A 69616-nucleotide genomic window follows, 5' to 3' on the forward strand; every position below is an offset into this window, starting at 1 on the left:
ATCTTCATGTACTTGCTTCAAATAAAGGCTCTGGGTTACTGATCAGAACGTCAGGGGTTCAAGCCCCAGCACTGTTAAACTCCCAATGTTGGGCCCTTGAGCAAGGCCCTTAACCATATCTGCTCCAGGGGTGCTGTATGATGGCCGACCCTGCACTCTGACTGACCCCAGCTTCCTAACAAGCTGGAAAATGCAAAACATTTTCATTTGCACCATGGTGGCTCAACAGTTAAGGCTCTGGGTTATTGCTCAGAAGGTCAGAAGTTCAAGCCCTAGCACCACCAAGCTGCCATTGTTGGGCCCTTGAGCAAGGCCCTTAACTATATCTACTCCGAGGGCATGTATCATGGCTGACCCTGTGCTCTCACCCCAACTTCCTAACAACCTGGGAAGAAGAATTTCACTCTATATTACAATGTATAATGTGACAAATAAAGGTTTGTTCTTCAGAAATTGAATAGGTTTTTGTAGCAAGGTATTATAAACCTGTATTTTCAAATTTAAATCCAAACTGGAGCTATATTAACTATATAGTTATATTAACATCTGCATAACCTAGTTCAAGGTTCAAACCTTGAGAGCTGGAGCCTAAAGAACAAATTGCAGTAAGGAAAAAAGTGATTCCGGTTGTCCAAGATGGTTGGAAATCACTGCTGGCATCATAAAGCGGATTCTTTTCTTAAACCTGCATGTTCCAAAGTGTTTTTCCACCTATAATTTGCCAGTTGATTGATTTTCCCAATGTTTTTTTTTTTTATTATTATTATTAATTAAAGAAAATCATGTTCAGTTTATAGACAATGTTGATCAAATCTGAGAAACAAGTTAGTTCCTTTCATCACTTTTAACAGCTATATACAGATACCCAAGTTACAGAGAACCCAGAGAGCATGAAGTCCTCTGTCCTGAAGACTTTCCTGCGGTGGAAAACTCACCTAGTCTTACAAAGTGCTGACACTGGAGACTCCTTCCATGAATGTTAAATAAACATCTCCTAAAGATTTCAATGATTAGATCTTTTTCTTTGTTAAATAACACAATATTTTGAAAACCGTTAATGATTACTTTTAGATTATGTGGAGTATCTGGTATACAAGTCCCTGTTAATAACCTGTTCAACAGCGCTGTGGTAGGGAAATAGATCTCTGGTGATATTACAGAGCTTTTTGTCTGGAATTGCTTTTTTGACTAACATTATTCATCACTACAGAATCTCAGTATCAAGATCTTTATTTTTTCCCCCACTGGGGCATTGCTAGAAGCGCAGTTTTCTTCGTTGTGTCTGCAGTAACGCCCTTATTGTGGCAGCCTGTCTGTGATAACACAAAGCACTTACTGTCAATGAAGATATAGTTCAATTGGCTTTCACTTGACAGTGAGAGATCCTTCACATAAATACCCTCGTTTAAAAAGGCAACATGGAGCCAAAGCCAGAAACGGCCCTGAAACTGATTTTGTTATCTAATTAGAGTCTCTCTTTTTGGTGTCAATGTTTCATTGAATCACTGCACAAAGATAATAGTGCAAACACAATCGTTCCTTTGGGGAAAACGATTCCTTTTATACGTGATAAATCCAGTTTTCATAATCTGATCTCTCTTGAATTAAAGTAATCCTAGATTATCCAAAACAACGCACTGAATTAGCAGCTCAGGTCACAGGGATTAATCCTGAACCAACAGGCAACAAAACATAACGTGAAGATGAAGTGTAATGCCGTAAAACAGCTTGTGGGTCAGAAAGGAACATAAATACGCAGACACAAAACCACATTTGCTAATGAAGTCAGGCTGCGGAAGAAGATCCAGCCTATTAACTGACACATTCCCTCCATTTTAATGACAATCGCACATGATTCGTTTAATTCCTTTTGTTATACATTCACACACGCTTTCACCCCCGGCCTCATTTTCCATCACGTTTATGGACTGTTCAAGTCGGAGGAATTCCACCGGCATGGCTTCGGTCTTGTTACTGCTGTCGGAATTCATTACTAGAACCTAATGACATGCCTGGTATGGATTCTACATCAAGGAGGAATGCGAAAACATCTTTTTCATCAGATATCCTTCACCCATCATGTTAAATACATACACTGCTATCCAATATATGCATCAGAACCTAAAGAGGTGGGTTCAGCAGGAGTTTTTTTCCTTCTTCTTCTTCCCTTCTTAGGTCAGCTCTCTATTTCTGTGTTTGTTCTTTCCCTGAATGACGTTTTTCATTGTGTCCCTAAACACTTCGTCAGCACTGTGAATGGACGATATTTTCTGTCTTGCGAGACCTGTTTTAACTCGATCGCTCACAGCAGTCTTCTTCGGAGTTGAAAGCTGTTCGTTGATTCTTTTAAGTCATCAGACATCTTTAAAAAAAAAAAAAAGATGAAGAAGAAGAAGCATCCATCCATCCATCCATCTTCTATAGCGCTTTATCCTTTTCAGGGTCACGGGGAAACCTGGAGCCTATCCCAGGGAGCATCGGGCACAAGGCGGGGTACACCCTGGACAGGGTGAAGACGAAGCACATTTTAATAAATAAATTAACTGGAAAATGTTAACAGGGATACAAAATCCAGAGTATGTCTATTATTATTAACTACTGACTGGAAATGTGTAATAGTTTCAATTTCTATTTAAATTCCAAAGCTGTTTTTTTTTTTTTTGGATAAGTCGAAATTCACGATTTAAGCAGGACTGCTTCACTACTTCAAGTTGGGATGGAAAGTGCATATACTGTACACGTGGAAGTCCATTTGTCGATCAATGCTAACTGCAATTACAGTGTGTGTGTGTGTGTGTATATATATATATATATATATATATATATATATATATATATATATATATATATATATATATATATTATAAAGGGGTGTCACAGGAAAAAAATGTGAACATTACATTGTCCGTGTGAATAAAATTAGTATATTTTATGTGACATTGTCATGGTCATTTGTGGCTGGCATGTTCAGGGCTGCCTGCTGGGAGCAGCTCTCTGGATCTGGTGGCCAGTTGTGCTGCCAGCCTGCTCTGCTTTTACACACACACACCAAACAGACACCATGTGTGAAATTCCCAGGATTCATTGGCTACACAGATGAATTAGAGGCCTGCATGGCCTCTCGAGCACTTCGAAGACCTGCAGGGCAGGATTACCAAACCATCTGCTAATAACTATCAAAGCATTGCAAAAGTCAGAGTGCCGATCTACAGAGGAAGATATGTAGCTGATTATGCATTTATCTGAAGCACCTTACATGTAGGGGTGGGACATATAATTTTAGAAAGATGTCACACTAAGATATTTGAAGACATTTCATACTAACAACAGTATTAACCAGCTTAAAACCTGTGATAACAGCTCCTCGATGGTCTGCTGTTTTCCTTTATTAAACCCTCTAAATTAAACCCTTTAGATTTTTGAGTTTTTTCAATTTTAAAATTCAATCAATTCAATTAAAATGTCAAATGAGTATCTGGTCCGAAACTCCCATCATTCCATGTTTAAATGGTGTTTTAAATGGTTGCTGATTACGCGAAGACTCTGCTGTATTTACTTAAGCCAAATGTTCTCGATATGCCAGAACACAAGTTCAGTTAGCAAGCGATGCTTACTGTAATTACAGTGTAATATAAGTCCCAGCAAGTCTTTTCCTTATAATTTACCGGCATATCTGAGGCAAATGTAGATATTTTAGACAATGTTGACTTGTTTCCACTGACACTGTGCCTCTACATGTCTGTTTAAAAGCCTCTGGCTATGTGCTAGCTAGCTAAAACATGAGTCTCACTCAGGAGCTAGCTTATGCTCAGTGTTTATATTCCCAGTTGCTTACTGCAGCAATAATGTTCTCACAACTTCAATAGCAGGTGGTTCATGTTTTAATTTCCTGTAAACACACCATTACTTGTGACATAAGTTGTGACAGGACAGTTATTTCTTAATACATAGAAGTCTGTTTAGCAATATTTTTAATAACAGTAATTGTAATAACAGTGTTATTTTAGCCATAGTGAGCCTTTTCTTTATAATTTTCCACCACATTTGAGGGAAATGTGGATATTCCAGGACATTTTGCCTTGTTTCCACTGTCACTGTCCCTCTACATGTCTGTGTAAAAGGCTTTGGCTACATGCTCACTAGCTACAGCTGTAGTCTCAGTCCATAGCTAGCTTATGCTCAGTGTTTGTATTGGCTAGATGCTTAGCAACAGTAGTCTCACAACTTTAACCACTTGCATGGCAAGTGTTCATATTTACTTTCCATTTAAACACACTATTATTTCAGATTTATGTAGCGCTCCAACTGAAGATAGTCTACTTTGGGATAATAAATGAAAAAATGGTATATTTGTCTGTGGTACATCCGTGAAGCTCTGTTCTCAATTACAGCAGTGAGTTATTAGACTTATAATAGAAGGTCAGGGAATCAGACACAGTGTTTATCTCATGAACAATCGGTGCCATAGCCTTACAATTAGTGTCAGACTGAGCGCCATGTGCTAATGCTATAAGCCCACATGTCACATTCAGTTGCAGGAATGTGATATGTCCAGTTCATAAAACTTCCTCAGTTCAGTCAGTGGCTTTGTTTTTGTTTGATTTTCCCGAGAGCACAGACATTTGCTTATGCTAAAAGCGAATGGCCTACTAAACCAGATATAGCAGTCTGACTGCTGCAGTCTAATCCAAACTGAAAGGCAGAACAAATCCTGGTCCAGACAAACTCTGTGTGTGTGTGTGTGTGTGTGTGTGTGCGTGTGTGTGTGTGTGTCTCATGGGAGTTGATCAGCACTGTATACGTAACTCTCACCACATCCCACAAGTGGAAAAAGAGCTCTTGTCCTTCTCCTGCAGACTGGAGCCAGAGAAGCAGAGGTCTGGAAGGCAAGGAGAGCACCGGTGTCTGGTTGCATCTGGAAGAGGAGTGAACGGAAAGAGAAAAGCGTAGGAAGACAAACAGGTCCAGCGCCGCCATGTAGCCTTTTTGGCAGAATCGGTTAGATGGCTGTTTACAAGCTACATAAAGGAGCCCACTGTTCCACAGCTTCACTATGTGTTCTTGTAAGATAGAGAGGGAAAAAAACAAGAAAGGGTCAGCCCACTGCTGAACTCCTCCCTGGCTAAATATTGCACACACACACACACACACACACACACACACACACACACACACACCCAAGCAAAATACACACCTTTTACTGTATGCTATCTCAAACTTTAAAGATCAATTGGCCATGACTACATTTTTGCTAGCGTAATTCAAACACACATTGGTCCATTCATTCCCAAGCAGCACTCGAGAGCCCTGATGGACTGGCCCATTCATTTCCACTTGAATCGCCTCTATTCCTTACGCATTCCTTATAGCACGAGATTGAAACAGGACCATTGTAAATACCCTAGTGTAAAGTGATCTCATTGCAGAAAGCAAAGACTGGGAGGTGCAGTTATACTTAAAAAGAGCCTTTTAAGGTCTTTACTGAATGTCTTTGAGGCTGTTGTGGGAAAACACTATTCGCTTGAATTGCTTCTGTGTCTCAGCATAATGATTTGTGCACTGCCAGCAGAATTGCTCCATCCATATGGCACTCTGCGTGGAGCACTCGTCCTGAAAACATCAGTGCAAATTAAAACTCACACAGTTTTCCCCCAAATGTAATCAATCAACCAAAGCATTTTTGGTCGCCAACATTTGTTTCGTTAATTTTTCACGAAACCTCTGAGGATGATGTGGTTAAGTGAGCCAAGTTTTGGAATGTAGCTAAGGACTGGAAATTTACGTCACCCAAAATCTTTTCCGTTGAGGCTAAAATCTTCATATGTCTATTACAAGTAATATCATTAAGCGCTGTAATCTCATTCAAATCTCACTGGAAGAGAGTTACAAAGGTATATAAGGAATTTATATAGTGAATGACTGCTCCTATAACATGGCCAAATTAGCAAGTCTACTTCATGTTACTGAAGAAATGGGTTCAGTTTAGGCAGATATTTATGGGAAAAACGTTTGGGTGAGATATACATCGATAACTAATGGACATTATATCCATTAAATGGAGAATTTCTTCAGCAAAGTATTCCTTTAACAATGGCATTTTGAATTCAGTAAGTTTTTCTTCAGACTTCTTCATAATTTATTTCATATTACTTACAGATAACTTGGGCTTATACTGCAGGTTGACCTTAAATTACACCAACCCAACCAAGTCCTACGAGGAGGTTAACGTTGGAGAAATCGATCAACCTGTCCTTTAACATGTTGGACTTTAAACACAAATACTCTTGTGCACAGAATCAGTCCTGCTAAAGAGTTTCCTGCTTTCTATCATCTTACAACCTGTTGATTAGATGCAGTTGTTTGATGTATCCCTTAGTTATGCTAATCGTAAACTGCGTCTGTCTCTCTTTTTTCCCTTCACAATGGAAATCAGTTATTCGGTGAGCGTTTTCTCGCGCAATCGTTTCAGCTCGGCTTTACTGAAAAGAACCTTTGATGTTTGCCAACTGATAAGAGCAGACAAATAAAGTGGAGTTGATTCAAAGAGAGGCTGTATTTCACACACTGTTAAATTTCTCCCACTTCAACCAGGCGATGTAAATCTTATCTTAGAAAAGCATCACTTTATTTGAATAGAAGCTACATGCTCGCTATGAGTGTTGTCATTTGTTATCTTATCAGCTGCGGTTTTGAAAGAGGAAGGTAAACGTCACTGCCTGCCTCTGTGAGCTCTGTGTAATTGCCATTTTGGTGTAGATACGAGACCTTACGTAACCTTTTGTTGGTTAAAACGCCATGACTATAAACAATTCTTGACCCGTCCTGTATCATGTATGAAAATATTTTACACCAAGTTCCTTTGAGAAGACTAAACTGATTAACAATAGTCCGTGCTAGCGACCTGAAGGCTCTCAAAGAGCCACTCTGTGTAAGTCAAGAAACATCCCTAACCCTCAACTTCAGAATTATTGGCACCCTTCAAAAAATAAAATATGGTCCTGGGTCCAAGGGAACATTAATTGCATCATGAATTCCACTTACACCAGGATCTTTTAACCCAAACCATGGTTACCCTTAGCAGGAGTTTTTAAAAAATGACAAACTTTCAAACATATGAGAGAACACAAAGTGGAAGTGGGGAACACAAAGTCGATATTTTCATCTTAGTCTGTAGATTGGAACCTTAATTAAACCCTGTGGTCTGAACTGAATCCCAGAGCTAAGAATAAAATGTTCTGAGTGAAGGAATGGTCCAAGATTCTCTTTGTATGTCTCTAACCTTATTAAAATTACAGGAAGAATCTCAGTTACAGTGCCCTCCACTAATATTGGCACCGTATTTTGTATAAGCTTTTGATCTCTTGTTCTGCTCTCATGGATATCAAACAATTGCAAACACAACACAGGTTTATCCAAATATATATATATATATATATATATATATATATATATATATATATATATATATATATATATATATATTTTTTTTTTTTTTTTTTTTTAAATATAAGTCTGCAACAATTATTGGATGTTGTTGAATTCATATGAGAATAATATATTTGAAGTATATTCCCATTGATATTTAATTACTTTTTAGTACACCTGGGTGACTAGGAAGAGGAGATTGTTCAACCATGATTTCCTTTTTCACAGGGGTATAAATATGAGGTAGCACATAAGCCAAATTCCCTTAATCATTCATAACAATGGGTAAGACCAAGGAATATAGCTGTGATGTGCGGCAAAATGGGAAGTGGCTATAAGAAAATAGCACAAGCATTGAAAACGCCCATTTCCACTATTATTTAAGAAGTTCCAGTCAACTGGAAATGTCATGAATCAACTTGGAAGAGGACGTGTGTCTATAACGTCTCAACACACTGTGGGTCAGAAAGTCTCTAAAACTACAATCTGAAGTCACCTACATCACCACAAGTTGTTTGGAAGGGTTTCAAGAAAAAAGCCTCTATTCTCATCCAAAAACAAACTCAAGGTCTTCAGTTTGCCAGACACTACTGGAACTTCAAATGGGATCGGGTTCTGTGGTCAGATGAAACCAAAATAGAGCTTTTTGGCAATAAACACCAGAAGTGGTTTTGGAGCACACAGAGAGGGAGCCATATGGAAAAGTACCTCATGCCCACGGTTAAATATGGTGGTGGATCTTTAATGTTTTGGGGCTGTTTTTCTGCCAGAGGACCTGGACATTTTGCTAGGATACATGGCATCATGGACTCTATCAAATATCAACAGATATTAAATGAAAACCTGACTGTCTCTGCCAGAAAGGTTAAAATGGACCGTGGTTGGATCTTCCAGCAGGAAAATGATCCAAAACATACATCAAAATCAACACAAAAATGGTTTACTGACCACAAAATCAAGGTCCTGCCATGTCCCCTGACCTGAACCCCATAGAAAACCTGTGTGGTGAACTGAAGAGGAGAGTCCACCAGCATGGACCTCGAAATCTGACGGATCTGGAGAGATTCTGTATGGAGGAACGGTCTCAGATCCCTTGCCATGTATTCGCCAACCTCATCAGGCATTAAAGGAGAAGATGCAGAGCTGTTATCTTGGCAAAGGGAGCTAGCACAAAGCATTGACTAAGGGTGCCAATAATTGTTGCACACCTATATTTAACAAAGATATATTTTTTGATAAACCTGTGTTGTGTTTACAATTGTTTGATATCCATGAGAGCAGAGTCTTTTTGTGAATTTTTCACAAAAAGATCAAAAGGATAAACAATTGACAATACCTCTGGTGCCAATAATACTGGAGCTGTCTGTCAGTACGGTAACTCTGACTAAAAGCCTCAGCCTGAGTCTGACTGTTTTACATAGTCGTAAGTATCATCATATGTGTTCATATATTGTATGTTCTATGCCGTCCCATCATTTGTAATAAGACCTTTTCAGCTCTGACTGCTAATATAAAAACTGCTTCTCCGCGCTTTGAAATTGTTTTCTGCTTTGATATTGTGCCAAGAGGAGTTACCTCCACACCAGTCTCGTTTACACAGTCAGGAATTGCCCCCTTCACATCACACGATCCTGCAGATCGATAGCTGATTGACTCGCCATCATTCTATCGATTCGGCTCATGCAGGAGAGACGACCTCAGTTGACCCCTGGCTCATTAAACTGAATCACATCCAACAGTCAGTGAGTCAGGTTTTCCACTAGAGCTGGCTGCAAGTTTCTCTGTGAGTAGGTTCATGTTACTCACAGTTGTTGGCCAGTCTATAAATATACCTATGTATTACTGAGGCCTAGCATTTCTTAATAACGCTTTACTCATTATTATTTAAGGTGCAGTTTGTATATAAAAAAAAAAAAAAAAAAAAAAAATCATATTTCAAAGAATATCTGATTTGCAATATGGTCATGTAATGTATCTTACGTGCACATTTACACTACAACAATAGATTTATCTACATTTATCTACACTGGTATTGAGACGGATTGCACAGTTAAAGGATCATTTTTAGGTTTTAGATGGTAACAGTAACAGCTTATGTGATCTAAAGTGGTGAATGTGTACAGAATTACAGCAGTGCAGAGCTACAAAGTGCTTTCAATTCTTAAAATTCAGATTTGAGGCTTCTGATTACACTTCCTGCCCAGAAAACAAGCTCGACTCCATCTCAACCCTGCAACTTTCCCCAAACGCCAACCCACAAGGCATGCTGCGTCCAACCCAACTCGAAAGTGGTGGCGTGAGAGATTTCTGAGCCGATGCGCTGTTTTTTATTTCCAGTCGATCGCAGCAATAGTTTTAACAAGCGTGTGGAACCGGTTCGAGAAATTAAAAGGTTTATCATTTGCAACTGCAATTCCCCTTACAGTCAACAGATGGCTTTAAAACAATTACGAACCACACCTTTAAGACTCCACGTCATTATAATACTTTGAATGTAGATAATGTACTTGTTGGGTTTGTTTTTTTGTTTTTTTATCATATCATTGCAAGCTCAAGCTTTAACTCCAGTCTCATTAATCAGTAATACACCCTTAGTCACATTCAGACAGTTCATATACACTTTTTTTTTTTTGCATTGCTTTCATCTTTTTTCTTTGTGTATCTGTGAATGCCAGACCTCAGCATTACACTCACAGCTATAACCTAGCAGAAGCTTGACCCATGTGGAAAGGAAAGCAGATGCTAGTTCATCAAAGACCCTTTAGCTATTAACGTTTTTCTATCAGGAAGGTCAGCTGGACCATATGCGTTCAGAAGATACACTCTGGCGAACATACTGAGTCACTATTCACCACATTTGTTGCATTTACACACACACACACACACACACACACACACACACACACACACTTCGTGTACCGTGAAGATTATGGCTCCTTAATAAAAATATGACCATATGGCAGGGTTTGCTGAAACAAAGAGGCCACATCATTGAATTATTAATCCATAAAAGAACAATTGGAGATCTGACAACCCAGTGCATTTACGCTTTATTTACAGTGTTCAGTGATTATTCATTTTGGGCACACTGACTCACTTTAATGATTTGATTCATTCTAACTGTGCACTCTATTTGATTTAGCGTTTTGATTCACCAATCAGAGTGACATATGCCGGGTAATTATTTAGATGTTAGGTGTCAAATGCTTAGATACAAACAGCCTTAATGTAGCGTGTAGGTGAAAATGTTTGAAAAAGGCTTGTGAATCAGTTCACTTATAGGAGTCCTTCAAAATGAACAAGCAGTCCATGAGTCACTCGTGGACGGTTTATCATACCCTGACATGAGCCTGAATTATAAAACGGTCGGTTTTGCTTCATAGTCCGTAATTGTGCCTGTTGTTTATCATCGTTTGGTGTGACTCAAATATACTGAGTCATATAAAACAGTTATTACTAAATGAAGACCAGGTGTGTTGGCATAATGATTAGATAAGATTGTACTGTTCTCCTTGGCAGTGTGAAAATGTTCCTTCACGTTCACAGAAGTTTGTGTTGCTAACTTCTACATGAATCTTGGCCTCATACACTATATTTTTGACCCACAAGCACTGGGTCATGGATGATTACGGGGGCCTGTCGTTCTTACAATACTTAATCGGTAAAGTATTCGCATGGTTTTGTTTTTCTTAACTGCACCAATCATTAGTCTTACATTTCCCCCAGAATGTTTACTGAGGTGAAACAGATCAAATAAATAAATAAATAAATAAACTATGCTGGATGCTATGAGCGGCGCTTCTTTGCTTGAGGGCGGGGCTAATTTCTGGGCTGTAAAACTTTACCGAAGAAACCCGTATCAGGTATCTATAAAATGATATCATTATTTTCTGTCTAGAAACAATTTAAAAAATGACAAACGTCACCTTTAATAGAGCATCTGTTTGGACATGGCATCTGTTGTTGGAGTCCCTGAAGAGAAGAGTAACAGCTGTTGAGGAACCGCGGAGGATCTGGAATATCATTCGGTCTTCTCCGACTAGCTGAACACCCACATGACATCATGAGCTGATCTGGAAACATACTCATAACGGTTAAATAAATAAATAAAGAGATTAATATGTTACACAATATTCCCTTTACCCCAAATGTACTCGGTCAGTCAAGACATGCTCGGTGTCTCTTAACGTAACGACCCCAACGGACACGAGACGACGCCCAAAATGTATTTAATACAAAACTGATCCAATACTTATTTTGCTATATTAAGTGTTTATATTATTGTTTCATTCAAATCTATCCCATTTAGAGTATTTATCTAATACAAAATGTATCTAATATTTATTCTGCTACATTAAATTTCTATATTAATTCGTCTTCCTGGGCCAAACAACGACTTTTCCGACAAGCATGCAATGATTTAGACAGGATATTAAACTAGAAGCTACTAGAATGAGCTATTCTTGCAAAACAACAACTTAACCTTTTCTACAATCCAGTCTATATCTTGCATACAACTGTAAGTCTGTAAGTTTCATTTCTGTCTGAACTGTTCCTTTAAGCGTGCGTAAAGCTTGTGAGTCTGTTTGGAGCTGAAGGTGCAGCTGTAAAGTGAGGCGTGACAACACGAGGGAGGAAAAACCAAACACACAAGGCAGTCTAGTAAGCTGATTAAGAGGCACACCCAGAATAGAAGCAGAGTCTCTCTCTCTCTTTCTCGCGCTCTCTTTCTGACACACACACACATACCTGCACACACCCACACATTTCCAGGCCTTAATGTGATCCAACAAAACAACATTACAGAGCAAAAGAGATACCATTTTATGACCACGTGCCTCAATCAACATACGTTCTACAGTATATCCTGTATTATATTCTACACGTCCCATGTACCGTTATATGTTATCAAATTTAGTGATAGGAATTATTTGCAGAAGAGTTCTTCTTCCGAAGGACTCCTATAAGTGAGTCACACCAATTGATTCGCTAACATGAACAAATCAACAACAACAACAGAAAAAAAGTCATTGAGTCATCTAGAAAATAAAATAAGCACAAACATAATTTCAAGTCTTTGGGTGAAGTCTAAAATGTTGTTCGCAAACCATAAATGTAGATTGATTTAGAGATTTACAGTTGGCTACACATTTCAGACTGGTGAATCGAATGAATCAAAACCTACACCGTGCAGGTCGCTTAAAAGGTTCATTCAAAGGAGTTGGCTTATCAATGATCAAATGTAAGGTTATTTATTTAAAGTAAGTTTTTCCAGTTCAATCAGACCTTAGTTAAAAAGTTATTGAATATTTTAAAGTTGTTTATTAATTTATCTATTGCTGTGTCAGCTTCACGGTTCGATCCTGTACTCAGGGTACTATCTGTCCAAAAGTTCTCCCTATGTCTGCATAGGTTTCCTCCGGGTTCTCCGGTTTCCTCCCACCTTCCAAAAACTTACAGGTAGGTGGAATGGCTAAGTAAATAATAAATGATCTCTATTTGTCAATAAGCGTATGAATGTGCGCCATGGACTGGCTTCCCATCCGGGGCGAGTTCTCCCGTCTTGAATCCAATGTTTCCAGGATTTGGCTGACCAGGATAAAGTGCTTACTGAGGAAGAATGAAAGAATTAGTGATTTGCACAAATGAGGGACCCCTTCAAGCCTGGTCATGTGCAGCATTAACTGAACCCTGTGTAATTGTGCCCCCTGCTGGACACATTAACATACAACATACAAACTTTTCAGTGAGTGAGCTTTTCAGTAATGTTTATTTTTATTATTATTAGATTTTGAAGTAATCATGACATGATATATCTTCCCTATATATAACCTAACTTTGTGTTTCTTTATAAAATGACTATATCAGTAACATATGTTTCAGTAACAATGTTGTATTCATTCAGTAAGTAAGACCCGCTTGTCTTTGCTTTTTCTCTTGTGTTGTTAGTTGTTTATAATTAAAATATCAGTTCTGGTGGAGGTGGAAGTTCCGTTAAAAAAAAAAAGAAACAAGTTTCCAGAAAAACTGGACATTTTATTAGTCCTTCATCAGTAGTGTGTGGTAAAGTACTTGATGTTGAAGCCATAACACTGCTTTCCAAACTGCTGAGAGTGTCATTTCATTGCTGCCATAGAAACTACTAGGAATGCAAACAAGCATGTCATTAATCATTCATGTTTTATCCGTTGCTGTTGGAAAATACCACGAGGTGAGAAATTCTGATGATGATATGAAGGTATTCAACGGACAACGAGCTGTATTTCTTCTCGTGTAGTTAGTGATAAGGGAGGATCAGGTACAGGAATGTTGTTTGTTGTAAACATTGATATCACTTCTGGGAAAGTTGTCCACCAATCAACAACTGCAGAACTGACTGATGAAAGACTATATGGTGATTAAAACACACTGTGCATGAAAAAAACTAAACTTTCATGTCTGACTAAACACCAGCAAGGGGACCAGCAGTGTAGGTGTGTGTAATGAGTAAGGAATAAAACACTCTGGGCATGTTGTTATAAAAATAAAAAAAAGATCGGAGGGGGGTGTGGGGGGGGTGTTAATATTTTTTCAATAATGTCTTGTTTTTCTCTTATATAATTACAATACGTGGTTTGCATGTTCTCCCGGGTACTCCGGTTTCCTCCTCCAGTCCAAAGACATGCATGGTAGGCTGATTCGCATGTCAAAATTGTCCGTTGTGTATGAATAGGTGTGTGATTGTGCCGTGCGATGGATTGGCACCCCGTCCAGGGTGTACCTCGCCCTGTGTCCGATGCTCCCTGGGATAGGCTCCAGGTTCCCCGTGACCCTGTAGGATAAGCGGTATAGAAAATGGATGGATAATTACAAACAAGAATGACACATCATACTTTTTATCCATTTACAGTTACAGTTAATGTTGTGGAATGAAGAGAGAGACAGAGAGAATGTCTTGTGAGCTGTACTGTCTATTTTCAAATATATATATATATATATATATATATATATATATATATATATATATATATATATATATATATATAATTGATGGTAGACTCGCTGTTGCCACACCATGTATCCTAATCCTGAAGGTCTGGCAAGGTTAGCCATCATTATTAAACCTCATTTGATGAGGCAAGTAACTGCAGCTCATGCATTCAAGGGCAATTAACACGCTCCCTGGCCATTTGCTCTCAGTGGCCGTATCCAATACAAGACGTCCCTCGAGGAGCAGCGTTGGTAGGCGAGGCTGAGGCTGCTAAACTGTTTGAGTGCTAACAAAAGGCGGATTGGTGTGTATGCGTGTGTGAGGACAACAAAGCCTGGAGAAAGAGCCTTAATAGTAGGGGGTGCTTTGTAAATCTGCCCCGGTGCCTCCCCAGAGCCCAGCCATCCCCATCCTGAGCCCCCTCGGCTCCATTGGCCACAGCTGCCTGTGTCTTTGTATTCAAGGGGCAAAATGGCCACCTGCATGTCAGTGGGATGGGAAAACAAAGCAACTCGGTGTGAGGAGAATGTAAAGTTTCACCAACAGTAGTTTAAAGTGGCTCATGAGTGTCTTATGAAAGAAGCAGATCGGTGTGAGTTCATAATCTAAGAAATTCAGATAATACAGAACAAAATGAATCACATTTTGCTTTTCACCCCCCCCCCCCCCCCCCCCCTTCATCACCCCCACCACCCCCATGGACTAATTATTTAATTATAAACGTGAATATACTTACCCTCAACTTTAAGTGTCTTCATGATAGGACACGTGCAGATCATCTACAATACGATAATATCGTGATAATCAGGCTCCTGATGATGTTATCATGGACACTCAGAGATGATCTCTCCCAGTCCTGCTTTTAATTTGCGAGGCAGCTGTAAAAGAAAGGCAGTATTATTGAGCTGCTTTTTAATAAAAACCTGTCCCGCAACACAGTGATCTCCTAAACAGCTTCTTTTAGGTGTAGGCTTACTTGTAGCATTTATTACATTTTTAAATTTCATTATAATGAATATAATTTTGCAAGGGCTTTACAAGTCTATGGACTAGCTTTTCATTAAAAAAAAAAAAAACAAAACAAAAAAACAAAACAAAAACAAATCAAACCTCTTATATAGTTAAAGTAAAATCTGGATGGAACAATTTCCAAGACAATTGCAATGGCAAGACACAATAGCAACAAAACTGAGATAATCAGGAAGGCATCAGCCAAACATATCTGTCGTCCTTAATTAAAGAATCCTTACAAAAATGAACCGTGAGGATTTTGGACACGAAAATAATAAAAATGGGTTGTAAAGTTTCTAGTAAAGATCACTGAAATTGACTAAACTTGTAATAGAATATGTATAGAGAAACACCTGGTTCAAGTATTAATGTGGGATTATTACAGCTACAGAATGGTTCACGTTTTACTGTAGTACACTGTGAGCTTTTGATTTCCATTCCATAAAAGACCGTACCACAGAGAAATACTGGATTAAGTTGAGGAGAAAACATTACAATTCCTAACTGCATGTCATTCAGATAGCAACCCATGGCAGTGCCACAGGAGCGACATAACAGTGTAACAGTACAAAGCCATATTAAAACCATATTGATGTCATATTAAGTACAACAACTGCTCTTACAATGCCATAACACAACTGTCCACAGTGTCATAATGAACACTGGATTAAACAGTGTTACCACAATACTGTATTAAAACCTTAGCAGGGTCATAATTTATCATCTTTTATAAAATATAATAGAATTACAATGTGTCTAAGGAGCTACGTACACAATCAAACGTAAGGGGTTTTTGTAAGTGTACACGGCTTAATTATCTGATAACATGTATATTCAGTTTCTTCTACTAATTACCAAATATACACAAACCATACCTGCAAAAGAAATCATTATGTATTGTGTCAATGAAGCTTAAGCAGTACATTTGCATATTATATTATGAAAATAAGGCTTCAGGATTCTATTTTATTCTATTCTATTCTGTCATTGAAGCTTAAGCAGTGCATTTGCATATTATATTATGTAAATAAGGCTTCAGGATTCTATTTTATTCTATTCTATTCTGTCATTGAAGCTTAAGCAGTGCATTTGCATATTATATTATGTAAATAAGGCTTCAGGATTCTACTCTATTAATGAAGCTTAAGCAGTGCATTTGCATATTATAATATTATATTATGTAAATAAGGCTTCATGATTCTATTCTATTAATGGAGCTTAAGCAGCGCATTTGCATATTATATTATGTAAATAAGGCTTCAGGATTCTATTCTATTTTATTCTATTCTGTGAACGAAGCTTAGGCAGCACATTTGCATATATGTAAGTAAGGATTCTATTCTATTCTATTATGTCACTGTGGCATGAAGATGATATTTTTATTCTCTTGCCGTGCCTTAATATTCTATTTCAGTCTATTCTATTATGTCACTGTGGTTTAAGATTCTGTTCTACTTGATCCAACTCTAATATATTTTATTAGTACATTGTGGCTTAAATGTTATTTTCTATTCTATTCTTTTATGTCACTGTGACTTAATGATTCTATTCAGTTTTATGACACCATGTCGAATCTTAACCATCCTATTCTTATCCGGCATGTGATGTTGCGTTCTAAGCAGCCTGCAGTTCCTTTTATGGACAGTAGGCGGCAGAAGAGACTGAAGGAAATCAGCATTGGCGCCGCAGCTCCGAACTTTCATATCCCATAATTCATTGCTGCGGTAGCTTCGACGTGCAGCGCGAAAAAACAAAATGGCGGAAGACACGCCGCTATGTACCAGAGCACGTACACGTTAACAATGAATAATGTACAAATCTATATAAAACCACAGTTTAATAATTTGCGTCTGCATGTGATTTATTTGTGTGTACATTTAACGACGACTGACATGTTATTACAAAGCCAACACGATTAGCGTGGATGCTAAGTAGCAAGCTATCACTAGCTCAATGCTAGCTAATCTGGTCTATCTGTAGAATTAATCCGCAGTGTTTAGCAACAACATGGCGATGTTTTAACTCCTTCCTACTTTAAATATTTAAAGTTTTCTCCCATAAGGGAAGGAGAAAGGTGAAACAGTAAGGAAAAAACCTAAGGCTCGCCAAAACCAGTCTGTTTGTCGGATTTTTGGGGATGAAATTTGCAATAATAGATGGAGGGGATGATATGACCAAAATATTATATCATGATACCTTATGATATTTCCACGATGCATGATATATCGTGATATTTGGGTTTCCTGACAACGTGGCAGCAAAACAACAGTGCCACACACCCAACCTTCAATAAACAGCCATCATTTATCCTATTTTTATGTTATGTTATCAAACACTAAGTTGCAGCACCATGTTATGTATGACACAGAGCCCCTGCGATGGGCCATGAGCACTTAAATGACGGAGACACGGCCATCTCGGCCATTTCTACAGAAATAGCTTATCCCGTGTGAACTGACGATAAATATCACAGACGTCCAGAGTAACAGTTATTTTATAGACGTACAGTATGTCCTGAAAATGAATCCCGTCCAAATAGGGCTTAAGAGTGCTGAACTCAACTCAAGAATAAAGAATTATTTTTAAATCATTTTTTTGGTGAGCATGTTTGCCTCACACCTCCAGGGTTGGAGGTTCGATTCCCGCCACTGCCCTGTTTCCTCCGGGTACTCTGGTTTCCTCCCGCAGTCCAAAGACATGCATGGTAGTCTGATTGGCATGTCCAAAGTGTCCGTAGTGTATGAATGGGTGTGTGAATGTGTATGTGATTGTGCCCTGCGATGGATGGCACCCCGTCCAGGGTATACCCTGCCTTGTGCCCAATACTCCCTGGGATAGGGTCCAGGGTCCCCGCGACCCTGTCGGATAAGCGGTATAGAAAATGGATGGATGGATGAAAGGAATTATTGTCTGTGCAGTTTAGCTAGCATTATCATTTGATATTTACGTACTTTTGATTTAGGGTTGGTTGGATATGTTCATAATGCACAAGATTTATCACAAAGTGCATACAAATGAGTCAAATCACGTCTAATGAACAATTATATTTGGAATATTTTATTATATTTAATATCTAGCATTATATTATCCTAACAATACAGCTAGTACAAAAAGCAGTTTTTCCTGTAGAATATTTTCACTGTAGACAAAAAGTATCAGAAAATAACATTACTGTAGTCAAAAAAAGTTGCAAATGTTACAAAACAGGTAAGAAATATGACAGCCGTCCTTGTCCATCTATAAGCGGATGACTCAGATGACAGTAAGAGCGCTAAAACGAAGCGGGAAAACATTTGTAGAGGGAAATGTCATTGCATTTTATTACATATTGTAAGGAAAGGTGAATTATTATTTAGTTACTGTTTAGTTTCTTTATGGACAAATAATAATTGATGACTATGCTAGTTCTTAGTATCTTAGTTTGTGCAACAAAAAGAACACTTCAGTTCTGAACCTTTACATACTAACATTTCAGTTCTTGCATTAACTTTTTCCTTCTTTTTAAAAGCTAGACAAAAGTGCATGACAGAGACTTGTGCATGTGTGTGGTCTTGGGGACCTAGGATTTGGTTAAATTGAAAGAGTAAGCAGATGACAGATGACATGATAACAGAAATCACACAGCATGCAGTTGTGTGGCCGTGAGATTCGCAATGCTAGTGTAGAACACTGTGGAGTGTTTATAGGGCTAATTAGTATGCTGCTTATGCTGCTTTGGAGTTTTTATGGGTCTACGGTCATGCTCAAATCACAAAAATGAGTCCAACCAGCCATACTATATATGTGGTATATCATATCACTCAACCAGCTCCAGACACTCAAACACATACTAGTTATTCTAGTCAACACAGCTAGCTCTTAATTCTTATGCCTGACACACACACCCCTGTAGACATGACATCAGAGTCCCGGGTCAGACAGTCAATACACACACGCACACACACACGCACACTCCACAGAGCTCGTTTTAGTTTAGACAGCTTTTCTGAGTGCATCCTATGCACAGCAGGAGCACACACCCTTCACTAAAGCAGTGTCATTGCGGTGAAATCCAGCTCTCAGGCAGCTTCAGACTGCCAATCAAAACAGGGAGGCGAACTCTTTAACACGTGGGGCTTTAAGGTTAAGCGTCTGGTGCTTGAAAGAAAATGAATTAGTGATTCTGGTGCTGATTTCTTAATTGTTGCTGTATTTTCATTATTCTGGTGAAAAGTTAGGCGTTGTGTGCCGCACTGATGTCACAGTGGGACGCTGCTTTTGCTAGTTACAGTGGTGTTTAACGGTAATGTTAATAAAAAAAACTTCAGTGATCTCATTTACACCATGTGATGTGTTAATGGCGGTATTAATATGACGGTTGAAACTTTGGAAGCTGATCTGTTCGAGCAGAGTGCACAGATCTGGACGGACTAAAGCGCCGCTGCATCACTCTCTTTATGTAGAGATGATGATGCAACAGCTAAATCCCAGTGCAACGCTATAAGTAGGTAGGCGAACGGCGTTATAACGATTAAAAATTGATGTATAAAAACATTTCATTACAAAGTCTATCTTGAATCAAGTTCAAGATCATGTTAATTATAAAGATGAATCTCAAATATTCAGAGCAGATTTCCACTTTACCTTTCGCATGATACAGGCTTCACTGCACTTTGGTCAACTTCACCAGACATTGAGAAGTTGATCAATTGTTAACGAGGACGAATGGTGATCAAGTTACAGTTGTTTCTTTTTAATAAGCAGAGCTGACATGTGGGCACTAGTGTAAGTTCAGACATTGCACAAGGTGCTTCATGGTTGATGCATTTAACGCAAACCGATAATGGAACCCAGTGCAGCGCCATCATCCAAACAGTTTCCTTGACTAGAGAATAAATTCTTCATCATGCTGTCTTCCATGTCATTCTCGGACTTGTCAACGACAGGCCATCCTTGTTCTTAAAACTGCTATGATGTACTTTATTTTATTGGGCACTGATCTTTAACAAAATTCAAATATTTAATACATCCCCAAACACAAACATGTGTGCGATGCTCTAATTTCCAACACAAAACTCCTCACAAAAGATCTCCGTACACCATATCCTTTTTTCCTTAACTTTTTACATTTTACAGTAGAGGTCATGACCCAGAGACATTATATCCATATTTTAACCCAATAATAAGCATCCCCATACATGCTTGTATTGAGTACTAATAATTTAAGGCACAGCAGATGACATTAAGATCAACATTGCAGGCTTTCTAAACTAGCTTTAGTGAAGATCTTAAGCGATGCTCGAGCAGTCCTGTGAATTGAACTCAAGCTTCTGGTAGCAGAGATGTACCAAAGGAAACAGAGAGGTCAAGTACAACTCACAAAATAAAAGTCAGGTTTATTGTTGAACAAACTTCACACACACAGACAGGCCAAGGTAAAACAAATGCAAACGAAAAACAATAAGAAAAGTAACTCCTTTTCTTTGGCCTAGCCCTCCCATACAAACAAAACAAAAACGAAACAAAACTAGTTTATGGTACAACTAAAGTTCATACATAAAATCTGACTGGAATGCTCAGAGTTAAATGGCTGAATTTTTTTTATTATTTTTTATAAATGTTTCTGTTTCCAAAGTTTGCGAGACATGGTCAAACAAGTAAAATTTCATAAAGAAGCACCGTTTTGGTCACAGGAGATCACGATCAAGTGACTGATCCCTTAACAATATGTACAAAAATATAAAATGTAAATAAAAATACAAACAAATCCTCGTCTTGTGAACTTTGTCGTCGTGTTGGGGATCTGGGTGGTGGACTTTTCCCTCTAGAAAATTTTGCATTGGGGGTTAGTGGGTGAGACGCAGGAACTTGGGGGGGAAAAAATGACCATGTTTGATGTTTGAGTCCTTTATGCCACTGGCTCCAACAAATGTGCTGAAGATGAGCTCTACACCGGATCAGTAGCATCCAACAATCCTTTTAATCATCGTCGTCCGTCTTCTGTTTCTTCGGGTCGACCTCGTCCTAGAAGCAGCAAAAGCCACGGATTAGAAAAGCAGAAGAGTGTAGAGAAGACTGAGGAAAATTAACTCCTAACAACTTTCTGATGCTCAGCTACACATCTTCACCTCATCGTCCTCGTCATCCTCATCAGCCCCTCGTTTCGTTCCTCCGCCCAGGTCGTCCTCCTCGTCCTCCTCCTCATCTTCATCTCCTGCAATAAGAAAGTCGATATTAAGTCAAGACTTGCACCCAGGTTTCCATCATCAGACGCATCTACGAGAAGTTAAAATGACTTTTAGGAAACTGCAACACCCACCCTCTCCATCTTCCTCCTCGTCTTCTTCGTCTACTTCATCCTCCTCTTCCTCATCAATCTCAGGCTCTCCGTTCTCCTCATTTTCCTGTTAAAGCAGATTTCCGTTATACCAAGATCACCCTCCTCGTCTCAGTCAACCCATGAACAAATCTTGACCGAAATGAATCGTTTAGTATGTGGCACCTTTCCATTAGTGGCCTCCTTTCCATTTTCCTTCTCCTCAAGGAGCTTCTTCTCCTTCAAGTCCTGTAAAATGATTAAACACACCCATTAACACGACGCCTTGTTAGACGAGAGTGCCCTTGCTATTTAAAACCATCATTACGTCCAATGGACTTGGGCCAAACGGTGAGTGAGAGGAAAGGGGGTGGGAGGTGGACAAGAGCGCCCTCTGTGAGCCTGTGCGTGAAAGTGCAGCCAGGGTCAGAACAACGTCATTGGCTGACACAGAGGCTTTCCAGCTGTCAATCATTTGGCGTAAGGACCCGCCTACTTAAGAGGTAGATGATTTGTAATACGACACCTCAGTGTTATTGAGATACCATGGGTATTGTAGTTCGGGCAATTTCGTGAACGCCATATGCTAGGAGGCGGACACACCCGTGGAAGAAAAAGAAAGAAAAAAAAGAAGGGACGGTCGTTAAGATTCAGGCGAGTCAGGGGTGGGAAAACAAGCTGACTTGGAAGACTTTGAAAGGACAAAGAAGGCCTGGCGCATGGCTTTCTCTCTCTCTCTCTCATCATATCCGAGACCATAATCCCAAAAAGCATAGCGCACCCTCGCGCACTAAACAGTGCGCCAATCTGGAGCGCGCAACCATTACCGCACACACACACACACACACACACACACACACACACACTACCGTACTACATAGTATGCACACCTAGTGCACAAACAGTGCGCACAGCAATAGGTTGCGTACTATCTAGTACAGTATGCGGTTTGGTGCGCAGCCAGAAGAGCGCAATCCACTCCCCCTCCTTCCTTCCTTCCCTCCCTCCTGCTTGCTTTCACGCTATCTATCTACCGGATTTAGGTCGAGAAGAACAAACCGGAGGCGGTCAGTCACTTTATCCGGCTTTTCACCGAAACGTGCTCGATTAGGAAAAACCGCAGATGATTCACTTTACACGCTACTAAAGTCCCGAAGTCAGAAAGCCATGGAGAAAACGAGCGTGCGTTTCATATCCGAATTTCAGAACCGACTCGACGGTTTTCTGTTTAGATCAAGCACACCGCACGAGCGACCACCAAATTATCCCAATGCTATTTAAAAATATATATTATTACGCTATTATTATTAGTAGTAGCAGTGGTAGTAGAAGTGGTGGTATTTGACAGTATGTGACACCTCTCTGATGCCGGGTGTAATTCAGATTCTACTTGCGATGCACCTCCGTTAATAGCATTAATTTAAAAAAAAAAAATAATAATAAGGATTATTTAGGCTACAGAGTGCATGCAACAAACCGAATGTGTACATCACCTCGCAGCACAGGTGTTCATCTAGTCACATCTACAAAAACATCACTGCACCCCTGAACATAATCTAGATACAAACTAACAGCACTTCCGAAATGTACACTCGGAAGTAACAAGATATCAGATCAGGCTCGATCCAGAACGCTTCATGGGCACATGAGAGAGAGAGAGAGAGAGAGAGAGAGAGAGAGAGAGAGAGAGAGAGAATATCCAATAAACAAAAACAAACCAGTTTATTAATACGCCTATTAATAGGATACAGACAAATGATGTGTGATGGATGGGATATGAACGTTTAAAAAAAAAAAATCAAATGAAATGAAATTAACGCTCGAGCACCGAGACATCACAAACTCCAAACCGAAAATAATAAACTTGCACATCAAAAACGCGTAATGTCAGGATCCCACGGATAAACAATTCACAAGTTATAAACAGTAAGAGAATGTTAAAGTTGCTGAGAATGTGCACAAGGCGCGGGAATATAATTATAAAGGCCTAATAAATCAAACAGCGTGCAAATGAAATCATATTAGAGCAGGGGAAATGATTAGATCAATCAACGCGAGTGATCAACCAGTGATTTGTCGGTGTAATAATAATAATCATAATTATAATCATAATTAGAATAATAATCATTCTCATGTCCGGCGGCGCTGCTCGGGTTCAAAGAGGAACCGAGAACCGACTGTAGCTTATAAACAAAGAACCCGCGCGCGATGTTAACGTTAGCAAGCCCCATTCAGGACAATAAGAACAATATTTGTTGATTTACTTCCAAATTGGATTCCAAATTAATCACTTTGATGTGATCTAAAACGGTCTCAGTGGGTTTTCTTTTTTTTCTGTTTTTTTTTTCTGTTGTGTTTTTCTTGGGCACGATACCGTGGGGATCTCCATCGGTGTCCGCGCGCGAACTAGTAAAGATCGGGAGGAAATAAAATGAATGAAAAAACCCCCCAACGATTGATGTCTCCTTTTCCGTGTTTCTTACCTTGGCGGAAATTTCCGTCGCGGAATCTACCTTGGTGTCTGCCATGGTTGTCTTTTTTAAATTTTTTATATTGACTAAATAATATAAATAATGCCAAAAAAAAACGTAAGAAAATATTTAAGTAAATCCGCTTCGCGTTGATTCTTCTCTAATCAATATTAAGCTGTTTACTTTATAGCTCTTCTAAGCTAATGCCGTCGGCATGCGATGTAGGAGGCTTTAATATAGGTTTGTGGGCGGAGCTAGAGAAGAAGGGACGGACACTTGGACATGATTGGCTGGCGGTTCGGATGGGGGCGTGTTTTACTACGCCGTAAGAGTGGAACAATGGATAGGGTTTCTAAACGGAAAAAAAAGGACACACCTCCTGAGCCGAACCGCTAATTTAACTGAACAAGAGGAGGAAGAAGAAAAAGAAGCCAAAAAAAAGAAGAAGAAGAAGAAGTAGACACACCCCCTGCTTAAAAAAAAAAAAAAACAAAAAAAAAAAACCCGAAAACCCTATAGACACAGCATATAGACTATATTTCCTTAATAAGAACGTCCGGAAGTTTTTGGAGGCGTGTTAGCCTAATATATAAATAAATAAAAAAATTTCCCCAAATGAAATACACCGCCATGATGTGACGCGCAAACCCGAATGATCCGGTTCGGTAGGCTTAATACGGTGGATCAGGTATGTTAGAGCGGGAAAAAGGCACAGGAGAAAACTCAGGACCAGGATTCAAAAAAAAAAAAAAAAAAAAACACCCGGCTAAAAAAAAAGTGGCAAGGATGAAGTGGAATTTAGGGAAAGGATGTTTTAGTGTCTGGTGCAGCCTCTATTCATTCCCCTCCCTTTTCCGTGATCTTGCTTTGACAAAGAAGGTCGACTAAAAGAAAAGAGCAAAACAAAAAGTTTCTTCCGAAGGCGTCTTCAAAAATTTTTTTATCATGTTTCATTCCACCAACACGGAAATTCCCAACCGAATTGTTTTGATAATGTGTCTTAGGGTTACAGCAAGGTGAGAAAAAAAAATCAACATCAACAACAAAAAAAAAACCCCGACCGTCCAGGAGGAGTGTGATGTCTGGGGTCAGTAAACACGATTAAGCTTTATAACAAGCTATATGTAAAATATCACATTGAAAAACCTTTAAAGAACCTTTTTTCCTTTACTAGATTTAGTTACAGATCATTAGAACAAAGCAGAAGGCACCAGGCTGCGAACATAACAAGCAGGAGGAGGAGGGGAGGGGAGGGGGTGTTTCGGGGACTAATTCATCATAACCTACATTTAAATTTCTACTTTGATGACGACGCCGTTTGCAGCGAGACGACGCTGATTGGTTAGTTCGACGCGCAGAGCGTTTCTCTCGAAGACTATTGGTCGCTCAGGGTGTCAGTCAGACGCCGCTCGCGCGCGGTGAGAGGCAAATCCCGGAAGTGGATCATCGCAGGAACTGTACTCGGATGCGAGATTGAATTAGGTTGTGTTAAAACCTATTACAGATATAATGAAGGTTTCATCAAGGTGGACGAAATGACATTAAGCTCCACTTAAATGATTTCCTGTCACATAGGAACATAGGAATTGTGCTTCATACGCTCAGGAATAAAGGCACCAAACTGTACTTTTCCTTCGATTGGTACTATCAAGAATATGTCCTTTTTTTCTTTCTACTTTTAGTAGCCTATGTATCTTTTATCGTTTGCGTGTATTTCATTAACTTTTAGAGTAAACACTGATTTAAAGGTAAATCGGAGTCCAGGTCTAATTCGTTTATCTTTAGTAGGCTACAGTAAGCGCTTTATCCTGGTCAGGGTCAGGGTGGATCGGGAGCCTTTCCCAGGAACGCTGAGCACAAGATGGGAATACACCCTGGATGGACGCCAGTCACACACTCACAGGCCACCATGCACACACTCACTCACACGTAGGGTCAATTTAGAGTAGCCAGTGTACCACATGGTTTTTCCGGACAGTGGGAGGAAACTAGAGAACACGGAGGAAACCTACATTAACATGGGGAGAACGTGCGGAACCCCACGCAGACGGTAACCCGACTTCAGTCTTGAACCCTGAAGCTGTGAGCTCCCACTCATGGACCTTAAATTATTTATTTATTAATTTATATATTTTTTTACAGGTATACTATATTCATGTTTCCAGGTGACAGATACAGAAGATGTCCCCTTGTTGCTTTTACGCCATCAACAAGAAAAAGCACAGTTTGGCTCCTTTATTTCTGAGAGTGCAGAACTCACTTTGAGAATCTTGAGAAATCGATGACACGGATTTCCATTTGGATTTTTTTTTCCCAAATGATAATACATGACCGTCTATACATGGCAACAAAAAAAAAGGAATATAAAGTTTTTCCTTTTGTTTTATATCGATTTTGTTTATTAATTTTCACATTAGCACACAAATAATTCTCCTGCCAGTTAAACAATTCAACCAATTAAATGGACTATAGACAAAATTAGATCTACAATAAAACACGTCCCAGTTTCAACATACTTTTTCTGAAGATACGGTAGTCTTTTAACCCTTAAACTACTGTCTTAGCTGGTTTAAGCAATGAAATACATTTTTAATCTTCTTTAGAATGCACTTGAAGAAATGAAGAGGAAAGTTTTAGACTGCCCTATCAGGAAACAAACTATGTCAGGGTTAAAAACAAGAAGGACAATTTATACCTGACAAGTTTAAGTGTAGAGAATTTAACTTCAGTGATAAATAGCTGCAGTGTTGCATTCTATACATGTGGTGCGTTGTGTGTTAATTAGTTCTGCGGGACCAATAACAAATCCCTAGAAAAGCCATGAGCAAATCCAAATCAAATGCTCTAACACCTTTACAACAAAATGAAATCAATGTTGTTTAGAGAAAAAAAATGGTGGCGGCGGGGGGTTGGGGGGTTGGGGGGGGGGGGGTTACACACAGTTTATGATCACATCCATGCAGATCCTATTATTAAACCCATGGAACAGATGCATTTTTGTTGATTACTTTGCACCAGCTGTCCGCACTTTCTTTGATTTTTTTTTAAAAATTTGGTCACATTAATTAGGTTAGTGCCCTGTGATGGACTGGCACCCCGTCCAGGATGTCCCCCTGGGATAGGCTCCAGGTAGTAAGGATAAGCGGTACAGAAAATGGATGTATGGATGTATGGATTAATAAGGTGAGTCAATGTCTTTACTGAAAGCCACAATCTTCAGTGTGTTAACTGCATGGTCATCTTATTTAGATAATAGTGCATCGATTTGCCAATTTAAAGCAGACATGGCACATGAGGATTTGGTAATGACTGTTACGCAACCTTTAAAAAAATTTTTTTTAATAGACTGCTTCATTAAAACCCTGTCCTTTCACTCATGTATCTGCATATGTTGTGCTTTGTAAGTCCAATCAAGATCTTTTTTTTTTTTTTTTTTAGAGCAAAACGATAAACGTGATATATAATGCACTCATAATCTAGACTAGTTTTAAGTTTGTATGCTGACAAATGCTTCTTTGTTTCTTCTCTGAGGGACGATACTTGGTTTATTAAAATATTACATTTATGTTATGTGTTTATGAGTTGGTGTGAGTTATGTGGTTGAAGCCTCGGTTCGCAAACATCGTCATTGCTGAATCTTGTTGCTTTGCATAGTAATGTATAGTGTGGAATATATATATATATATATATATATATATATATATATATATATATATATATATATATATATATATATATATATATATATATATTTTTTTTTTTTAAATAAATGTTATAATTGTGCTGGTATTAAATCGAAAAACCTAGCCTGTCATGAAGTTATGAACACAAATCTCTAGTTTTGCTGGGAGAACAGATTGCTCATTGGGCTCATAGTTGTGGTGTGGTGTTGTGTTGTGTTGTAGTAATGATGGTGTTAGGTGGTGTAGTAATGACATTTTAATCATTCGCTCCCGATGTTCGGTTTTTAAAAGTCGACTATTTACATCGTCTGCCTCACTATAAAGCTGCAGAGGAAGTTTTAAGGCGAAAAAGCGTTAAGAGGTCATGACAAGGACAGGCTGATTTAAGGAATGTGAGTCCCAAACGTGTATTGCAGTAGCTGTGTGTTTTTTTTCTTTCTTTTTTCTAAATCAGTCCTTTTTAGTTTCATTTCGTCACTATGAAAAGAAAAAAAAAAAGACAGTTTCTTTATAGAATCGTGCCATGTGGAGAGCTTTACACCCTTAACACGAGACCCAAACACTACACAAAGCTCTACATTTTCCCCGGCACCCTCTGATCTGGCCGGAGGGAAGCGTGTGGGTCGCTGTACACAGCAGATACACACAGAAACACTTCCTCATGAGTAGCCAGAGAGGGTTTGTGCATGCGTGGACCTGCTAGAGGAGGTGAGATGGAGACGTGGAGGGCAACAAGCACTGCTTTTTATGCAAGACTCTACTCACAGCCTGGAGGGTTTTGGAAGACTTCATGATCAAATAGCTGCTTCTGTAAACCACCAGATTCTGGATAAACATATCTTTTATTACATGGTACATGAAACACCAAAAAAAAATAAATAATAAAGAAACAATAATAAAAAATATTGTGCGAACTTGTTATTAACCATAATTATGTACGATTATCAGCGACGCAACACTACTCGAATTACACAATATGCTAATATTAAGTAAAATGATACAATTTTGTGATGATGTATGAAGAAGAGGGTAGATAGCACTTTTATTCTGAGTGTGTTACGGTGCCCTGTGACACAGCTTGACCAGCCATTAGAAGAAAAAAAAAAAGCAGTTGGCTGGCTTCACATATCTTGGACGAAGCACGTGTTAGCGTTCACCAAGAAAAGAAGAGCTGTTTTTTTTTGTTCAGAATAGATGTTTTTATCATAGCACATCCAGGAATTCCATAACTAAGATGTTTTAAGGTAGTAATACCATCTCACTTTCGATTTTAGGATGTAAAAAGTCACTACGCTGAGTTTCGATGGAATTGAATGAATCATCACAGAGAATGTGTTCTTTTAATACCTTCATATTTGAAATGGAAAAATTGATTACATTATATTTTTGTAATGCCTACACCAGGGTTGTCCAGTCTTATCTGCGAAAGGTCAGCGTTTCTGCAGGTTTTCATACCAGCCAAGTATCTGATTGAAGGCCAGGATGAATTGTTTAAACAGGTGGAAACAGGTGGGGCTCCTGATTGGCTGGAGTGAAAACTTCCCATTCACTTTAAGGATCAGATTGGACACCTATAACTTTCTCACTTCTGATTGTTTGTGTTTGGTGGCAAAAGTGGAAAACGCAAGAGTCGTAGACATGGATTGGGATTGGAGCCCAGATTACTGAAGATGTGACAGTGAATGAGTTGATCAGGTCCTCCTCAACCCTCTGAACTTGTTTCTGTGCGGAATAAAAATATCTGATTCTGATGATTCTAATGACTTTATGGTGCCATGTCCAAGCATCCAGTACAGGTTTATCCTCTGAAGGAGATGCATATATATATATAGACTACATGAATATCATGTCAGATATGTCTGTAAGAATATTAATTATTCATCATCATCATCATCATGTACATCATGAGACCAGCTAGCACTGCCTGCTGGGAAAAGAACAAAAATAATTACATTTACATAATAATTACATTGTTGTTGTTTTTTCTCCCTTTCCTTTAACCCCTACAGTATCGGCATGCATATAATATAGATTGTGTTCCCTCTAGTGGAAAGTGCACACTAGAGCAAATACTTCCTAATCATGACTAACCAGTGCTGGGTGAAGAAAAGAAAACTATTATGTACAGATGGAAAATATTTTTCAAAATAAGTGGTTCATAAAAAAAAGAATGAAACATGAGGCTGTCTTGGTTAATTTACAAACAATCGCACAATAGTCTGTAGAAGTCATATGGAAATTATAGTAGTTTAATGTGTTTATATGAATCTGATGTTTGGGGTTTCCTATGTTTATTATATGTATTCATGTTATATACATGTCACTATATATTAACTTGATTATATATTAATTTAGTTTCCCAGCAAAGGCGTATATTTTTAAGTGATGTGATACAACCCAACAGAAAGTGGATTATTATCCAGTAACACCCTGTCCAAAGTGTTTTCTTCCTCTTATATCACTACAGTTGGCCAAATATGACTTTTTGTTTGCTTGTTTTTATTTAAACCTCAACCCTAGTTACTTTTAATATGGTGTAACGTCAGTAAAACAAGCTAGTTCCTGTTCTCAGTTACATTTTCGACACCAGCACCAGCTACTTTTTTGCCGTCTCTTGAAGATAATAAGCCAAAAATACAGAGTGTATCACGTTTAAAAAAAAACAAATAGAAAGTGTAAACTTCTCTATCCTGAAGACTTTCCTGTGCCTGAAAACTAACTTGAAGTTCCAGCTTTACCTCTGACTGTTACAAAGTGCTGAACACTGGAGACTCCTTCCATAAATGTTAAATAAACATCTCCTTACAGGAAATGTCACCATATCAACAATTACACAGATTTGAAAATCTGTTTATACTGTATAAAGATCTGCATAAATGGTCCTTGTGCAAGCCGTTACTATAGAAACCATATACGAGCGCATTAATATAAACCTGTGATTTGAAGCTGCACTATTGTCAGAGCTGCTGTTATAGAAAATTAATCAACACCTAATGACCCAAATGGAATCGAGAGCACGCTGCTGTGGTATGAAAAGTCGTTAATCTACCTCCCTGGACAAATATTTCATTTCTTAGTTATTCTAAAATCAGTTTATTAGTGAATATTTTTCAGTGGAAGGATATTTGTGATTTACTGTAATAGAATGTTGGTCACATGCTCCCTGGCGTATATTTAATAAAGGGAAAGCCCCGGGGAAAATAAGGACGCATTGTTATGTCTCGTAGAGCACGTTGTGAGAAGCTCGTCCAGAAGCAGTCTGTAGGATGAGCGGAGTCATCCACGCTCTGTGTTTGCAATGCCGATGACAGATGACATATACATAATTTAGCTGTGTTGGGATTTGCTATCCATGTGTAAACTCATCTCTGTCTGTGTGTAGGATCTGTGCGATGATACAGTAGAACAACATGATCTCAGGCTGTATCTGTGGCCTGCTTTATGAAATTCAGAGGAATGCTTACAACCAGGTATGAATGACTACAAATGGCATGCACTGGAACTGAACGCAAGGATTTGGAGGGAGAAATTCTAATTGAGCACAGCACAACCCAAGGCTTCCTGTCGTCACTGCAAGAGAGTCCTAAATTAGGCATGATGCTCTTGGTGCAATGAAAGGGAGTGAGAGATGGAGGGACAAAGAAATGTTGACACTTTATAGTAAGTGGGTGTGCTTTCAGTATATTGTATATTTATAATATATAGTTTCATTAACTGTATTCATAGATAAGAGCTTCCTGTGCTTTTAATAATAATCCTGGCTCTCTTCCTCTCTGTTATTGGGGTCTACATAGAACCTTTACAGGTAGACAAACCAAAGAACCTTTAAAGGTGCTAGATGAAGCATTTACTTTCTAAGATTGGAATGAGCAGCAAAGTTTTCACTTCCAGTGTAAAATAAATTACACGACTCCCTTGCTGCACGTGTTTTCTTATTTCTAGAAATAAATAAAATAGAATTTTTTAGAATAAGACTTTCAAGATTGGAATGAGTAAAATATCTAGAAATATGCTCAGTAATCTTATATTTGTTTCAAAACAATTTAATGAAGAGAAACATCACTTGAATTTGTCTTTCACTTGAATTCAGGATATCTGTCAATACGCAGTACAGATTTATTTATCGTCCTTATCCAACTATTTGAATATTATGCTCGTTATTTAAATGTGTACGATAATATTATTATTATTATTATTATACTTATTCATGAAATGTCCACCAATGGAACACACTGACATTATTTACAGCTTGCTTTTGAGTTACTGAGGTTTGGATTAAACCTATTCGAATCAAGAGACCGATAAATCAGGCTTATTAAAATGATAACGCTGATTATGTTGGGTTTGTGAGACTTTGGATAAAGTGTGTCAGGCAGATACATGTAACGTAAACTCAACCACCACAGACGGCTCTGAAACTTTAGATCGTCTCAAATCAGTTCCAACGGGGGTTTTTTTTTTTCCTCTCCCCAGAATCTGAGTTATGCTCTGTGCAAGCCCAGACAATATTACACACATTAATTCATATCACAAGCAGCTGTTTTTGTGCACATGTATCTATACACTTCAGCGTGACTGATGCAGAAAGAGTAGACCTATATGCTGGAAAGGAATTCCAGGTTTCATTAAGAAAAAGCAGATGACATATAATAAATAAACAGGACCTCCTCACATATTTCACACTTGTTCATTTTATCTGCGGCGGTAAGAAATATAATCAGGGGAAATTATACGGTTCAGATTTAAGGCTTTGCACAAAAACTTTTGTCCCGAAGATATGATTTTATCATTTACGATCCAAACACTTTTCCCTGTATTCCATAAATATGTATTCCATAAAATCCAATATTTAACATGATACATGCTATAAGCAGCCTATTTTCCAACATATTTTAACAACCTAAATATTTATACAGACACAGCCTTAAAGCCATAAAGTGATGTCTTCTATTGTAGATTTTAGAATGTGCTTCAGTTTCGGGGTATTACGTTACCATTAGAGTATCAAATCTTTTAAGGTATATTCATGTTATTTCCTTTTTAATTTAGATATTAGTGATTAGATACTATATCACTTATTAAAGTGTTTTTGTTCACTGTTTAATCTCTTGGTCAGCTTGTGCTGATCCTAATGCCATTTTAAAGACAACTTGGTTTAACTTCAGTAAATTTTAAAAAATATATAATTGTTGTTAACTTTTTATTTACAAATGGTTCATGTAAAATTTGGATAGGAAAGGTTTCCATGGATTGTGTCATTTATGTACTTACTAACTGCTGTACTGTGATGGCTTGAGTAAATTAACATAGTACATTTCATGCCTTAGGTGCAGTACATATATAAAAAATATAATGCTGTATTTACTCCCTCTTGTGCCTAGATGGCGCTCAGGTGCATTATAGGTATGACTGGGGACATTTGTAGTGAAAGGGAACATATGATGGCGATCAGGGTAATCAGTGACATAATGGCATGTTCAAATGTAAACTGAGTATATTTCATCGCTTCAAAGGTTCGCTAGAGAGTCTGGTGTGTTTCGACAATAAAAATGGCTAAGACACGCCTACTTTCACAGAAAGAGGCAATTTGATTGACACTCAGTAAACCTGTGATATTATATACAGAAGCGCAAAAAGATCCTGAAGATTATGGCCAGAAAAGTGTACAACAGATATCAAACGTGGGCGGAGCATCTGTGACGGAGACTAACCATCATGATTGGAAATGATCAGAAATGACACATTTACGAAACAGAATTCAATGTGACAAAGTGCTTTTATCTGAACAGACTTTCAAGTGAGGCAGAATTTAATCAAAGTGCAGAGCCGAGCAGTTCAGTATTCCGCTCAGCGGTGTCTCTCTGACAGCCCTGAGATTTGAGCTCAGAACCTTCCAGTTACTCGGACCTTAATATTTAAAGGACCATGTGCTATCGCCGGCTGTACACTCCTGCAGACAAGCACGGATAATGTTATATACACGTGCAAATACAATACACTTTTACAGCAGTTTGACATGCCATGCCTTTTTAATTAACTAACTGAATTCATCTCTTTCATACAGCACATGTGTGAATACGACATTACACAAAGCTCATAAACAAAAATGATACCAGATTTATATTTGATTTGTGTGCACAGAGCATGAATGTGCTACCCTAAGGTAAGATAATGCAGTAATGACAGTACAGGCTGCTACAGTAGAAAGCTCCATTTGGCAGAACTTTAAATGTAGACATGGTTTTATGGCTTCAGCGATGGTTACAAACCTCAGGACTGAACCATTATATTCATTAGTCAAGCTTGTTTAGGGTGTATCCCAAATGCTAACGTTAGAGATTTGGATTTTAATTAAAACTTCTTAGAAAAGAAACCTTAAAGAATATAAGAAATGACACATAAATACTGCTTTATTTAACTTTACTCTATTGCAGCTAACAGTCAACTAATTGGCACTTAGTCCTGATGCCTTTATAACTTATAGGGATTGCTGTAAATATGATTTCTTGTCCTAACATTTGCACATGAACATCAATTTAAGTCATTATTACATGTGGGAAGTTTCTTGTTACTGCTAGTTCAGAAAAATTCAGTTTTTTACGAGAATATTCTGGAAATAAATTTAGAGATACAGTATTCTCCATGTCTAACCATGACGAGGCTACTTCATTGTCCCAACAAATAACACGTTTTCTAATAGATTTCAACAACTTGTCCTGAACTGTTGCTTTTTTTAAAAATAAAAACACGTCCCTGACTGCAGACATTCAGACCCCTGTGGAGACTTCCTGTCCCTTCTATTTGATCTAGCCTCATTCCCCAACCCCCAATCTACCTGCATTAGTCTAAATGCGCTAATCCTTTTCCCTCCTTCTTTTTTTTTTTTACTCTTCTGCTCCACCTCCCCTTTACTGGCTGACCACACAAGCACAACGACCTATACTTGCACAGACTTTTAGGTACAGCATGAAGAAGCTTTCAAACGAGCTTTTTTTTTTTTTCAGCAGTTTAACACTGATATATCCAAAATCATGGTTAAGATGTTGTGTTGAACGCAAAACCTTCAGACACAACTAGAACACAATAATGAATAGATCAACACAATTCAATGCTAATACACAAAAACATATTATCTCAACTTGCAGGTTTCTTTACAATCACACGCCTAAGAGATTAACAGTATAAAACCTCATGAGTTCTTGAATACTTTTATCCTAAATAAATGTTGTCTTTTCAGGGGCTTATTTTGTCTCTCACTCTCTGGCCAGGAGAGTCGTAAATCTCTCGCAGTGCATATTTTCATTGTCAAACTATTAAGAACAAGATCACTACTGTAAGTCCTATGTATTGGTTCATTAACTGTGATATAAAGCATGGATAGTCAGTGACTAGTAGAGATGCACTCTGTGGACAAGCGCTGGCTTTGTTCCATGTGCGTCAGATTAAATGCACCATTGTGGCTGGACGTGTAGCCTCGAGTTGATCAACAAACCAATGCTCATTAACATACCGACCTCAGAGTCAGGTCAGTGCAGATTGTTTCTCCTGAAGCTAATGCAGATGTGCTCCCTGATCATCATCAGGAGGTGGTATATCATTGAGTGACAATAAGAAAGTGCAGATTTGACAGATAATAATGATTATATTGTATATTAGATGATTTTTCATTTGGTGGTTGCTTTTATGAAGAATCTAATAAAGCTTGGAGTTTTGAAAGTATTGGGATTTGAACGTACAACCATCTGCTCACTATAACAGAACTTTAACCACTGAGCTAGCAGAGGCAATAGTATTTATAGCTGCATGCCACTAAACCCACGTGCGCACACATAAACCCAGACAGTCAGGTCACAACACAAGGCCAGGTGTCTTTCTCATGTACCACATGACCGGAGTCTCTCCTATCCGATTAAATATTAATTATATCTTTACTTAGTAAGGAGCCTGTAGCAGGTCTCTCCAAAACAACACTGGTTCAAATAATACTGTCGATTGGGTCCCGCACATAGGTGTCGGCTGTATATTTATATTTCAGCTGTTGATTCTCACCAGTTGTGAAAGGTCATGTGCAAAATTTCAGCATGTGTGAAGAAAAACAAGTGAAACAGACAAGTGAAAGGTTTCAGTGAATTAATCATGAGTGAGAGTTAACATATGGCAGCTATAGAGACTGTTAGAAAGAGAGAGGGGGGAAAAGAAGAAGAAGAAAAAAAACAAAGCAACAACTGCATTGTCATTTTTTGGTCACATTTGCTCTAGTGGAATTTCACCAGGTCAGTGCAGAGCAATCAGAGCTTCTGGAAAGAATTCAAAAGACCAGTTGGACTTTCACCTTAGCAGTTCGTTTATGTTTACAGTTAAAAATGCAGATCCTGTCCTTTTTTTTTTTCCAACTGAGATCACTTTGAAGAATTTTTTTTTGAAAATGATGATAGTCTCAGTAGCACAATTAAATTCATAATCTAAAGACTGATGAAAGTATATTATATCCGAGTCATCATTCATATGCAGTCAAAACCTCTACATTTGGCAAATTAATGAAGAAGTTTGGCAGCAAATTACAACATCATTTGCCATGCCTACAGCAGCACAGAAACAGCCCCTGCTTGACTTTATACAACATCTGGTTCCGTAATCCCCTGTATATTGTATTATGTTGGAGATTACATCTGGAAAAACTATCTGTACGAACAAATATCATTTATTTTGTCAAGTGCACTTGAACAAGATCCATTATTTGTTATTTATACGCATGGTATTTTGGCATATGTACCATTAATGCACTGGATATTTGTGTTCTTTATTGACTGTATGCCTCCATGTTGACTGAAGTAATAACAGGACATTTCAAAAAGAAATAGTATATTGCTTTGTTGCAAATTATACTGAAGCCAATATGCATTTTGTTGAGCATCTGAGAGTAAAACTACATGCATATCTGCTGCTTCTGAAACTGCAAACTTAATCATAAAACTGCATAAAATCATAAAACTGCTATGGGAATTACTCTCAAAAAGTCAAACGCTAACAAGACATGGGTCCAGATTGTGTCTTTCTCTGCACTGTAGCGCCCTCTTGTGGTAACACTGGCTAACACACAAGGGACTTTTTATGGTCAGAAACTGCATATGCTTAACTGTATGTATGTATAGCTAATGATCAGAATATGAAATGCATTTACCTCTGTAAAGTTTAACAATTTGTTTAAACTCTTAAAAACTTAGATTCTGCATACTGTATTGTTGGGGTACTCATTTAATCTCAGTAATTCTGTATAACTGGATTATGTATCAAACAATTGAGATGTTGGTTTATTTGTATTATTGATTAGTAAGCAGTAGACGTGTTACTAAATATACATATAGTGAGTAAGCATGCACCATTTAGTATGCATGTATGCAAAATTAACATGTAATGCTCCCATAAATGTAGCATCAATTAATATTCACATTTACATACAGTCTTTAATTTGACCAGTTTTGAGTTTTGTATCTGTCATGTGCTTCAAAACATTGGATATGGCTAAAATAACAAAATCTACTACCAGCCTCTATTTTTTTGAATTGCATAAATGATCTAAAGATATTTACTACCATCTAGTGTCATCTTTATGGTATCACACGCAACGACTAAGAGTAAAGGAGGCTAAGGGTAATAGAGGCCTTCAGTTTTACAATTTTCAATCAAAGATAATAATAATTTGCATCATCTTGTTAACAAATGCATGCACAGTTTTGTAAGCATGTGCGTGACCTTGAGGCTCTTTTGGTTTAAACTTAAATCAAGTCCTTTTTTTCTTTTTTTTTTTTTTTTTTTTTTTTTACCATGTTATATGTTGCAATAAATAAGAAAAATGGCAGGCACAGTACTTCACATAGTGCAAATAATGTAACAACTGCAGAACAAAAACTACTGCTCCAATAAATGTGCATTATAATACAATAAATATTTGAGTATATGCACTCACTCTAGATTAAAGTTCTCACATAGGACTAAGTTTATGACTTAAACCCCTTAAATCCCGTACATTGTTTTCTTTTGAATATTCATCTACACACTCCTGAAGACAGCAAAGATCACTAAAGTAATTATCCTAGCATGTGGTCCTGGGTTTCTCATTTAAATACACTGATATGCAAAGTGAAAGAGGTGTAAAGACCTGTTGGCCTGATAGCTCTTCCCATGCTATTGTCATGTATGTGTGTGAGGCAAATTCACAACCAAAGACACAAAGATAGCCATCTCAGCCACATTCAGTAACTACTGCCCATCCCAGCAGGGGCCTTAGTCAAATTCTCAATCCTAAATGGTGGCCCATTGGACAGAAAATGCACTATAAGCCATAGAATTAAATGCATCGTCCACTTCCTATGAAGCCATTTGGGATTCAACCAAAAACAAAAGTAATTTACTGCTGAGGACTTCTTTTTCTTATTATTGCCTATTATGGAGAACCGTGATTCTGAACTTTAAAGTAAATCCATGTCCAAACTGGCGGTCTATATGATTCACTACAGAAAATGCAGAGGCCATACAGTGCATTTAAACAGTATGGTGCCAATTGGAACTCAGCCAGAAACAGGCCATATACACAGAGCTTAATGTTTCTTTACAGTACCTTGAGTATCTTGGTTAATATTAACACTTTTACTTCATTAGAGAAGCAAATCCAAGTGCATGGTCATGGCCAATGCCATATTAAACTAACAAAGCTTGTAAAAACCAGCGATACACTAGGTAAATAAAGTTAATCTAGGTTCTTTTGATGTTTAAAATTGACAGGCTCAATAGCTTTTAGTGCCTGAATGAATAGTTATAGCCCAACTAGACAAAGCAGATCCGTTTAGAGAAAAGTGTACCAAGGTCAAATATTTTAAGATCTTAAATACAGCTTGCCAGCAGAGTTCATAACTTTGAGACTTTGATATTCAGCCAAAAAAACAGGCTGTGTAGCTACATGTTGGGTTTCTGGCTTCGTTACAATAAGTTGGGTATAAAATATTACCTTTTTAAAACACTTTTATTGACTTCATTAGAGAAGCAATCCATGTTTAAGGCAAGCTGTGCTGAATATTGAGCTTAGACATATGTCTTGGTACCACACGGCTATTGTGATACCAAAATGACAGCAAGTAATGTTTATATCACCACATTTTGGACATTTTGAAGGAGTTTTCAATGGCTTTGCGGTGTCTGAAGAAATAATTAACCTAGCTAACCATTAAAAACAACTAGATATGCTGATATTTTATAGAGAAAACTATATACACCGTGGTCAAAAGTCTCATATTTATAGCTCCATTTTCTTTTTCAGTTGAATAAGTAACACAGGGACTTCAATCAAATGGTATTCAATCAAAAAATAGGCTATGTAGCTGTATACTGAGCTAATAACATTTCATTAGAGAACAGAAAACCAGGTACATAATAAAAGCACTAGGCCATATCAGAGAAGACATCATTTGTAGGGTTATTCCATGATGATCACATAATGTTAAAACAATCCCCATTTTATTTGTTAATCATTTTAAAGATGTTTTGAATATTTTTCCCAGTCGTTTCTGGTGTCTGAATGAACAGTAGAAGCTCAGCTAATCCTGACTAATAATGAGATAAAGCTCAGGCATGTAGCTTTAACCGAAAGTCCTTACATTTAAAGGCCGTTATTATTATTATTATTATTATTATTATTATTATTATTATTATTATTATTTTATGCTTTGCAGTTTAAATACATCTCTACAACCTTGCTGATGACCTTTCTGGGATTTTGAAATCGTTAAATTTACACTAAACACTTACTGACACGGAAAACGTGACAAACTAGGAACTAGTTTGTTGAGAGGGACTTCACCATTTCCACCATCTTTATTTTTTTACTCCTTCACCGGTTTTCGACACGGCGCCTCACACCGAGAGGTCATTATATCAGCATTTACGTGCTATACGAAAGTTTGGATGTTTGTCATTCATGTTTTCTGAGGAAAAGTAGTGTTATAGCGTATGTGATTTAGGTGTGCACTTATTGTTTGTGTTGCCGCTACGGAACAAAGGCGCCATGACAGGACTCACGAGGAGACTTGGCGCGCGACACAAAATGGCGGCGCGACACGAGCACGCGGAGAGGACGGGGAAATGAAACCCGAGCCAACAATGGCGGGCGAAAGCGAAAACGCGGGGACGGGAGTCGGTCTGGATCGCGGATCTCACCGGCAAAGCGTGAATGTCGTGCACGGTATCGAATCTTTAATTCAAGGACATAACAGCATGCAACGAAACTACGTTTCTTTATGGGTTCAGCAGCAGGGTTCTTACACCAGCTACACAACACAAGTGCATCAAAACAAGTGCACAATGCAGGTTTATAGTGCATTTCACACAGTGCAATAAGATGCAAGACAATAAAGTACTGCACTACAACACAATTACACACAAAATGCAAGATATGCAATAATCATGCAGGACACACACACACACACACACACACACACACACACACACACACACACACACATATATATATATATATATATATATATATATATATATATATATGGTAGGGCAGTAGACCTAGGCTATGTACACCGTTCATACATGTCAAGGTGTACATTTGTTACAATATCTCCTCATAATATTTGCATAATGTTTGAAGTGAAATTAAACTATTTGTGACTTCTTCTGATCTGCATACTGAAGTCACATATGTATATCCCTTATGTCTTTCAAAGAAATATAATGCACCATGTTTTGTTTTGTAACACCATTTGTGTAGTCTATAACCATTGATTTCATTCAAATTCTTATTTAATATTTACATGAGCTGTGGATTAACTATTAGAACTGTCAGCACCTTGCATTTATGTGGAAGGAGGGGGGAGCGGAGCATCCGATCATTATATAAATATTTGTCTATAGATCACCTGTCTAACCAATGCATGCACCGGGCTAATCAGAACAAATGCAAGATAAGACAATGAAACCGTAAACCCCAAAACAGACCTTTGCTGATATGTTCTCGGTGGAAATTTGAATGTAAATGTGTATAGCTGAAATTTCCCATGTTCAAAGACGACGATGCACAGCAAATTTGACCATTCCAGTTTGAAAGTGTGCACACCTAAGTATACTGACTTTATGTTACATATAAAGAGTATAAGCCATAAACTAGTAATATTGCTTGTAAACTAGTACACATCATTCAACAAGTCATTTGTTAGGTCATTAGAAAACGACATGTTCGTTGTCATGCATATCACCTACTACTGTATACATGTCCTTTGGGAATACTACTGTCCACATCTTTGTCCTTCCTGAACCAGATCAAAGGTTCAAATAAATATCCACCTGTTAATATAAGACAAGGACTGTAGCCTGTACAAGTGCACACGGTCACATCCCAGCGAGCTTAGTTACACCAGTATGACCTATTCCTTCTCCTTTAATCTCATTATACATTATCTTTTCTGTGCTCCACGTGTCAACTCAGACCACATTATAATAATAGATTGGAATAGTCTAAGCGCCATTATCATGGATGAAAATAGACCTGTTAAAAGTGCAGGGTGATGAAATGCAGTCTCTGTTTCTATTCATCCATCAAAGGTATAGTACTACTCTTTCTTACACACGCTCAGAAATGTAACATGATCATTAAATTAGTAAATGTTTCTTTAATGAGGGCGGCAAACTCCTTGTCAGTCCCATCCCCCCAAGCCTACATGTCTTATACCATAAATGGGGTTGCTTGTGTCGGGTGTGGTGTGGTGTGGAGTGGTGAGGTGGGGGGTTACGGTGGATGGAAGGAGGTGGACCAAAGCATGAAGATAAAGGCAGAGGGGAGGAGCAGACTCTGAACGCCATGGGAGGGCCAAGATCTGAAAAGTTTGCCTGCATTGCCTGATTTAATTTTTTTCAAACATGCATGTCCGTGGATAGCGTTTAAGTCGAATAAATAAATATGTAGCTTTAAGATAACAGTTTGCATTTGCCACAAAAGTGCATTAAGTCAGATGCAAACGCTATGCATGTTTCATTGCTGATTTTGTCTTTAACAATGTGGTTGGAAAGGGAAAACCAATTCTTTATACTTTTGCACAAATCAAACAACATGCAAAAGCTACTATATGACTGTCATCATAAACGTTTAAAAATGAATACAAGTTTTGTAAATAATTTAGGTGGAGACAACGTTTAAAGAAAAAAGGAGGAAAAAGTCTTTACGAGTAGCCTTTCCTGGTTGGCTTTGGTCTCCCTAAAAGCGCCCTTCCCCCTTTGATTGTAACTTGATGCCCCTGGGAGCGTGTGGGTCGAGTGCAAGAGGACCCTGCTGATCCACTCATTAAATATGCATTATAATTAATGGGCAGCAAGACGACAAGGAGACCTTATAGTTCATTAACACAGTGTGATTAAAATCATACCAATGTGTAGCCTCCGATCTGGGCAACCGCCTTATATTTACGAGCCCTAAGTTCAATAAACAAAGTCATTGGTTAATAAAGCTTACACGAATATTAACATAGAAAAAACTGAACTTTTTATTATACGTGAGAGCCGCATTACAGAAATTACAGAACTGAATGCAATGGAGAGGTGTTGATGAGTCAAACGTCCATAGAGGTCTACTGAACAAAGAGGTCAATGAGACAGTTGACTCTGGTGTTTCAGGAGGAAATGAATCTCTATGAGCGGACTATTCCGTGCTATGCTCCCCCAAACTCTTGAACGCCCTCACAGGAGGGTGATTGGGTAATCAGGAGACCCAAGAGACCTTCAGTGCTCACCATCTGTGCCAGACAGAAAGTAATTAGTGGGAGTAAACCTGATAAACACTCCCAAAACTGGCCAACAGAGAACAGAAGGGAGGCAAGACACTGAAGGCCAAAGGCTTCTACGAATAACATAGTACGGACATGTGCAATAGATACATTTATACCAGTGTACTTACTATAGTGACTATATAAAAGGACATTCATGCCTTAATCATATTGCATGCCTATACACACTTTGGTTCTCATAACACCTTTATGACATGTAATAAATTGAAATATATCAAATTCCACCAAAACCTCCGCTTCAGCACAGTTCTAGTTTTCTATTTCATTTAATGTGGCCAGCAGAAGCTTAGGCCTTCGGCTCGGTTTCATGAAAGTTGCGGGAGACTATTTTGTTAGGCGTATGGAAGACATTGTCTGAAGACACAAACGTCGCCACGTGCTAGCCGGCTGAAGGGTTGCCAGATTGTTTACGCTTCACTGAATTCATTATAAACACGCCCAAGTCATAGTCACACTATGACTTGCAGCATCTAAAATGTTTTGTTAGCTGTGGATACTGTGTTAAGAACAATGACACATTTGTAATGCAATTCAGCTTCTGTAACGTAATATAACAATACTAAATTCTACATATAAACAAAGTTTTAGGAGTTTATCGTTTTGCAAGCCGATTACTGGCAAGCTAGCTAACTCACTGGCCTCAAACAGCAAATGAAATGAAAGTAAATGAAACAACAATTATAATATTTAATTCAGCGTCACAGCTAGGTTAGGAAGGATTATAACAAATCTTGTGCTAGCACATGCTAAGATTTGCGCTTCATCCATTTTGGAACTTCTCAGGTGGAATAGAAAGAAGCACCCTGTCACAGGTCAGTGCAGCCAAACGACAGGTGTGTTTACTGGGCGATAATACAAATTCCCCTGTCAACGTTTCTGTGAAAAGTCTGCAAAATGAAAACAGTATTAACTTCAGATTTCATTTAATTTACTGTTAAATTTCACAGCTGCTATTAAAACCACCACTTTGATATATTTCTATAGTAATTCCCCGATATTTTTTTGCAGTTTACAGTATCATCACATTGGAGTTCAAAAAACAACAACACACTTATATTGAACTCTTGTTTATTGGATTTCCCTTCTATGCCACCAAATCGGTCCATTTCAAGGGACTTTGACCGACATATGTTTTATGCCGCCTTCCAAATGGGACGGACCTGGGCATAAGCACTGACGAAAAATGCCACCTACCTACGATTCGTTTCTTAACTGACACACAAAAGTAGAGTACAAAGCAAAAATGAGATAACAATATGATTTGTGAAATATTGTATAATAATTAATGACACTTGTACTACAATCCAAAGCTTTTTCCACAATCCACCCATCATTAAAAGTACCATTGTCATATGGGAACACTTCCAATCTGGCAACAGTGAATGACAGCGGAGACGTTTCAGTTAATCGAGCAGCTTCTATCGGCGTTTCACAGAGGCCACGTGCCCAGAGGCCGACGCAGTGCTGGCCGGGACGTGGCGTCTGTTTCCTCACACACAATGAAAACAGGAAGCACTCACTGCCTCTCTGCACAGACATGATAACCTGAAAAGCTTAGTTCCTTACTGTACGGGGTCATTTGAAATCCAACCTAAAGGTGACTGGGCAGAAATAGTGCACAGAAATAATTTTCAATAGTGTGACCTAAACTATTCTTTCACTAACATAACAGAAATAGGCCAGAATAAGATTTGTTGTTGTGTTACCTTTCTTCATTACTTAATCACAAAGAAGCTTGTTTTTTGTGTGTGTATCTCTGAACGTATGTTAAAATAATTTATGGTGAATAATACATTGTTTAATAATGCCAAAGAAAATAAACCTCAGTGCACTTTTAACCTTAGTACAAATGGCAGGATTTATGAATAAACATGAATATGCTTTTAGGTAGCATCCCTATTACCTCCTGCAATACCAAATAGTTAGCTGGCTAGTTACATGCTAGTAAACTAGCCCAAGTTCTGCCACAGGTCATCATGAGTGAGTCTAGCTTTAGACCTCTATATTTTCAGCGATTTCTTTAACAGCCGACGAAATGTAATGTTACCATGACAACTATGATTTTGTTCATTAATAACATTAGCTATGTTAGCTAGCTAGCAAGCTTAGCATGTCTCTGACTTTTGAGAAAACAGAGAAATTTGATTTTGTGTTTCAGCCACAAAGTGTAAAAAACTTTTTTATTTTTTTAAATTTTTTTTTAAAGCATTTTATTAGAAAGAATTTTTGTTTAGGTGCATAATGCAACTAAAACATGATGAATGACATTACTGTAGATACAGTAACTTAACACATGGAGCCAGCACAAAGAGTCAGGTATCAAATTTCCTAGCTAGGTGTGAAGTGCTTGCCAAAGTTTACACACACCACATTCCAGTTAGCATTCCTGTTCTTCCAGCTGCAGACAAAGGCGCGAGTGTGCCCTGAGGCAGCTGGAAACAGTGCGAGAAAGCAGAACACCAGGACAGAACAAAAAAAGAAAAAGAAAGAAAAAGTTAGTGTACTTTCCCATGAATTCACCCTTGAGCCAGTCTTTCTCTACAGACAGCCAAATATAGTGCACTACTCCAAGACTTTTCTTAAATGCATGACTTCAAACTTTTAGCATGCACTAAAAGACAACTAAAAAGCACTTCCCTGGAGGTACATGACCCCCAGTTAGTCTTGTGTAGATAAACAGAGATCATTTGAATAACATGGAAAGAAGGAATGAAAGTAAAAGGAGCATCACTAAGCAAACTAGGGCAGCCTATCTAAATCCCCTTTGACTATATAATGAGACTGCCATAAAAAAGAAGCAGGTTAATTAAATCCATTCTGACTGTGTGTTGCACCAGTTTATCAATTCATCTCCAGGGGAGGAACCTCAACCTGGAAAAGCTAGCAGGACGTGCTGCAGCTGCTAACTGATCAAGGAGTGGCACCAAAACAATGCAAAATGATAGCTCATAACCCGACGTCTAAAGATACAGTGACATGTCGTGTGCATCATAGACAAATCCGATCACAAGCTAGTATTCTTATTAAAACATCAAAACGAGCTTTGTTTACACAGAAGGGCGAATTTGATCCATTTATTAAACTGGATTTGTAAACTGAGTGTCCACATTGCAAACAAATCAGGTTTGGTGGTCACAAATTTCTAAGATCAGATACAAGATGCATGAAACGGCTGGGTGTAAATGGAGTCTTCGTTATCTGTACCATATAGGTAGAGCTCACGCTTCTATCATAATTGTTCCTCCAGTTTTGCTTTAGCTGGTAATTACCTGATTAGCTCTCAGGCTATGAGATGGCTGGCTCCTGTATGCTCTCTGAGGAATGTCTCAAATAGCATTTTGCTAATCAGGAGCTTGGAGGTTTTTGTGTTGTTGGTTTTTTTTTTTTTTTTGGTGATGCATCTATTTACACCCCCTCAAATAACAGGTTCCTGTAAGAACTTGTTAGTATAACTTGTTGGAATGAACTGTTACTTTAGACATTTGGGATACACCCAGTGCAGTAATGAACGGTGTGGCCTACAAAAGTCACCTGAAACTAACCTGTTATGCTGCACAGACATCTTTCCTATTCATTTCATTTGGAAACAGTTTGACAAAAGAAGAAACAACAACAACAAAAAACACCCTTTCAATCCTTTCAAGCCAAGCCATTTTTTAAAAAGCAGAAAACTGTTAGAGAAAGAATCATTAAACATGTCATTTGATGGCATAAACTGAATATTCAAGGCACAGATTACCCATATCTTGCAGCATTCGACATAGATCAGCTAGAAAATGTATAGGTTATTTAATACTGAGAAAAATATTTGAATGAGGTTTACTTTTTTTTTTTTTTTAGCACAAATTTCTTTGCTCTTGAATGAGGTCAACATCTCATCAACAATTTCACACTATCACATAAACATGAAAAACATGAAGTTTCTTCTTCCTATGATCATCCAGACATTGAGGTGATGCATGAGACTTCCTCTTGAACATGTGACTTGTGGAATATTCCAAATGTTTCATAGGGGTTGAACGTGTCCAGGTAATAGGATTGAGTGAGTGTGAAAGGAAATGTAGAACCTATAATGGACCACTCATGGAAAAGGATGTGATCTTACACGAGTTAAAAAATAGCATGTTCTTTAAAAAGTAAGCATGTATAAGCAAAACACTGTTTGTTTGTTTTTTTTACCATTACTTTACACACATATTTATAATTGTAATATCAGTGAGACACAAATGGTAGTCCAATCATGGAATCAGCATTTGAAGCCAGGCGACCGCAGTCACATGCTGCACAAGCTGCAGAGAGAGCATCATGACTTTGAAGTAGGTCACACACTTTTCACACACGCCAGCACAGTTAGCACTAATTATTATTATTATTATTTTGTGTGTAAAATGGTCATGAAACAGAAACTACTGCTTTACATAAACAGAAGCATATATAACTCCTTCGTGCTACTGTAATCTAACATTCAGTGCTAATCTCTGGGCAAATCTCCATGATCTCCCATCCCGCTGTGAGGTCAGCGTATCCATGGCAACACTGCAGCTGAGAGAGAATTTGGACTGTGCTCTAATACACATACACGTGCCCTAACTGGAACACTGAACAGGATGCTGACCTGCAGTGGGCTGTGTTTCAAATCTCATGCTTTAAAAAGTAAGACATCAAACATGACAAGGTGTGCTGTGCTAGGAAAATAATCAACCGTGAGATTGTGGGTGGTGAGATTTCTTCTTCTTCTTCTTCTTTTTTATGCATTTGTGGGTAAAACCCGGCAAAGGCAACACATTTTCAGCATCATCCTGGTACAATGTTAAAAATGTAAATAAATAAGTAAGTAAATAAATAAAGATTATAGCCTTAAAAATATAAATACAATAAAATGTATAAAGGGGGGGGGGGGGAAACTGAGTAGACTTTAAAAAAAAAAAAAAAAAACGGAAATTTCATGTTTTACAGACAAACAGCCAAAAATTTAAAAAATTAAGTAAAATATCAAGATTTTTCTGGTGGTGCGTGATTATTACAGCATTGTTTTGTCCATGTTATTCAAGTAGTCTAGCTAAATTGCTGTAATTTGATCATTCTGTTGTACTGGATGACATTTAATATGCTGAATTTCATTAGATGCAAATTACTTTAGATGTTATTCTTAAAAATAATTATTTAAAAGGGGGGGGGGGGTTAAGAGGTTTAATCACATTATGTTCTTTTTGTATTTGTTGTATTTGTATTATATTTAGTTTTTTTGTATTTTTTTTTTTACATTGTAATCTTTATAGTATATACACACACCTACACAATTACTTTTACATTAACCAGTGTAAAGCTTTTTCATAATAACTACAATTATACCACAGTACTAAAATATTAATGCTCTTTTAGTGATATGCCTGCAAAACATTTGCTGATGACATGAAGTTCTGTACAAGAAATATATGTGTCCGTAGGGTGTTTTAAACAAATTGTAAAAATATATTGTTACGATTATATGTGAATATAGAATTTGTAAATCCTTAAATCCCACCCAGTCCTGTTTCCTTCCCATATTAGATTTTTGGCCTGCATTCAAAAAATGCCACTGGATTCTATAGGCTGAATCCAACGGAGGGGGCGTGGTTTATACGCCATACCTCCCCATACACAATCCCCTCCCCTTGTATGAATATTAATGAACTGGGAAAAGCGCCCAACCCCCTCTGCAGAGCTCCCGGTGCAGAGGAGAGCTTTTTATAGAGGTGGTAGTTTTTTTTAATAGAACCGAGAGAACCCATTTCTCACAGGATCGTGCTGAGACACGCGCTTAATCAGAGCGCACGCGCGCGCACACACACACTATATATATAATATATATATATATATATATATATATATATATATATATATATAAAGCATAGCACTGTAGCAAACAGCGTCACTACACTAAATAGTACACCATACTGTGTATAGTACACTAGTGTACACAGTATACATTTTTACCACATAGTATGGTGACGTATTATTCTAAAGTACTCTAGTATACTCTTGGATAATGTCCATGTTCAGCATGTTCTGAAGTCCTCTCTCTCCCTCTTAGACATTTGAGGCGTTGAATTAGTGCCTGTGTTTGGCGCCATCTACTGGACAAAATAACGAACTGAACACCATTACACAACCCACTCCTGGCCCTTAGCAGGTTCTTGTAACAAATATTTTAAAATAAATATGAATAAATGTTGACTACAGTTGAGAGGCACTTCTGTGGTCTAATATGGCTGGAAGCTAGCATAATTAAGCTCCTGCTATAATACATCTCTTTTATATTTAATCATTTGGTGGATGCTTTTATACAGTCCAACCATAAAGCTGATTCAGTTCCCCAGTATCCGTATCAGACTGATACCAGGAAAAATGAAAAAAAAAATTTAAAAAAATGGTGGGTCGAATATCGGAGGAAACATATAAGATATCAGATCGTAATAAACGGCAAAAACTGGAATGTGTAAAACGTTCACATATAGTCTATTTTTTTCCTTGTGTTAGGACTGATTTTATGATACTTTATTAGATTTACAATGTAAGTGATTTTTGTGTTCGCAACACTTTTACTGTGAAGTGCTCTAATGGGGGGGGGGGGGGGGGGGGGACCCAAACATTTAAAGCTTAGTAGTTTTTAAAGAAAACAATATCAGATGGGTATCAGTATTGGCTGATACTCAAAGTTAAATTATTATCAGTATTGGAAAATAAAGCTGGTATCACGCCATGTCTCGTTAGGGGCTTGGCTTTACGAGTCCTCGGATTTGAACACAACCTTCCAGTCACTAGCACACAACCACGAGGCACCTCTGATGTAAACCAGCCGAGCACACAGACCAAACTCGCAAAAACAACTGAGATTCAAAGAGGGTTTTTCACATGACGCAATACCACGAAATATAGACCTGATTCTATATCAGTACACAGATTCTTTGATACTTTTTGAAGACTATACGCTGGCAGTGAAAATTTGTTTCGAACGCTCCGTCTTCAAAACACTTTTCGTCCGATTTTAAAGGAGCGAGTTCAGAAATTTAAATCCTGTAGAACGAGAAAATCCGAGTAAGAAATAAATATAAATGAACTGAGAAATGTGACTTGAATAGGTCTTCGAATACAAAGATTTAGGGATTTGATGAAACACTTGTTTAGCGTTTTAACTCAATTGCTAATCGTGAGTAAATTAAAAGTACAAGTACTAAAGTGTACAAAGTCTTTTGACAGATTTTTGACATTTCAGAAGCACCTAGACATTCCCCACTCATTAAAGCTTGTAGATTCTTTTTCCCATTAACTCCCACTCAATGTTACTATTAGCATCCAAATTGAAAACATCCCTAACCCTACACACCCTGCTCTCACATGGCCTGCATTTGCATACTGGAACACGACTGGCTTTTATATTATGTAATAACACTCCCCTGGTAGAATTGCCCTGGCAAATCATCACTCTAGAACCCATCTACATACTCAAACACCTGTATATGTCCCTAAAATATTTTTTTTAATAATAACTTGTTTAATAAACTTTCAGATGACTCAAAATCCAGTCCAGTATCTATCCCTGCTCCTATAGCATTCTGAATTACTGTAAGTATACAAAAACAAACCAAAAAAAACAAATAGCCAGTTAGTCTGAAAAATCAATAGATTTAATGAAACTTCCATTGAGTGTTCCAAGTGTTTTGTCCGATTACACATCGCAGAAGAGCCTTCTGGTCCCTGAACACAGGACAAACAGCAGGGACAAAAGCAAACTAAAAATCAAATGTGTAAACAGAAACTAACAGCTGAGTGCCTTTATAAACACTGCCAGATTAAAGAATACGTAGGTGTGCGGTTAACAACTATTTAACTGGATGCTTTGATTTGTTACACTGATACTACATGAAGTCTTCATTACATAATATTAAACCACAAGTTATGATGAGACTCTTATGTAACCTTCGAACTCTTTAATAAACCCTTGGGGTGTGCTTAAACCGTGTGTCTCCCTAAATGTGTGTATGTATATATTTGTGCGCGTGTGTGTTTTAAAGGGCACCCAACCCCTTGCTGGAAAGCCTGCACTCAGAGACAGGCGCTGCTGAGAGATTTCAGTTTGTGGCAGATGTTAATTACAGCACAGACGCTCGACACACGGAATGCACACACTCCCCCGGAACGATGCTTCTTATTTCCCCAGGGACAAACTGTAAAACAGGAAAAACACAACCTCCATCACCATCAGCAGAGAGTCATTTAGGGCTGCACAATCGATCACTTCGTTAATGTATTAGTGTGCTTAACTAAGAAATACAACTGGATCACTTTGAACACGGGATTTAATTACTAACTCTAGTACATCTATTCACAAGTGAGATCTTCTCGCTAAATCAATCGACGTCTGATCATTATCGACGAGCTTTCTGCGATGAGCAGGAATATCGAGCATCGGCTGTTTCCCCCCCCCTTTACAAACGTTCATCTTTTTTTGTTTCAGAGCAGGGTGAACGGACTAAAAGTGCGTCGGGCTTTTGCGACGGAGTATCGCTAATCGTTCTGTTGACGATTACGAGCTGAAGCCGAGTGCGTATTAAAAGAACGGCATGAGAGGGTGTCAAATTCACCCATCGGGTCAAGCTGATCTTCTGAACCAATTAGAGCATGACGCGCACACATCAATGATGCAGCTCTCCTCACACTTACATAACTAAACCCTGACAGAGAGTGAATTTGGCCTTGACTTAAGAGTTTAAGTCGAAGTAAATCAACTGTCCACGATGTTCCTTAACGAGGGGCAAGTTTGTTGTCTCAGGGTTTTCTTTCTGGCGTTCAAAATGTGTGCGAGCAGTAAGAAGGAGGAAGGAGACGGCCTTACTTGTTGAAGGAGCTGTCCTGCAGGTTCAGCACTAGATTTTCTGCATTCAGGTACACTTTGTTCTGCGAGGTCGCCACCTGCAAAACACACAAGTGCAAGATTGTTTCACCTCGATACATCCGGATTGAACTGGTCTGTACGAGCCTCAATCCGGCATCGTAAACGTCGACGAGGTTAGAAGTTCGCATCTCACCGTCTTGGCGATGTTCTGGGCGGCTCGGATGCGCCTCAGTTTAAGGTAGCCAGGGTTTTTTGTTACGGCTTCACCCAGCTGGAATACAGAAAACACACAAACACAATAAAGACCTCATCCTCAATTTCTGTCCCCGTCAGCAGAGAACACATGAGGGGGAAGAAAAAAAAAAAGGAGGACAAAAGCTGCAAAATAAACGACTGCTTAGCTCCTGCAAACACCAACCTTGGGGAAAAATGCTTACTGTGCATTACAAACTGTACAGTATTGCTGAGAGCTTTTCTATACGCACCTGCAGGAGGGCAAAACCCCCCCCCAAAAAACAACGTCTTATATACGCTACAACTGTCGACAGGATTTGGAACGATGTTACTGATTAATAACAAAAATCTCATAGGGACGGTCGTGCAAACTGTCGGTACTGTATCAGCAAATTGTACACAAAATCTACAGAGGAATATTTTATTATTAAACATCTTGATGATAAAAAAAAAAAGATTTACAGACATATTTTTCACGTCCGGATCAAGGAAATAAAATAAGGACTGTATATAGTAAGACTAACAGGAAAAACACTAGTCCAGAATAACCTTCTGAAGACAGCAGCAATTATGTTAATAATACATAATTATTTTAGGGGTGCAGGAAGGGGTGTGTGTGCGTGTGTGAGAGAGAGAAAAGACATGAAAAGTGGAATGTACCAGTTTAGCAGCCTCAGCTTCTCCCTCAGCCTGGATGATCTTCTGCCTCTGGTCCTGCTTGGCCTTCTCTACGTAAAACTGAGCTCTCTGGGCCTCCTGCTGGGCTGAACGCCAGCAAAGGACAAATCATGTGTGAGATTATTCATGAAATCCGAAAGCAATAAACACAGTGGACAGTATGAAAGTGTGCTAGAAGTGTGTACGATGAGCATCACTGGTCTGTGGTAATGAAGGTATGGATCCTACATGGAAACATGTGATGATGGTGCTTCCTAGTGGATGATTGGTGTAAGAACACAGGAATAAATACTTCACATTTCTGCATAAAATACATTGTAAAAGCAGGAATGCATAATTTATGTACGGCAATGTATAATAAACATTAAACCCAGTATAGCTCGTAAGGCCATGTTGTCCTGTAAAGGACTGCTTTTTAAAAATTTTTTTTATAAAGACAAGGGTTATGTTGCATTTGCGTCAGGAGAGAGAATTCGGGAGGATGCGAAAACCTCCTGTTTTTCTGGCTTAAGCGGAGCAATTTATCAGTTATAAAATAAAATAAATAAAAGGTTTTTATTAGAACTGATACAGATTATTTGCATGTTTATGCGCCCGATAACCGATATGCAGAACTGATATTTATTTGTTTTACTCTGTTTTTGACACAATGATAACGACACCACTGAACTGAACAAACCGTTTTATTTATATCAATTTTGTCATTCACTTCCTTCTTGCATACAATATTATTTCTACACCAATAAACAGAGGGATCTGAAAGCGTGCAAAAAAAAATAAAGTCCACTGTTACTAAAATGTCTTTTTTTTGTTTGTTTTTTTTAATAAAAGCTTCGATGAGGTAAACAGATTACGTGACTCTGAGTTTGTCTCCATTTTCTAGCACCAAGCGGCTTAAACTACATATCAAGCGTTTATGTAACATCTCATTTGTACATTAATGGCTGTTATGGTGGTCCTACGCGCAATTCTCAAAACGCCCATTAGATGGCGCCATTTATCGGTTTAACAGATATTATAAAACCAACAACCGATTATGGGAAAAAATGATTAAATATCGGGAAAAATATCGGTACAACCGATTATCGGTCGATCTCAAACACTAACTGGAAGTAAAATCCTTTGATTTTGAGTTCAGATAGGTTCAGTAACTGGTTTAAAACCTCTATAGCTATAGTTCCACATAACTACACCGTTTTCGAATCTTCAAAACAATACTTCCATTGAGGACCAAACCATGAAAAGATGACTTAAAACAATACAGCTATTAAAGTCATCTGTTATCCTATGAGCAGTAAAATCACTGTTCCTTACCGACTTGCTTGGACTCTACAGCAGCTGTATACTCTTTGCTGAAGCTGAGCTCTGTAATGGCCACATCATCCAGAATGATGTTAAAGTCTTTAGCCCGCTCGAACAGCTCCCTCCTGATCAGCAGAGACACCTAGACACCACGTTAGGACAATAAAAGACGACACAGATAGATGTTTTTCTGAGCTAAAATAAATCCAATAACTACATTCAAAGCAAAATACTGTCAGTCATCGTCGCACAAAATTTTTTGAAATGCATGTTGGTGGGTGTGGCTTGGTAGAGTACCTGAGCTCTCTGTGTGATGAGCTGTGAGGCATTAAACTTGGCTACGACGCTCTTCAGGACCTCGTTGACGATGGAGGGCAGCACCCGCTCGTCATAGTCCTGGCCCAGGTGCTGGTAGAGGAAGGGCAGGTTGGAGGCCACGGGCCGAGACAGCACACGCAGGGCGATGTGCACCATCTGAAGATCTGTGAGTGGACAGAGACATCACTAATGAAACAAAAAGTCAACAAAAACTGCATGGCCAAAAAGCCAAATTTGCACCCGCTAACAAAGAGAGCAGATAATTATTTTTCATATCACAAATATACCTTTGCTTCCTGTGAGGGATGAAATCTTGCGAGGTCTGGCACGGATGTCATAAATGATTGGATACTGCAACCATGGTATTCTGGTAATAGTAATAAAATAAAAAGCTTTTCACCAAATTGAATTCATTTGTGTTTCTTGCATTCTCGTAGCAACACGTATCCCGCAGATATTAAACACTTCCCAAACTGCGAAAACTAAACAAACGGATGCTTTATAAGAAATACTAACCGAACCGGTCTTTGTGGAATCTTTATAAAAATGATAAATATGAACCTGCAGCCCAGTGGAGCGTCTGAATATGAACAGGAGTGAGAATATGAACCTGAAATGCAGCCCCTCTGCCAGCACTGTGTCCATCTGCATGCCGCCGATTCTGTTGAAGATGATGGCCCTCTGTCCACCTTCCACTGTGAGAACAATCAGACGGCTGTCAGCGGACAGACATGCGGACAATGGCACGCAAACAATTTCTTTATGCATGCAGATATCTGTACACCTGCACTGATAAAGTCTTATAGTCAGATTAGTATCACAGAGACTAATATCCAAACAATAAGAGATGACTCTATATTGTGTAGCTGTGTTACCTGTGTATGTAGCTTCTTTAACGCCGTAAGCCAGCGCTCCTGCACCGATGAGCAGTTTGAGGCCGAGGCCAGCGCCTCTCGGACTGCCAGCGGACATCCGGCCTGCGATCTGTCTGAGCTGCTGCAGAAAACCCTGAGCGAGGAAAACATTCAGAGGGTTTTAACACACAGGTTTTAGTGCTTTCCTGAAGAAAAGAACAGGATATGATACATATGATATGATATGACAATCACGCACGGCTTTCCGTTTGTTCATGCGCACGTCTGGATCTTCACCCATGTAAACAATTCTTTTATCCAAATGCTTATAAAGTTGCATCGCGTTTGCCACCTAATCTTCAAACTGCTCTGTTTCACTTGAAATACTTCTACTTTGGGTCAGTTCTGATGTCCGAACCCTAAGGTCGCGCTCACATACGAAGCATTCTAGTCCATTCAGAACCCTGGTGTGTTCTCCTCCTCTGTACGGTTCTTTACACAGGTGATAACACATCGATCTGTATCAGGTGGGGACCAAAACAACCGGTTCGAGAGCATCTGAGCGAGGTGGACTCCACCCACTTCCAAGTGAACTCTAGCACAGTTCGGAAGCGATTCGATTCTGAATCGACTCGATGGCAGGAAGTGAAAGAAACCTGCCATGGGTTTTGGGTTGCAGCATTTTAGTATTATTTTTTTGTAGATGCGAGCTACTAAACTGACCCACGAGGCACAAGCTGCGCCAAAGGACAGTTGCCATGAGTTCTGGATATTTAGACTGACAAAAAGCGAAAAACTCTGGATACGATACACAAAATGTCTTAAACTATTTAACTATAAACTAGAGTGCCAGACCTGTGACCTCCGTGCTCGGGTGTTTCGGCAAACCATTCCCGAAAGCTTGCTTACATTTTTTTTTTTTGCAGTATTTCTAGCCAATAAACGAAAACACTTTACAAGGACATTTTCAGTCCTAAACAGACCTCAGCCAAGTGTTGTTTTACTTTTTGGTCTTCAGTGTGAAACCAAACAGCAAACGAAAACACAAGTATCAGGAGCCACCTCATAGCTCCTGGTTTGAGTCGTGATCATATGGTTTTCCTCTTAAAAAAAACAAAACAAAACAAAAAAACATAGTAGATTAGCTTCAGTAAATTGCCTCTAGATGTGAATAAGTCTGTGAATGTGATGTGTGTGTGTGTGATGGATTAGCCTACGTCCTGCCTCACCCACAGCGATCCCAGGATAGTTTTTGAGGTCTCCAGCGTGACCCTGAATATAATAAAGAGCTTTCTGAAGATGAATGAATGACTATTGATCAGTCCTAAGTATATAGTGCATGGTGCATGATTTGAGACACAGCCGGTCCTTGGTCTATGCCAAAAGAAGGTGACAGTTTCACTACAAGGTCAAGGAGAGAAGATTTGGACAAATGAAGTGAAGACTCATGGACTTCAGTGAAACTTCTACACACAGTGTATATTATGAATGTTTAACGTTAACGTGTAGGCTGTGTTCCAATATGGATACATGTGCTCTATCTAGCTCGTGCGCAGAATTTCGCTGCGGCGTTCCAAACTGTTATTTTCACGTGAGCATCCTTCCAGAAGTTTCCAGAAACCCAGAAGAAGAGGAGGGAGAAAAAAAACCCCCACGTGACGTAGATATAAGTTTTAAATGTTCATTTTAATGGTTTGATCCCGTGTGCTCACGCGCTGAGAGGTCAATACACCGCACACCCTGTGCTCTTATTAGCATAACTAGCTAATGTACCAGTATACGCAGTTATCCTCACGTGTGACTCACTTATACATTAATGTCATGGCGTCAATTACGTTTTGAGATGAATTACACGTGTATGTTTGCGAAATTATTACATTTTATATTAGTATAAATATATACATACGCAATATGAACGCAATATCTCGGCTAAGCTTCCAGCTAGCCAACATCTAAGGACACGTTCAAGCAGAAATGATGAATAAATCAAACCACGTATCACAGACACACAAATAAACAGTACATAAACGTTTTTAAAACGTACATACATAAAAAAAAAAAATTAAACGTTTTTAATTTAAACGTAACTTACTCCAGGCTCGTTCCCAGCCATGCTGCGTCTTCTCCTGCTCTCAACCTGACACTCCAAGGTCACGAGAAAGCACTTCCGGTCCAACCGAGATGCACGACGGGAGATGTAGTATCACCAAAAGATTTAACGACAGTAATGAAACTGGTGTCTGTAAATCAGTATAACGATGTAAAGTGAAGCCATAAAAACCCGTAAAGTACCATACAGTAATACGTGAATACGTTTAGTCTTAATACAGAGACATATTGGAAAGGACTCTGAAATATAGTTTCCAGAATGAGAGTTTACACTCACCTGCTACTTTATTTTCACCTGTCCAGTTTTGGTGAACCTGTAGCCTCAGATTCTTGTTCTTGGCTGACAGGATGTAGTCTTCTGCAGCTGTATCCCATGTACATCAAGGTTCAGGCATGGTGTATGTTCGGAGATGCTTTTCTGCTCAGCGCAGTTGTAAAGAGTGGCTATTTGAGTTACCGTAGCCCTCCTGTCAGCTCAATCCAGTCTGTCTGTTCTCCCATGACCTTTCTCATCAACATGGTGTTGATCACCTGCTTGCAGATTTGATGTTTTTTGCTCCACTGTATGTAAACTCCAGAGAATATTGTACATGGAAATCCCAGATTGGCAGTGTCCGATATACTCAATCCAACCAAGCAACCATATCACCGTAAAAGTCACTGAAATCCCCCCGCTGATGCTTGTTGTGAACATTAACTGAAGCTCTTGACCTGTATCTGTATGATTTTATGCATTTCGCTGTTCCCACATGATTGGCTGATTGGATAATTGCATGAATGAACAGGTTTACGGGTGTTCCTGATAAAGTGGTCAGCGACAGTATCTAATTTATATCATTTATATACTATACTGTTCTTAACTGTGCTATTTAATCGTTCTACGGTAGCACATAATACGTGTTCTACAGAATACATCGTATTTGTTGTGTCGCAAACTTTTATCCAGCAAACCAGAAATTCGTTAATATTAAGAAACAAACAAACAGAAATACAGCTAAATGTTTAGTCATAACTGAACATATATAGTGCCTATGGTCCATAAACTCGCCCATACCTAAAAAGATCATATGTATATTGTAAACTACATTATACAATATATTTTAATATAAACACATTTAACATTTTCTATGAATCATTTTGTAATGGTAAATATCATTGATGTGCTTTGTATTACAAATTCATTTAGGCAAGAGGGCAGTGTAACCTAGCTGCTTTCGTTAAAATTAAACTCCTGTATCACTGTATGTGCAAGTGAGGTTAGTCATTCTTTCATCTGTTCGTTTTCAGTGCTTTATCCTGGGAATACTTGGCACGAGGTGGGAATAAACACTGAATGGACCAAATCCAAATGTGATCCAAATCCATCACACGACACGATGCACAAACTCCCCCATTGGTTCCCACTTAGGCGAAGTTTAGAATCACCGATCCACCTACTCTCATGTTTTTGAGAGGCGACATTTTAGTTAAAATTGCTTTTGGAGCCTTTTGACCCCCTTCCTCTATGTTTCCAACACTACTACTACTACTGTATAATTCAAGCAGCTACATTCATTTATCATCATATTTATCCTGTTACACAACAAACCCCAACCTTTTAATAATCTTTGACAACATTTTAATAACCTCATCACCTCCCTGTTTGCACTATATCAGTCCCAGATGGACAGCTGGCCTATATATATATATATATATATATATATATATATATATATATATATATATATATATATATATATATATATATATATATTCAATTCAATTCAATTCAATTTTATTTGTATAGCGCTTTTTACAATAGACATTGTCTCAAAGCAGCTTTACAGAAATATCAACATGGTATACAGATATTAAAGGTGCGAATTTATCCCAACTGAGCAAGCCACTGAGTGGCGACGGTGGCAAGGAAAAACTCCCTAAGATGTTATAGTTATATATATAGTTATATATAGTTATAGTGATATATAGTTGCCTGTAGCACTGTGTCTGACATCATGTCTGACATTTTGACCACTACATCTGCCAGCCATGCCTATGCTTCAATATCAGCAACTGGCAACCCTTCATAGCTAGTCCAAGCTTTGTGAGATAACATGGAGGTTACCAGATACCCAGATATACACTCTTCTACACAAACCCCTCATTGTAGCGTCTGCCAACTCGTGTGATTAAAGACTTATTTGATTACTCGGAAATCCACCAGCGTGTAAACATTAAGCTTAATGACAACACTTTTAAACTTGGAACTTTAGAGCCTCAAAAGAGCAAGCATTCGCACGGACACATCAGTTTGTCACAAAGAGGTGTAATGTCCCAGAGGAAGAAGTGATGATAGGGTGTATTTCTGATCCTATTCTGGTGTCAGTGCATGACCCAAACCCAAATGTCTGCAGATCATTTCTTTTTTTTTTTGCTTCTTTAAAAAAAAAAAAAAAAAAAAAAAAAAAAAAAAATTTTTATGTGAAAATTGATTTACGTGAGAATGACCAATAAGAAAGGAAGGGTTTACACGTCATGTTAATATAATCGTAAAAGCAGCAGAAGGACAGAGAAAACACTCTGTTGGTCTGAAAGGTGTTAATTATCTATAACAGCAGCTCTGAGAGTCGTGCGGCTGCAAATCACAGGTTTATAATATTAATTTGCTCATTCTAACACCTTATCGTTGCTATAGTAACAGCTCATTCGCAGGGATTTACGCTCCACACAACCAAAGCCTAATAATAAACAATTCAGAAATTGCGTTGTACTTAAACTAAGAAAAACAAGTAATGATCTGTTGATATGGTGAAAATGTCTTTTAAGAGACCTTTATTTAAAATTTATGGAAGGAGTCTCCAGTGTCAGCACCCAGTAACAGTATAGAATTTGTATAGAAAAATACTCCCTGTGTTTGAATAGACTGCTGTCTCTTCCGACTCCTTTATGTCCATAAAACACAAACTTTGTTCTTCAATGTATATATATATATATATATATATATATATATATATATATATATATATATATATATATATGTAAGACTTTTAAAATTTTCGAGAAGTTGAACTCTCTGTTTCTGCGGTTCCCGTGTTCGGCACTGAATTTATTTGTGATGTCACACTCCACAGTAGTGGTTAATGGCTCATATGATAGTCTACACTCAGGGCTTTAAGAATTTGCAGGTTTCTGTAGGTATTTCACCTAGCCTACTAGGTTCAAATGTTATGATTTTATTGTGGCCGTTGTATACGGCGTTTAACTATCAAAAAAGTGTGTAGAGTCAGGATACTCTACACACAGAAACCCAACAGTGTCCTGAATAATATTATAACATACATGCAGCAATAAAATAATTCATTTGTTTATAATGATTGAAAATGTCTGATCAGTCGATTTCCATTCCGTCGGTGGAACGGCACGCCAGTGTAGTGCGAGAAAGGGTTAATGGGGCATTTACTGGGTTATTTTAACATTTAACATCAAAAAACATCTGATTAAATTTACTACAGTCCGTGGGGTAGCTTAATTGATTACTGAATATAACGATATTGTTGATTGATCATGTCAGGTATAACCTAACCATCTCTCTCTCTCTCTCTCTCTCTCTCTCTCTCCTCTAAACAGAAATATCCTTTAATATTTACAATATGTTAAAAAGTCTAGATTTGTTTTAGGACAGAGTAAATTCTCATTATTTTAAATTGATCATGCATAAAGGATTTACATGGATTTTTTTCAGGTGCAAGCTCAGTCTCGACAAATTTCTTGTTTGGATCGGATTCTGCCTCGCTCGTTAGTCTGTTTGAATATGAGCCGAATGAATAAAACTTGAAGTTTTTAAGGGATTTTTTTTTTTTAAAGCACACGGATCAATAGTGCAAATGAAACACCAGCGATTGTTACTAAGTGGTGCTTGCCCTCACTTTCCCCTTCATCCACATGCTGATGTATCCTTGGGGAATGCAAGTGGCACAGCTGGGACCCAACTCCCACTTTGGCACCTTGTGGGGGTGTTAAATCACCATCAGAAAGAGACAGAAACAACAAGAAAGGGTGAACAGGTAGAATATTTAATATCTACTGAATGTCTATCTGATTCCTAAGCGAGAATAAGAGAATAAGGAGACCTTTTGGGGGGCTTTTAGTTTTCCAGGTTGTTGCTCGCCAGTCAAATGTGTCCATAAAGTTCAAAATCGTCAGATATTCCTATCACTGTGGGGATATTTGGTCTGACTCTCTCTCTCTCTCACTCTCTCTCTCTCTCTCTCTCTCTCTCTCTCTCTCTCTCACACACACACACACACACACACACACACACACACCTCACCATTCTGCACCCTACCAGTCAGGCTTACTCACATTTTCCCGTCTCCCAGTGGCAGGTGGCAGACTTGTGAATGCTGCACTAAGCTGAGACGATGGTGTGAATGTCTATACGCTGCTCACTGCGTTGTCATTGCACGACCTCGGAGCAGTATGATATCAACCCATCTGGAGCCTTCCAGACTGAGAAGGAAACTTGGCATTCATTTCCATGCAGCTTTCTGCTCAAGGCTTTTTGACCTCAAGTTGGAACAGTTGAAATAGATACAACTACTAACAATGTCAAACCACTACTGTTTCATAATCCTATGTTCTGGATCAGTAGTTCGGTTAATGTGTTATTAATGATCTAATATCTGATACATAATAAACTTTCTAATACTCTTAACACTGTTAAATTAGGGATTAGAAATGAGATTTTTCATTTTGGTTCGCTCTTAACAGAAACAATATTTTTACCTTCCTGCTCCAGCGTTCCACCCAACCCTCTTTAGTTAGAACAAAATATTCTAGCTAATAATGTGCTAGCCTACTCTGCTTACAGGAAGCCCAGGGTGTAAATAAAACCAACCACTGAATTTAACCAGAATTTAACATGTATATATTTTTTAAACATTTTCCGAGCGTCCGTCTACTTCGCACAGCCATTTGTTGCTTGCAGAATCATATAGGAAAAAAAAAAAAAATCTTTCTGCGCAGGTTTTCTTGTCTTCTCCTATCTTCCCGGCATAACAAATTCTGAACAGGAATTTAGGCCTATTGAGAAAGTGTTTACGTTTAGGCTATGCGTTCTTGAAATCACACAGGAACAGAAAAATAACTAACATTTAAGCAGTTTGTTTAACGTATTAATGTATTATTTATAACTTTTAAGCAATCTTAAAGGTAATGTTTCAAAATAACGTTTTACTGATCGGAAGGTCGGGGGTTCAAGCCCCGGCGCTGCCAAGCTGCCACTGTTGGGCCCTGGAGCAAGGCCCTTAACCCTCTCTGCTCCAGGGGCACTGTATCATGGCTGACCCTGCACTCTGACCCCAGCTTCCTAGCATGCTGGGGTATGCGAAGAGATATGTAATGTATATGACCAATAAAGACTCACTATATTCACTGAAACAATTTGTTTGTTTTCGGGGTTTTTTGTTTCCCTGTTACGTTTCTAATACCTGGTTGCTGGCTAATTTAAGTCATTCGTTGTTGTTTTAAAGAAGCAGTCTGCTGCCTGTGACTAAATAAACCTTTTAGATCATTTCTGGGCTGGAACAATCCAAACCAATGCTTGAAATAAAGAAAAACTAGCCAACTCCGTTGCACTGAAATATTGGGAATCAGTTTTTGCTAAAGTTTCTTAAAACATACGCAATTATTAATATTATAGAAACACTTTAAAGCACTATGAACTGCACCTTTAGTCAGCTGATATTGTAAAGGTTACCATCCATCCATCCATGTTCTACCGCTTACTCCTTTTCCGGGCCACAGGGTACCTGGAGCCTATCCCGGGGAGCATGGGGCACAAGGCGGGGTACAACCTGGACAGGGGGCCAGTATTGTAGAGGTTACACAGCACTTAATTCATATACTTGTGGGCTTTCCATGGCTTTAAATATCTTGTTTAAATATGGTTTGTCTACTGCACTTATATATCCAAAATATGTGTGTGTGTGTGTGTGTATATATATATATATATATATATATATATATATATATATATATATATATATATATATATACACACACACATATATATATAATGTATATGTATGTATGTGAGTGTATATGTAAATATGTGTGTATATACATATATATGTATATATATTTTTTTAACTTATATATACAAAATATGTCTTTACTAAAACTGAACCTGATTTCTATTTAACTTCACCCGATTACAAATCATTTCATCAGCTGTCCAATTCCTCAAACAGACCTTCTGACATAAACGTACCCATGTGAAATGAGTCAACAAAGTAAAATGTGAAGACCAATTACATTTCACTTCATTATGCAGTTTTATTTAAAGAGCTACTCATTAGTTCTCTATTGAAGTGTAATTATTGCCTCTGTACTAAGAGCAACGCTCTAATCCTTTCATTTCAATTCTCAGCCTTGCTTCAGTACTCACACAGAGGATAAACAGCAGTGCATCTGTGCCAAGAGGCAGTCGAGAGCATCCATGATTTTGATTTGACTTTCATAAAAACCCTCATAAAAAAAAGGGGGAGGGGGGGTCTTGGAGGTGCAGATGAAGTGAAGCTTTTTAAATTTGTCTGAATGTAGGTGTAGAATGTCTGATCAGTATTAAATTAGCACTGGGAAAACTTCAACATGGGCTATAAAGTGTGTTTATTGCTCACTAGATTAATCTAACTGTACAGTTTTTTTTGATAAAATATTAATTAAAATAATGTAAACTATTATGACGAACACACAAGTCTTCCTGGTCATGACTGATTTTTGGCTCATGTGGCAATAATTCTGGACAAAGTGTGTATAAATTATCTGTCTTAATAAACTTAGAGGTTTTTCTGTTTTTTTTTGTTTTTTTTAAATAGTAGCTTGATATTTTGTCAGAATTTAAAGAGTCAAAATATGAAGGGACAAAGGGGTGAACATTTTTTTTCATCTCAACTGAATATTATAATATTGTAACATTATAATAATATAACATAAATTTCAAAAAAATGTGTAAATAAAAAGTAACACCTAAATGTTTGAGAGGATTTTTTTTTAGAAACCAGCCAACCAGAAATATCAGTAACGTCAGTTTTCTCTGAATTTAGCTCAAATAAATTTTGTGACATCTACTGTTCATTAGAAGTGACTCAGGTTTGTAGCACAAATCTTATATATTCTTATAAAACTACTGATTAATTATCCCCCAAAAATTACATATAAAAAAAAAAAAATAGGCCATAAAACTGAACCTTGAGGTACACCGCAGGGCAAAACAGTGGATTATGACGCACATACACCATGACTAACCAAAACTCTCCTCTCTGAGAGGTACAAAGCAAAGCAGGCCACTATATACTATATATTCCTACACGATATACCTGCGCCTGCTGAGTAATAAACACCAGTATCCGCTTGTTTTAAGCTATCATTTATAATTTGGGGTAGATGGGGTTCTGTGCTGTGCTTTCAGCAGCAGGATGATGGAAATGCATCTAGGATATTGTTTTTCTAAACCACTTCCGGAAGCGAAATTTGAGCGAACAATAGACATGAAGGAAACTGTAGAAAAGATGTGTCCGAATCAGACAGTTCCGATAACAGGTAAATAACAGCATGTTACAAGAGTTTGTGAAAAAGAGCAAATGCCAATGAATTATTCACAATAGAAGGCAAGCAAGGACCAATTGCATCCGTTACGTCATTTGACAGTGTGGTGGGGAAAATGTTTAAAGGTCAAGTGTCTGAGTGAATGTGAAACATAATATTATAAAGGTCTTGCACGGGTGGAGGATAAAACTGACCCAACAAAATGAGACTAGATATAGCATAAGAATTCATCAGCACAGCCACAGAAGATGAAGATCTAGACGTATCTTGGTGAAAGGGTGATGGAAAGTCATTTAGAATATTGTTTTGTTAAACGACATTCGGAATGGGTACCAAACAACCTTAGAGAACTTCTGCAGAAACTTTGAAATAGATCCTCAAGCCCAGTTTTGCGAAACTATCCGATGACAATCAAATCGCTGCTGGCTTTAAATGTCAATTGATGAAATCTACAACTGACATGGTACATTATAGAGTACAATAATAACGATAAAAAAAAAAAGAATTAAATCAAGAAAAACCTCTGCGACAGTTTGTAGGACTGAGCAGTTTGGTTGGTGAAGGAATGACAGGAAGTAACTTGTCTTACAAACGTTCCACAACAGTAAATGAATAAAACGTACAGTATGATGTATCCATCATTAATCAATAAAAAATGGTCCTCTTTGGCAAATTGCTGTGATATAAGAGGAAGAAAACCCATTAGGACATGCTGTTATTGGGAAATAATCAACTTTGTAGTGATAACAATAACTCCGCTTCTCGTCAGGCCACGTTGCACTATCCTGCCGTTGATTATTTTCCTATAACGGCACAACATGGTGTTTTATTCCATATTTATTTGTGTTAAGTTGCTTGTTACTTGTGCTGTTGGTTACTGCTCAAGAAGCAACAACATTTTATATTGTCATTCTCTGTATTCACAGACTAGCTTGTGGACTACAATTATAAAAAGGCGAATATATTATAATGATATTCGACTTGCTAGACCTGCTCGGATGAGAACGGTTATTCCATGGACCGTTCTTGCAAATTGTGCTGCTTTCTGTTTTCCATCATGCCCATTCGCATTCATTACAATCAGAGCATGTGCTGTTCTCTGGCGCTTCTGCCGTTCACTACAGCATAATCATCTACAATTATCTTTCCTGCCTCCGAGTCAGCCATAATCATTTTCTTAATGTTCTCTCTAACCGTACGGCTTGCATTTTTTTATATTACCTCTATTAGTTTTTGCTGGTCAGCATCATCTGGGATCTCACCACATTTTTATATGAAAATATGGCTGGTTAGAGATGCAAAAAATACTTCATTTTAAGTTTGAACGAATTGAAACTTTTGCAATAAATCTAATAGAGAATAGTAGTTTGGTGGATTCGGGAATAAATAAGCTTTTGAACTACACTTTATGGTCAAAAGTACAGTACGTGGACACCTGAGTATTGAATATCCCATTCCAACAGCGGTCGCGTTGAGTTGTTGCCCATGTGCTGCTGTCTCCATTCTTCTGAGAAGGCTTTCCAGTCCATTTTAGAGCATTTGTGATCATTCAGCAACAAGAACGCAAGAGGTCAGGCACTGGTATGCAGCCGTCGTTCCAATTCATCCCAGAGGTGTTCGGTGGGATTGAGGTCAGGCCTGTCTGCAGGACACTCGAGGTCTTCCACTCCACCTTTGGCAAACCATGTCTTCCTGGAGCTCGCTTTGTGCACAGGGGGATTGTCATGCTAGAACAAGTTTGGGCCTCTTAGTTCCAGTGAAGGGAAATTGTAACGCTACAGTATACAAAGACTTTCCATATAATTGTGTGCTTCCAACTTTGTGGCAACAGTTTGGGGAAAAACCTCATATGGGTGTGAATGTTTCAGGTATCGAGATATTTTTTGTATGTGAAAACTAACAACCAGCTGCTAAAGCTGTACTTAATATAGCGTTACAACTCTGCTTAGCATAATGCATCATTTGAAGGGGTGTGGTCTATCCTAGATGAATTACTAAATAATAAGCTGAGAGGTCACAGGGTTAATTCACTACCAAAGTAACAAAGACTGTCCCATATCACCTGAACAAACCATGTTGGTAAAATGTAAAAAAAAAAAAAAAAAGTCTTTAGTCATATTATGTTTGATGATGTGTATTTTGTAAGCAATTACAAAGAGTTGTTTTATTTAAACACGAAAGGGTTAATAAGGCTTAAGATTAAAATATGGAAAAATATAGAAATATTCTTGGAGTCTGGTAATGAGCTTTTTGTGAGGCTCTTAGAGCATCTGAATTCAGCCTTCAGAATTCAGTCAAGAACTTTGGGCTTATCGTCTCCTGGTTTCTCAAGGTGATTGTTCACTAAAGATAAAGTGATGTCCCCAGAGGGAACGTGAAGATTTTATTGATTACAAAGCACCACAGGCAGGAATACAACAACAACAATTCAATTCAATTTTTTTTGTATGGCGCTTTTTACAATAGACATCGTCTCAAAGCAGCTTTACGGGAATATATAAACACGGTATACAGATATTAGAAGTGCGAATTTATCCCAATTGAGCAATCCGGTGGCGACGGTGTTGAGGGAAAACTCCCTGAGATGTTAAGAGGAAGAAACCTTGAGAGGAACCCGACTCAGAAGGGAATCCGTCTTCATCTGTTTAACAACAGATAATGTGAAAAAGTTCATTATGGATTTATACGAAGTTTGTTTGGCCTTAGAAGCAGCCGTAGTCCCAGCTATCTGGAATTGGAGAAGATTTGAGCTCCATCCAGAGGCAGAAAGGATCTGGATCTCTAGTATCTCCATAAAATCGTGTGTGGCTCGACAGAAGGAGAGAGGGAGAGAAGAGATTATTAGGACTGTGCTTAGCGTAACAGAAAGTCTAGTCAGGGTAGGCGTGAGTAAACAAATACGTTTTAAGCCTAGAATTAAACACTGGGACTGTGTCTGAGTCCCGAACACTAATTGGACGGCTGTTCCATAACCGTGGGGGTCTATAAGAGAAAGCTCTTCCCCTTGCTGTAGCCTTCGCTATTCCAGGTACCAACAAATACCCTGCACCTTTTGATCGAAGTAGGCGTGGCGGATCATAGAAAACCAAAAGGTCATTTAGATACTGTGGCACGAGACCGTTTAGTGCTTTATAAGTTAAAAATAGTATTTTATAATCAATGTGAGATTTCACTGGGAGCCAACAACAACAAAAAGTTATGAAGTCCAGTAACTGGGAGAAAGCAGAGGTTTAGTTAGAGGTTTGGGAGAAAGAACATGCCTTCGTCTTAGATAACTTCCAAAAAAATTCCCATCTCTCTCTCTCTCTCTCTCTCTCCACTAGTGATGAAGTTTTAGAGGTCGTGGTCTACACTTGCAAGAACACAATTAAACACCAGCTTCTAGCAGTGTCATTTAAAGTTCTATAATGTCTGAGACGGCAGTATGAATAGGCACATTACTCACTCTGTTCATGAACTTTCGGCGCATTGTCTTCCAAACAAACCCATTACGAAGTCTGTCTTCTCGGCATCACCATGAAAGATAAAACCATGGCAGGTTGTTTTTTTTTTTAAAGGGCTGTGGATCACTGAGCTGCTATGATAACCGAGTAACCTCTCAGTCAGACAAAATTCAATTAGCATGGAGGCTTAATATAGGAACCTATGAGTTGAGTCTATTCTCTCATATCTAACATGCTAACAGACACATCATGTTAAAACTTGGTATGGATTATCATATTGCATTTTATACCACAGCGCGTTTGAATGTTTGATTCTGATTGGTCAGAAGATGTCGATTCATTTTCGACAGGTAAATTACAGGTTTATATTAATGCGATCATTCTAATAGGTTATCGTTTCTATGGTAACAACTTGCACGAGGATTGTCTCAGGGAGTTTTTCCTTGCCACCGTCCCCTCTGGCTTTCTCATTAGGGATAAATTCATACATTTAAAACTTATATCCTGAATGTATTTACGTCTGTAAAGCTGCTTTGTGACAGTGTCCATCGTTAAAAGCGCTATACGAATAAAATCGCATCGAATTGAAGGATTTCTACAGCTGACATTCCGTATAAATGCATAAAAAACATGTTAAATCTTTGTTGAAGAAACAATAACATTCTGTAAGTGATCAAGGAACTTGCTTTGTGGACTTTCCACAACATTAAACAGATAAAACTACGATATGTTGTTCTTTACCGAATTAATAAATTGTAATCATTGGCAAATTGCTGTACTGTATTATAAGAAGAATAATATGCTTCGGGCATGCTGTATCACTCCACCCTGTGGTTGATTATTTTAATATAACAGCACTCCTGTTCTGTTTTTATTATTTATTTATTATTTCTTACACGTTGTGTTGTTAGATTACATGTTTTTGTGCACCTGGTCCCATTAACCATTGCAATCAAAACATCCTGGAGTTCCAGTTCAGTTCGACATGCTTCTCAAACATGCGACGACAACCAGATAGCAAATGTGGTAGAACCTAGTGGCGTCCCAGACTTATCGCTTTGTCTGGGCCCACACACTGACACAAACCTCTGCACCTGAATCTGGCTCAAATTCAAGCTCGATAAAACTAGATTTTGCGTGTTACAACTTAGATCAAGTCTTATTGAGGGGAAGATGGGTTACAAATGTTTCTGAACCTTTATGCCATAAGTTATATCTTACAACCCAACCTAGGGAAACCCAAACATACCTCTTAATTTACAGAATACAAGGAGGTTTCTGCTTTCTTACGGGGCCCCCTGGTGGCTCGAAGGCCCTAAGCGATGGCTTAGAGCTCGAACCTCATCCATCCATCCGTTTTCCATACCACTTATCCTACACAGGGTCGCGTGGAGCGTGGAACCTATCCCAGGGAACTCACGGCACAAGGCAGGGGACACCCTGGACAGGGTGCCAACCCATCGCAGGACACAAGTGCACACACTACAGACATTTTGGAAATGGCAATCAGCCTACCATGCATGT

At 38.3% G+C, this 69616-nt stretch overlaps 2 protein-coding genes across 2 annotated transcripts; both read right to left on the minus strand.

Annotated features, from left to right (window-relative positions):
* Positions 1–20755: 20755 nt before the first annotated feature.
* On the minus strand, positions 20756–24386 carry ptmab (prothymosin alpha b). Its single transcript, XM_017496261.3, has 5 exons — positions 24185–24386; positions 21888–21950; positions 21705–21789; positions 21514–21599; positions 20756–21409 (listed from the first exon to the last, which is right to left on the minus strand). The coding sequence occupies exons 1-5, from the start codon at positions 24227–24229 to the stop codon at positions 21365–21367; spliced, it is 324 nt and encodes a 107-aa protein (XP_017351750.1). The 5' UTR covers positions 24230–24386; the 3' UTR covers positions 20756–21364.
* A 25951-nt stretch (positions 24387–50337) lies between these two features.
* On the minus strand, positions 50338–57181 carry phb2a (prohibitin 2a). Its single transcript, XM_017496336.3, has 10 exons — positions 57046–57181; positions 54975–55107; positions 54710–54794; positions 54387–54466; positions 54079–54263; positions 53794–53923; positions 52462–52565; positions 51761–51838; positions 51568–51644; positions 50338–50899 (listed from the first exon to the last, which is right to left on the minus strand). The coding sequence occupies exons 1-10, from the start codon at positions 57064–57066 to the stop codon at positions 50881–50883; spliced, it is 912 nt and encodes a 303-aa protein (XP_017351825.2). The 5' UTR covers positions 57067–57181; the 3' UTR covers positions 50338–50880.
* Between the last annotated feature and the right edge of the window lie 12435 nt (positions 57182–69616).

This window comes from Ictalurus punctatus, chromosome 20, assembly GCF_001660625.3.
Source record: "Ictalurus punctatus breed USDA103 chromosome 20, Coco_2.0, whole genome shotgun sequence".
In the NCBI taxonomy this organism is placed as follows: Eukaryota; Metazoa; Chordata; class Actinopteri; order Siluriformes; family Ictaluridae; genus Ictalurus; species Ictalurus punctatus.

Excerpts from the sequence above, each read along its gene's own strand:
- ptmab (XM_017496261.3), bottom strand. The coding sequence starts at position 24,229 with ATGGCAGACACCAAGGTAGATTCCGCGACGGAAATTTCCGCCAAG. Across the intron at positions 21,951-24,184 it reads CGACGGAAATTTCCGCCAAG|GACTTGAAGGAGAAGAAGCT; the intron begins GTAAGAAACACG and ends ATCATTTTACAG. Across the intron at positions 21,790-21,887 it reads AGGAGGCCACTAATGGAAAG|GAAAATGAGGAGAACGGAGA; the intron begins GTGCCACATACT and ends CTGCTTTAACAG.
- phb2a (XM_017496336.3), bottom strand. The coding sequence starts at position 57,066 with ATGGCTGGGAACGAGCCTGGA. Across the intron at positions 55,108-57,045 it reads TGGCTGGGAACGAGCCTGGA|GGTTTTCTGCAGCAGCTCAG; the intron begins GTAAGTTACGTT and ends TTCCTCGCTCAG. Across the intron at positions 52,566-53,793 it reads TGTAGAGTCCAAGCAAGTCG|CCCAGCAGGAGGCCCAGAGA; the intron begins GTAAGGAACAGT and ends GCTGGCGTTCAG.